We start from the raw sequence: 60948 nt of genomic DNA, 5'->3' as shown, positions 1-60948 counted from the left end.
GTATTTGCAGTGTTTTGCATTTTGTTATGTATTTGGCATTTTCAATGTGTTTTTGTATTTGGTTGTGTTGTTTGTATTTGCAATGTGTTTTTGTATTTGGTTCTGTTGTGTGTATTTGCATTGTTTTTTCTTTTGTTGTGTTGTTGGCATTTTCAATGTGTTTTTGTATTTGGTTGTGTTGTGTGTATTTGCAATGTGTTTTTTGTATTTGGTTCTGTTGTGTGTATTTGCAGTGTTTTTTATTCTGTTGTGTTGCGTGTATTATTTGTAGTGTTTTGTATTTTGTTGGGTTGTTGGTATTTGCAATGTGTTTTTGTATTTGGTTGAGTTGTATGTATATGGATTGGGTTTGTTGTCAAACATGGTGCTGTGTGTTTTGTGTATGTTCATGTTGTGTTGGACTCTCAGGGCCATCGTACCAGAAGGATTATGTGCTTATGACACCTGAAACACTTTGCACTTTTTTATTATTATGTTGTTTTAGGTGTGTGTATCAATGCTGTAGTCTATGCCTTAACATTTGAACATGTATATAACTGTACGCACAAGTTTTACATATAAGTTAAGAGAGCATATACTGAGCAGGGAAACATCTTGAATCATATCCTCATAACTTCAGCCTCTTCGGCAGCGGATGTAAAGAATGACTGCTAAAATCCTTCAAACTGAAAAAGATTAATGATATTTTGCAACTGAAGCTTTTTTTTTATTACAGTGAGTTCGATAAGAAAATCGATACCTTCTGACCACTATGTTAAACTCAGAGCAAGACCCAGGGAGTCGTTAGCTTAGCTTAGCATAGAGACTGGAAACTAGGGGAAGCAGCTAGCCTGCCAGTGTCTTATTAAAAAACATCAGTGGAGATTTCACCGAACTTCACATTATTTCATGTGATCCATTCGCTTACCATTTTTTTTAGAATTTGTTTTGTTCTTCTCATAGAAAGTAAATATTATATGGTGAAAAAGCAATGTATTTTTTAATGAGTAGATGTATTTTTCTGAGCTTTGCACTGTGAATAAAGGTGTCAATCAATCACTCTACACTTCAGTAGTTTATGTTACACATCAGCTGTGATCCTCTGCTTTTCAAACTTCAAACTGTCCCACCAACATCCTCAAACATGTCCAGAGCTGGGGTCTGTATTTTGAGAATGAAGTGGAAATATCGAGAATAAAGTTGAACTAAATCAGAGGAAGATATCTCATTACTGTTCGAAACTAAAGTAGAATTGTTGCCTGACTGACAGTAAATTTACAGTGAATCTGGAAAGTATTCACAGCGCTTCACTTTTTCCACATTTTGTTATGTTACAACCTTATTCCAAAATGGATTGAATTCATTTGGTTCCTCAACATTATATACACAATACCCCATAATGACAAAGTGAAACAAGTTTATTAGACATATTTGCAAATTATGTAAAAATATTAAATGAAGAGATCCCATGTACATAAGTATTCACAGCCTTTGCCATGACACTCAAAATTAGCTCAGGTGCATCTTCTATCCACTGATCATCCTTGAGATGTTTCTTCAACTTGATTGGAGTCCACCTGTGGTAGATTCAGTGGATTGGACCTGATTTGGAAAGGTAACACCTGTCTATATAAGGTCCCACAGTGGAGAGTGCATGTCAGAGCACAAACCAAGCCATGAAATCCAAGGAACTGTTTGTAGACCTCTGAGACGCGATTGTATCGAGGCACAGATCTGGGAAAGGTTACAGAAAACTGTCTTCAGCATTGAAGGTCCCAATGAGCACTGTGGCCTTCATTGTCCGTAAATGGAAGAAGTCTGGAACCACCAGGACTCTTCCTTGAGCTGGCCACCCGGCCAAACTGAGCGATCAGGGAAGAGGGGCGTTAGTCAGGGAGGTGACCAAGAACCCGGTGGTCACTCTGACAGACCTCCAGCGTCGCACTGTGAAGAGGGGAGAACCTTCCAGAAGGCAAACCATCTCTGCAGAACTCCACCAATCAGGCCTGTATGATAGAGTGGCCAGACGGAGACTCCTCACTTAAAGGCACATGACAGCTCGCCTGGAATTTGCCAAAAGGCACCTGAAGGACTCTCAGACCATGAGAAACTAAATTCTCTGGTCTGATGAAACAAAGACTGAACTACAGTGAAGCATGGTGGTGGTAGCATCATGCTGTGGGGATGTTTTTCAGCGGCAGGAACTTTGAGGATTGAGGGAAAGATGAATGCAGCAACGTATAGAGACATCCTTAATGTAAACCTGTTCCAGAGCACTCTGGACCTCAGACTCGGGGGGGAAGGTTCATCTTCCAGCAGGACAACAACCCTTAGCACACAGCCAAGATAACAAAGGAGTGTCTTCGGGACAACTCTGTGAACGTCCTTGAGTGGCCCAGCTAGAGCCCAGACTTGAACCCTATTGATCATCATTGGAGAGATCTGAAAATGGCTGTGCACCGACGCTCCCCATTCAACCTGATGGAGCTTGAGAGGTCCTGCAGAGAAGAATGGGAGAAACTGCCCAAAAATAGGGTTGGTAAGCTTGTAGCATCATACGCAAAAAGACTTGAGGCTGTAATTGCTGTAGTGGAATGCACTCACTTTAGTATTTTGATAATTTCTCAAAAGTTAGACTTCAACCTTGAAATTAACTTAAATTCTACAGTTTTATTTTTATTCACAGGACATTTATTCTTTATCTTTCAAATGCAAACTGAAAGAAAATCTTCCTCCCCATTTAGTTTCTTTCCTTTCCCTCCTGTTTTTTTTTTACAAAAGGGAAATCCTTTCTTTTGTCAACTGAGGAAGAAAATGTCATCATCACTGAATGATACCAAACTCATCAGGCTTTCTGAAAAAAGTCAAACCTAAAGTTTAAATTGAAAAAATGTTGCAAATCTGCATCGCTGCAGGTAGGAATTATTTTGTAAAACTCACATTGCAATGAGCTTGTTGGTCATTGCCTGTAGATTTGTAATACTAGATATAACTTAACTGTCATCACAGAGTATCTCAGTATCAGAGTAATCAGAGCATTTGTTATTATCACTTAAGAACAGCAGGGGGAGGCATATAGACAAAAACTGTTTACGTCCATGATTGTCATTAGGTGCTGGACCCAGGTGCAACACACCAAAATACAGGAGCAGGTTTGACGGGTTTATTTTTCCCAAAAAGGCAACTGGGTAAGATGATGAGGGAAGTGTCAGGTCCAGGGCAGATAGTGGATAAGGAGGGATGAGCAGAGGGAAAAGGCCGTTTGTCATGGCAGTGAACTGGGTGGTGAGGTGGTGGCTGGCAGGAAAAACAGAAGGAAAACCAGACAACGTTTTAGAAATAAAACAAATCACAGAAGTAAACTGAAAAACTTGAATACACCAGCAGAGCCGGATTAAATAAATGGACTACACTAGGCAGACTGTATTTTTTGGGCCCCCCTCCATTGATGTTATTTATGAATTGAAATCTGAAACTTACCCAAGTTACTAATAAGAAGTTAATTCACATTTTACATAGCGTAGTCTTTGGATGTGTCGTACATTAAACAGACTATTTTTTGATTTTTATGATTTATACGTTATTACATGGCTCTATTAAATGCTATTAAATTATCCTTGTCCTATCCATTGCGAGTGTCATTGTTAAGGCAGTAGTACCAGTAAATCACCAATAGGTGTCAGCATTGCTATGTAAACAGAGCAAATCAGATAAATGTTGTAAACTATTGCATTTTGCAGAAAATCTTAATTAAATGTGTTGATTAAATTGAATAGTTAAATAAGTAGTCAAATATACAAAGACCAATAAAATTTGCAGTAAGAGAAAGTGTGCTGTAGTGAGAAAGATGTTTATTTTCATTGACAACCATCACCTCTCTTCCATTTTCTGGTATTCAACACTCAGCAGCTCAGCTCCTGGTCTGGACTGTTCAGCAGTTCTCTCCACTGGTCTGGATGTTTCTCTGGACGGTGTGCTTTACTAGACTGCACTCTAAAAGCAGATTTAATCACAGAAACATCGTAGAAAAATAAGCAATCATTAAATAACTTGATCCATACCTTATGTTTATATTTTTTTGTATATTTTTTCTTTACTAACCTGCTCAGACAGACAAGGAAAACGAGCCTGAATTGGGTAAACAAAAATTCTTGTCCCTTCTCCTGGAGCCCATATTCACACCTGTGATTAAGTACAGGAACAAGAAGACAAACATGAACGCTTCACATTTATCAAGACCATTTAGAAACTGTCCAACAATAAATAATAATAAATAAAACCAGCAGCACTTACTGAGGAAACCATTTAGCATGCTCCACTCAGGGATAATCTTCAGCCTTCCAGCATCGCAGGCCTCCATCGCAGCAGAAACACGTCTTGACAGCATCATCACGATCTTGTGGAGAAATAATAAAATGTATACATAAGATGAAAGACAGCTGTTTGAGATTTGAATATACTTGGTTTGTTCCTCATATTTCATTTCATTATAGTAGAAAGTATAGCCCTATATTATACATTTAATTTATATGCATTTTACATTTGATTTTAAAATGGGAAACTTACCTTTACAGATGCTTTCTCCTAAGTTTTGATGAGGCGAAGTCCTCGATAATGTCTTCAAAATCCAGGGAGGTTGTAAATCCATTCTCAATTGCCAACAGGGCAAAGGCATTCAGTTTTTTCTGTTACTGTTGCTCTCCGGTATGTTTTCACTCGTTTCAACAAAGAAAATGATCTTTCTCCTGAACAGTTTGCAATCGGTAATGTTCCTTAGTTAAGCTTCGGTTAATGTCTCCATATTTTCTCTGTGATGCAGAGAAATCTCCAATATTTTGACAGGGATGGGTTAGTGCAAAGTACTCACGCATACTGTCGTCAATTTGGTCCCACTTTGCAGGATCAGATGGATAGCTTGTCAATACCCTTTCCGGGTCTAGAGGCTCCGTCAAAACTATATTGGGCTCACTTTTTCTCGCCGGCTGCTGTTCTTCCATCATTTTGTCATTCTCCTGTGATGGCGCTGATGATGAAGGCGCCGAAGCGTCTTCCGCTGCGTCTTCGGGCCGCGTCTCCGGGCCTGGCTCGGCCTCTGGCTCTGCTAACACTAGCAGGTTTACAGCTGTCGGGCGGCTGCCCGACAGAAACTTCTGTATAGCCCCCCGCTGTCTCTTCTTTTGTTCCTCTTCATTTTTCTTCTTTTTACGTTTTGCTGCACCTGAAAGCATCTTGAATGTTAGCCTACTCAAAAAACGACCTGGCTGCTAGTCCTGACCAGCTGACCACCGCACTGGACTTAACTGACTGGCGTTAATGTGACGTCACGTAACGTAACGTTAAGAGATAAACAACGTCACTATTTTTAGTTAATTAATAAATATTGATATATTAAAACTGAAATAAATTGTAGATAGGATATTTGTATATTTTTATTTTATTTTATTTTTTTGGTCCCTCTGTCTGGGCCCCTCCCTGCCAATCAGGCCCTAGGCACGTGCCTAGTTTGCCTTTGCGTTAATCCGGCTCTGTACACCAGCACTGTAGGTGAGCAGAGGATCATGGTGAAGAGAGGATGAAAGGCCGGGAGTTAAATACACTGCAGGGTTAATGTAGATGGGAAGCTGGTGTGTGGCGAGGGGGAGGAGGAGGACGAGGGGGAGGAGGAAAGGGGCATGGTTGAAAAACAATTAGCCACACCTCCTCCTCTTATATTTCCATCTGACTAGGAAAATTAAGTGAATTGTTGCTGAATGTTGTTTTTGGTCTTTGCAAATAGAAACAACGAACGTGTTTATTTGCATATAGAGCAGGGGAGGGACCTCCGATAACGAGTGGTCATTGAATAGGGAAAACACAATTTGTGTTTTCATTAAGTGGCATCTGGAAGCTGAGAAAGTAATAATCATACTTTGCACTAATTATGGTCTCTGAATTGTCTCAACCTGTGTTTCTGCATTAACAATAAGTTTATAATTGCAACCTCGAGCCTTCTGCAAGAACATCAGGTAAACGTCCCCTTGACCATCTGTCACTGCTCCTGTTACAGAGAAGAGGAACAAAGTGACAAAGAGTACAGAGACCAGGAAGGATAATCAGGTGAAATACAAAGGGACAGTTAATCGTAAATGAGGAACACAAGATCAAAACAGGAAGAAAAACAATCAGATAAGTAAGGTAGGAAATGTCAAAATAATATATGTTTGTAAACGTAAGTGCGTAAATGAATAGACATGTTCCCGGACTTAGAGGACATTTAGTGAACTGCTCCAGATGCCACATAAGATTACACTTTAGCAGTGTTGGGGAGTAACGGAATACATGTAACGGCGTTACGTATTTAGAATACAAATTATGAGTAACTGTATTCCGTTACAGTTACAAATTAAATAGATGGTATTCAGAATACAGTTACATTGTTGAAATCAGTGGATTACATGACGGTACTTCTCTGTTTCACGAGTTTAATCACTGTCTCGTAAATCCACCGGAGGCAAAGCCCCCAGGAAGCAGCTGGAGACCAGGGCTGCCGTAAGAGCGCCCGGACCCCGGCGGCGTGAAGAAGCCTCACCGCTACCCGCTCGGGACCGTTACAGGCCCCGGGACCTTGGCTCTGAGAGAGTTCCGTCGCTACCAGAAATCTACGGAGCTGCTGATCCGCAAGCTGCCCTTCCAGCGCCTGGTGAGAGAAGACCGACCTGCGCTCCTAGAGCTCCGCTGTCATGGCTCTGCAGGAGACCAGCGAGGCATGCAGGGTTCACACCGGACGCTGAAGCGACGCTAAAATAATATCACCCGTTGACCCAGTAGTATAAAAGCATATGGTCACTTGTTGCTCCAACATTAACTGCAACAGCGTCCCAATTTAATGTCATCCATCTTCAAGAACTTCTCCGCTGTTTGCTCCGTTCAATGTCGGGTGTCGAGGGTAAATTACGTATTCTCCGCCCCCCCCCCCCCCCTCTCTTTATTTAAAACTCCAGGACAACAGAAGGGGAATACAAACTATGGGATGCATGCTTTATCATTTATATCATATAAAATATGTCATCAATATCGTTTAAAATCCTTTTTCAGTGTGTTTCCTGGAGCGATATGCTCGCGTCAAGCGCAAAAAATAGACCCGACGCCGAAACGATCGCTGCACGGCGCGAGGCAGCCTTGGCGCAGGGGGGGGTTCAGCCTCCAGTGGGACCGGCACAGAGGTGGGAGTGGATGGGAGCCGGACATCCAGCGGGCCCGCAGCATCGGTGGAGAGAGAGTTTAAACTGCTGCTGCTCCACTGACTATAACAACGCCGCAATCATAGACTTAAAAAATGCAATACGAACCGGAAGTATTCCAAGTATTCAGAATACGTTACTCAGATTAGTTAATGTAATGGAATACGTTACAGAATACATTTTTGTGCATGTATTCTGTATTCTGTAACGGAATACGTTTTGAAAGTATCCTTCCCAACACTGCACTTTAGCCACTGCTGCCATGTTGTGACTGCTGGCGAAGATGATCTGCTAGACCTATTTCAAAAGTCATTTTGACATTCACTGACACAGTCACTTTCATAAACAGATGGTTGATTGAAAAAGGAAATAAATCAACTAAACAAAACAGGGAGAGAGAAAGATTGAAAGCAGATTGGTGGCATGACAGGCCAAACAACACCAAAGTGTGAGGGTCTTAATGAAGGTCTGAGCTGAGCTGCACCCTGACCCTGACCCCTGGTAGAGGCCACATCCATTGGCTCTGTTATTTCTTTATTTAATAATGTATTTATGAACCCACAACTGTCCTTGATATAGAATCATGACTAAGCCCAGGTGTGCAGTTTGTGTGCCTTCCTTTACCCCACCACATACTGGAATGTTTCACTGGCAAAGATAACTCTAGCAGCAGCAAACTGCAAAAATATTAAAAGTATTGTAAAAACAACATAGGCTCAAATATTAATACAATATATAAATACAAAGGAAAGCCGTTAAAAAGCAAGGAAAGAGACAATGAAAAACACCAACAAATCCTGATAGAGTAAGAAATAAATAATTATTCGATTTGATAAAAGTTTGTGGGAAACAGGAAAGTCTTCATTGACTGAAAATAACGTACAGCAGACCTGCAGTTCTCTGGGAGCTTTTTAATGTATATGCAATCCCAATTTTGAACAATGGTAATAATGACCACTTGGAAAGGATACATGCAGGCTTTTCCTCTTGCATGTATTGTAGCTTTACCCTTTGATTTCCACCAGAAAAGTAGTTTCTATATGTAAACTAAATATGACTTTTTTAGTTTAATGTTGCATAAGTGTTTTAAAGTGTGAAACAAGCACCACTTGAAAATCCCCACTGAGACCTTATCGCAGATTATATATCATTAACTTCAATTGAACCATTGTGAATTTAAGGTCACTGTAGGGTGGAATGTGCCCTTCGAAGATGAATGAGCCAGACAAACCAAACAGGTTTGCGGCACTCCTGCAGCACTTTGAATACAATGCCATTTGAATCTGTTTGAATTAAAGTACACAGAAGTTCTCATTTTCCTTCTCTTTGCCATCATTTTTGAGGACATAACTAGACTTGACTGGTAAACCAGGGGAAATACATTTTGGCCTTTTACAGTAAAAAAGTCATGAAAGGTTAGACGTGCTCTAATTTACAACAGGAAACTAGGAAGTTAACACCTTCACAGGATCAGTAGATGCTTTGTTAGGATTTATTTCTGTGCTGGTGTTTGAGAACAGGTATCAAAGAATGAGGAAGTCTCTAGCAATCACAAAACAACTCACTGTTTCACACAGTCACACGGGTGCACACTCACACGGACTCCATCGCAAAGCAACACACATCATCTTAAGGTTTGTTTGATTTTTAGTTGATTTGCTTTGTTCACTATATCTGCAACACCATATCAACAACCTGTGTCATTCTGCAGGGATAGATCTAAAAACCGCATAGATACATATTTAAAAATACGTCTTCGACCTCAGGTTTTGCTGTCTTGCAATATCAATGGATTTCGGATTTTTCGTGAAGCGGTTTGAAAGTCCATCTGCTGTGGAGCCTCCATCTGAGATGTCGACTCAGAGCTGCTCTGAGAACGACCTGAAGTTTATCTGTGAGTTGAAGCCTGTGCCTGGTCCACCACCAGGCGGTGATGATGGCTACAATGCTGACATGGATTGCGAGCCAGTGTCAGTCATTCTCCCTGCACAGTGTAGCATCTACCAGCTGAGGCTACGCATCTGTATGCAGGTAGGCCCACACATATTAGATGGTCTATAAACTAAATTTTTTTTTTTTTATAGAGGTTGTATTTGTGTTTTTTAATATATGCACATTCATAGATGTTCATTGTAATAAAGTACATTCCAAAATACTTTATAGATAAACTCTTGAATAATGAAGATATCATCGTTTTGTTTAGATGGTGGCATTATAGTCCAGGCAAAGTAACGTTTTACGACCGACTAATTGTAAAGGAATTTTTTTCATCATAGATTATTTCTAAGAGGTGTCCAGAACAACATACTAAAAGTCCTAAGAAATCCTAAATGAGGAAAGATTTTTAATTCTCATCCGAGATGTGTGCCAATAAGGCCAGGCATTAATACACCCTATGGGGCAATTTTTTTCCTTTACTCCTATCAAAAGGAAACTTTACACAATGAAAGTAACCATGAAACGTAACATTTTTTGTATTACAAGTTTGTTTGAAAATGAATTGTAATATGCAAATGAGCTATACACTAATCGAATATGCCCAAAATACACCCAAATAGGCTTAATTTGTTCCTTTACTCCTACCACAATAAAACTTTACATAGTAAAAGTATACATGAAAAGTAACTTTTATGAAAGTTTTTTTTAAATTAATTTGAATATGCACATGAGCTCCACACTTATTGAATATGTCCTAATTTGCATAGGCAGAAACACCATTCATATGTAGGACAAATACATCGGCCCAATCTTCATCTCTTTGTGCTGCAGTCTTTCTTGCAACTACAGCGGACTACATCTAGTATTTCTGGTGGTGCAGCAGGCTGATGGTCATTATTGGAATAAATCTCCCATTCAAAACATGCCACCCCCAGTCTTTTGGATCCATACGTTCACTTCCCCCTTTCCACTCCCTCATTTGGTAAGAGACCCGAAGAGTATGGCACTTTGCAGCTGTTGACGTTGGAGGGAGAGTTTGAGGTTCCACTAGAGATGAGTTCTGAGTTTCTTTATCACAGACTCACCTGTATCTCAGCATATCCAGTGATTCATCTTTTTCGCCCCCATACAGTGATACTCAAGCTTTTTCACCTGCTGCAATAATGATGCCTTTTCCCACATTTCCCTGTGACTGGCTGGACAGTGGACACCTTAGCTTGTTCGAGAAAGCTAGTGTCATTCTTTATTCTTTCGTGGTGGGGAGGCTTGTGTGCCTCCGTGACCCTGAAGACTATACCGGGCGAGGGTTATACCCCTGACAGGTACTACCAAGCCAAGCAGTTTTCAGGTTAGAGACCAGTCTAAAAGCAGCATTGCCATCACCCATTGGCAGTGGGATGATTGGATGAAGATTGGGCCGATGTATTTGTCATACATATGAATGGTGTTTCTGCCTATGTAAATTAGGACATATTCAATAAGTTGAGAGCTCATGTGCATATTCAAATTAATTTCAAAAAAACTTTAAAAAAAAAATGACTTTTCATGTATTCCTTTACTATGTAAAGTATTATTGTGGTAGGAGTAAAGAAAAAAATTAAGCCTATTTGGGTGTATTTTGGGCAGACGATTAGTGTGAAGCTCATTTGCATATTCAAATTCATTTTCAAATAAACTTGTAATTCAAAAAAATTTACGTTTCATGGTTACTTTCATGGTGTAAAGTTTCGTTTTGATAGGAGTAAAGGGGTGTATTGTTGCCTGGCCTTATTGGCACACATCTCAGATTGATGAGAATTAAACATATTTCCTCAACTAGGATTTCTTAGGACTTTGTATGTTGTTCTGGACAACTCATAGAAATGATCTATGCTGAAAAAAATGGTATAGATAATGAATGAGTGGATAGATGGATGGATGGGTCTAAATATTACAGTTTATGATACAACCTCACAGTGCTGCTAACATAACTGTAAACCCACATATTGTCAAGCTGAAACCATCAACATTGTCTCTTTTCCTATAGGTTGAGGAAAAAAACTGTCATCCAGATCCACTTGCTATACTTGACCCAGAGAGATACACTCTGCTATATGCAAGGGAGGATGAATGGTATGAGGCCTACGATGACTGTCAGGTTATCAGGACGTTGGACATTCCATGGTTGCGTGAAGACACTGGGCACCTCTCTGCACATATAGTGGTAAAACCTGTGGTAGCAGTTGATTCAGAGGAGAAGAAGAAACAGCAGCAGAGTCTGGCCTACCTGATTGGACACAACCTGGAGAAAGAAGCGTCTGACCGGCTTGGTGAGCTCACATTCACCCGCAGGAAACTGGCATCTCCGAGGAGACAAGAGCTAAGAAATCGAGATGACAAGTTGTATGCCACCGAGCCTTGGGTCACATGTGCCCCCATTCCGAGTGACCTGCAGGAGCGACTAAACAGGAAGATTCCTATCACCCTGCATTACATGAGCAAGATCAGCTTCAGCATTCAGGTGGATTTTAGTGCAACCCCAGATGTTCTTCTTGAAGTTCTCAGAAGGGTGTTGGCAGACCAGGGGCTTCATGCTGATACTTTTGATAGACTGGTATTGAAAGTCTCAGGCAGGGAGGAGTTTTTATCTGGTCAATACCATCTCAGCGATTTCCTCTGGGTTCGACATTGCTTGAGGACCAATCAAGACCTTCACCTCTCTGTGGTGCCTGACTCCCAGCTTGTCGAGGAGACCGTCCGTATTGTGGACTGGCCACTCGTTGATGGTTTCAGTGGCCAGTTCAGCTCCCATGATGATCTCTGCCTTGAAGGGAAGGATCTGGATGACATCTTCATGATATCTTTGTGGGACTGTAACAGAAAACTCAGGGTCAAGTTGCTTGGCTTTGACATCCCAAATCTTCCAATCAAATCCCCCCAGGCCGTTTATGTCGAAGCTTCTATTCTTTATGGCAACAAGGTCCTCTCTTCAGTCTCGTCTGTTCCCAAGGCCTTCGCAGACGAAGTACTGTGGAATGAATGGCTCAATTTTGATGTTCTCCTTAGGGATCTGCCACGTGGAGCTAAGCTGGCTTTCACCATTAATGCAAGTGGTGGTGACATCTCCCCAATAACCAAAGACTCCGGGGAGGCGAAGCTGCTCTACTTTGTTAATCTTCTCCTTATAGATCACAGGTTAGTCTTTTTTAGTATCAAATATGACTTTGTGACATATCCGCAGTGTCTTGCTAGTGTCAAATGTCAAGAAAGAAAAACAGGGTAACAATTTTCCCATAGGCCTTGGGAGCAATTTGTATATGAAATTGTCCCTATTTATGCTTTAGATTCACCTAAAAATAATAACTTGAAAAGACCCTAACCCACCAAACTTGTTCATCCCTGCAGGTCCCTCCTCAGCCAGGGCTCCTACACCCTGCACATGTGGTCCTACCCTGGCCAGGAAGAAGAGGCCATCACCTACCAGGCAGACAAACTGTCCTCTGCTACTAACCCAGACGTAGCAGACTCCATGGCTATCAGCTTCCTTCTAGACCGCTACAGCTTCCCTGTGGTTCTGCCAAATAGCCTTGGCTCCCCTGAATGTTCTGGCAGTCCCACCTACCCCTCCTCCCCATCTAAATCAACTGCCTCCTCTCTCAATTCTCACTCACCCTTCTCACCCTGTCCCACTGAGGGCCCATCAAGTGACACAATGGCTCTCAGATCCCTACCCACAGTTGTCAGAACCAAAAGGCCTTGCCTAAAAAAGTTCCGGGAGGAGAGCATCCGCTACGCGTCCAACTTACCCCTCTACCTGCGCAATGTTGATTGGATGAACCGCAATGTGGTTGAGGATGTTCACTGGCTACTGGGAAACTGGGATACTGATGAGCTGGACATTACACTGGCCCTGGAGCTGTTAAGCATTGACTTTGCTGACGAGAGAGTCAGGAGACTTGCTGTCCAGAGACTGGAGAGCCTGTCCAATGATGATGTATTGAAGTATCTGCTACAGCTGGTGCAGGTATGTGTCAAAGAAAACTTGTCATAAGTGTCCACTGTCGATCTGAAAATATATATCAAGCCTCAAGTTTGAAAAGAACCGTGAATATAACAAAATATATGAAAGCATTTTCTATTGGAGGCTTATGTAAATATTATGCATTCAAGTGATAAAGCCCACAGCCTTTGCATCAAAACTTTGCATAGTTATATATCTAAATTTAAAAACTCAGCTCGGAAAAGTTTGTCAAGCAGATTCAACACCTGCAATTCAAAGAATTTAATTAATATTTTTCAAAAACAGTGCAGCTTTCATTTCTGACGGAGATAAACAAATGTGGAATTATCGTTCCTAATGCCAACCAGTGATGTTGCCAGCTGAATACTGACAACTGCCACGTTATATCAGCTGTCCCTACACTAGTGTTTGATTGGGATTTAGTAGTCTTTTATGGTAAATTGATTAATGCATACCTTACAAAATAAAAAAATTGATCTTTAATTTCTCAGAGAGATGCGCAAACTGTCCCATTTGCACTATTTGCAAAACTGTAAAACAACTCTGGAAAACTTCTCTTTGTAATTTTGTATCTGAGTAATGAGATTCCTTGTAAATGAAGTGCATGTGCACCAAGGTCTGTGCAGCATCCTCACCAGTCAAAAAGCCAAAATGCATTGTCGTTTAAAACAGTGTAGAGCTAGTTAGACCTGAAGTTGTAAGTACGATCAAAATGTAGGCGGAAACCTATAGTCTCTGTCCGTAATACCTTTTAAAAAAAAGATTCCAATGTGTGTAGATATACAAACTGTAACTGTTTTTTTTGTCCTGTAAATTCATACAGACCCTTAAAGTGGAGCCTTACCACGACAGCTTCCTTGCTCGGTACCTCATCCAAAGAGCTCTGCGGGTGAGTTATGCAGCATTAGTACGTACAGCATCATATAATGATAAGACTAAGAGGCCAGTGATCATTTTGCCATATTTGTTTGTATTAATCAATTTCTTTTAAAAAGAAAAAGCCACAACACGATAGTTTTATTTAATGCATCGTGTCTCTGGAAAACTACTAATATGAATACATTTCATGTTTACTGACAGGTTATTGACACAGTAACCAGACTACTATGCACAGAACATCCTTGAGATAAGGTTGTGGATAAAAGACATGGACCTAACTCACAGTCCAAAGGAGTATAACTAAGAAGTGTTTTTGAGAAGTGTTTCTGCACTCCTTGTCTGGATAACATAACAGCCGTGTCTATTGGATTTATTATTTTGTAGATGTTTGCTTGTGCAACCTTCTAATCTGCTTTCTCAGGACCAAGCAGATCCTTCACTTTCACTTGATCCATACTCACGAACATGTTGTCAGCAGGTCGAGGGGCAGGTCTCTGTGAAATACAGGATCTAATTTTAACAGTGAACAGTGAACATTGAATAAATTTGGTTCCTGACCTCTGCTACTCCTCTTGTGTGAAATTCAAATTCTTATTGTCACTGACTGACTTCACTTATAAGTTGTCTCGGAGGTTAACACAATAGTGAGACACTTAAGTCTAATTGCAGTATAATGTGGACTCATTCACATCTTTCATTGCAGAGCAAGAGAATCGGCCACTTCTTCTTCTGGTACGTCCGCAGCGAGGTGGCAGGGTGTCCTTACTTCCGCCAGCGCATGTCGGTGATTCTGGAGGCCTACCTGCTGGGCTGTGGCCAGGCCATGCTCGACAGCTTCGCCCAGCAGGTCCAAGCTGTGGAGGCTCTAGAGGAGGTCGCTTTAACGATAAAGAGACTCTACCCTGACAAGACTGACCTCCCTCCTACAGGTTGGACACACCCAAGAAATACATCCTTATGTATTTATATAATGCATTCATGTATTCACCACCCTTTTTCCATCTTGTGTTACAAACCTGTGGTCACACCATTTGTCTAGCAACTTTATTTTCTGGGGCAAGTACTCTTGTCTGAAAAGAACTGGATAGATCAGGTTAAATCTTTTAGTTAGTTTCATAAAAAAAAAAAATGTGTGTCTTTTGTTTCTTTTTGCTGTTGTTTTAGCTCCCATCAGGCTCCAAGAGCTTCTCAGAAACTGTAATCTGCCAAATGAATTCCTGTTGCCCTTTGACCCTCGCATCAAAGTTGGAATGATCCTGGTAAGCTTTGTCAATACTGTTTTTGTATGTGTGCAAATAAGGTGCATTTGAGTTGAATTATGGTATTCTTATTTTTTTATTTTACTTTAAGCAAGTTGAGGTTTTGAGTAAGTCTCACACTTACCATAAAATATAAATAATACTTCCTCTTCAGCTAAATGACAACGGAAAGTAGCAACTGAAAAGTTTACAAAGTGAAAAGAACTGTTTATTGCAAATGTCTTAATGTCCAAATGGCACATTACTTTTTCGAGTATTTATCATATTGTGTTTTGGGGGCGTAACTTTGATGAGAGGGCCGATTGGAGGGGGTGGGATTTATCTGTTGCATTTTTTCAAAGTTTTTTCCGCGATTACCAAATGTAGCTAAGTATTGGTCTGGGTCAAATAAACAAACAAGCAAACAAAGAGATTATCTGGTGTTTGTAGTGATTGTTGCTTATTCGGTCAAGTTTTCAGGGGCTAAGTTAAGAGAAAGACAATGGCATAGTTATCTTTTGACAGAATCAGTGGGCAGAGAGTTATCAGTAGTGGAAATAAGTTGATTTCAAGACATTTCAAAGTTATTTGAATTAGCCAAAAAGATCAGTGCTCTTTCTATCCCACCTGTTCAGCTGGATAAATGCAAAGTGATGGCCTCAAAGAAGAAGCCTCTGTGGCTGGAGTTCTCTCCAATGCCGTCGCCCACCTCTGCTACACCTGTCGGAATAATCTTCAAACAGGGCGACGACCTCCGACAGGACATGCTGGTCATTCAGGTGAGGGAGATTGTTTTTTTTTGCCACAATTACTCAACAGACTTTTGAGTAATCTTACTCTTGTTGCTGTGTGGTGTTGATGAATATATTTTTACTTTGGGTGAAGTGACACTTGTGCATCTTCCTGTTTAGACATTGATGGTGATGGACTCTATCTGGCAGGAGAAATCTCTGGACCTTAACCTTGTTCCATATGGCTGCATCTCCACAGGACACAACATAGGTATCAGTATCAGTGTGGTTTAGAAATACCCCTCTCTCTAACATTTTGTAAATATTTTAATTTATTTGGATTTTTTTTATACATGTTGTTTAGTTCTATTTTCTGCAGTTGTCCTCTGAACCCTACCGAATAGGGGGGGGGAGTGTTTAAGTCTACTACTCACTTTTGGAGTTTCAGGGCTAATCAGTGTTGTAGCAAAATCCAATCCAATTGAAGTAACTGGTGATCAATACTTTTAACGTAAATTAAACTAAAGAAAAAAAAATAACATGCCTCAGTAATTTACACCATGTTTTTAGCCTATAAGTCATCTGATATCCTCCTCTGAAGCTGCGTTTATGTTCGTAAGCATGAACTGGAAACAAGCTCTAGCCCAAGGGTGCGCGTTAGCATCACTACATCCCCTACCATTGTTACTTTCGGTAGCGTACTTTTAGGCTTAAAAGTAAATTTCGAGTCGAATTTGAATGTCGGGTTTTGCAGACAATTGGTTGATAACGCACAAGCAGTATGGAGGCGTGTTTTTTATGTTTGAAGAAGGAGTCTGACGCCACAGCTCCCACTATCCCATTTTTGAATCAAGTTTTTGCTTTACAGGTATGATTGAGATAGTGAGGAATGCAGCGACCATTGCTGCAGTGCAGAGGAGCCACAGAGGAACGGCTGGAGCTTTCAGAAATGATGCTCTGTTTGAGTGGCTCAAGTCCAAGTGTCCACTCCAGGAAATTGTAAGTCATATGAAAATATGGACACGATTCAGGACCAGGTTTTATACAAGACTTTGACCCAGATTTTCTGGTAATCTAAGTTTGCACATAAACGCCTCTAAATTGAGAGGTGTTGGCCGGATAACATGCTGGGTCATATTGGTGTGGGCAGCTGCCAAAAGGTCAACAGAGAAGCCCAGATCATATTTATTACATTACATGAAACAAATTTATTGTATAATATAGTGTGAGAATGCTCTTGATCTGTAATGTTCCAAAATCATTGTATCTGAAAGTCATTGGACTTCTTTAATCTCATTTCATAACAGCACTACGAGACTGTGGAGACGTTTGTGAAGTCTTGCGCTGGTTACTGTGTGGCCACTTATGTAATGGGTATCGGAGATCGACACAATGACAACATCATGATCACAGACCAAGGTACGCCTCACACATCCCTGTTCACATCACACTGGCTGTTGATTGAACTCATTAGCTGCTTAAAATGTGCATTTTTTGCAAATGCAAACATTATATCTTCCAGTCCTTTCCTTATTAAAATGACACCACGAGTGAATGAAAAACAAAAATGAACAAATGAGACTGAATTAAGAAGATAGATGTAATTGAAGAGTATGAACCTTCATGTTGTTTTTCATCAGGGAACTTGTTTCACATCGACTTCGGTCACATCCTGGGTAACAGGAAGCACTTCCTTGGTATGAACAGGGAGCGTGCACCATTTGTCCTCACACCTGACTTCCTATATGTCATGGGCAGGGTCAAAGGTCGCAACAGCCTCTATTTCCAACGGTTCAGGGTAAGAGGACCGTTTTTGTGTGTGTAGTTGTGTGTTTTTGTGTGTAGTTTTTTATCCAGTCATAAAGCCCCAAGCTCTCTAGATCCCGTTGATGATGGAAACAGGCCACATGATATCGTTTCATATCATTTATTCATCAATTTTAACAAGTAATTTCCTAAAAACAGCAGGGAACTGTAGTTTTATTTGAGCAAACATTATAGTGGGACTATTTTCAGAAGTGGATTAATACTTATTTGGTGTTTCCAGCAACATATGTAACTGTATAGTATATTGTGTTCATGGATTAAACATCTCAGCCAGTGCAATGGAGGGCCTTATTATTTTCAACAGGCTTTGGATACACAGGTAATACTTGTTCGTTGGATAAATGGCTAGTTGGCTTAAGTCTTTCCATGGGGGTTTGTTCACAAGTATAAAAATAAGCATCAATAAATAAAAGAAGTAGGCTCTGAAATGTGTTTCAACTTCCTTTTATGGAACATCAGCAAATTGTGAAATGTGATGCTTAGATGGTGAATTCTTTGACTTGAACTGTGATTATCAGATAGAGATGATTTTTCAGAAATCCCAAACCCATCTTTTTAACTCCATTTATTTGAGTACTATGACTATCATTACAATATTGTTTATTTTTGCCTTTATTGAACAAATTAGAAAACAATTGCCTTGCCCCCAAACATACACTATATGGATGAGCTTTTAAGTGGATCCACTGTGCATGTGTACTGGCATTTTATGTGTCAAATATTCAAAATTAAAACCGTAAAATTATGATTTCTTGCATCCTATTATATTTTCTCTTTATTTCCTCAATCTTTGACTTTGTTTTCTCTTTTTCTTCCCCACTCCATTCACCACCATTAGGACACTTGCACACAAGCCTACCTCTCCCTGCGCTCCCACTCTCGTCTGCTGGTCACTCTTTTCTCCCTCATGCTGCTGACCGGTATCCCAGAGCTGAGTGCTGCAGAGGACATGCGCTACTTGCGGGAGGCTCTCCAGGATGAGCAGGGTGAGGCGGAGGCCAAGGAGCATTACCTCCAGCAGATCTCAGAGTGTGAGAAGCTGGGCTGGACTGTGCAGGCCAACTGGTGGATCCACATGGTGGCAGGCATCAAATGATTGATTTGTTCTGCTGTGGTTCAGCTCTGGAGGAGGTGAAATGCATGTTTGAATGTCTACATGTAACAATGACTTTTTCAATTTAAATTTTTTGTATCATTGTCGTATTCATGTATTTGTGTAGCAAGTTTAGGCTGCTTCTTTATGCATTTATCTGGAGGAGGCTGTGTGGCAGCCAATGATATAATAACCACAGATAACATTATGTCTGCCAATAAAGTGATAATTTTTCAGTTTTCAATGTAATAAAAGCCGTTAATGAAGTACCTTGCTAATAACGTAATAACACTTCTGTGGCAATAACATAACTTTTTGCCCATAATTTAATAATTGATTACATTTGTATTATGATATTTTAAAGAGGAAATGGTGACGGTTAGTGTCATGGGAGTGTCACAAGAATAGCAAAAAAAAACTGGGCAGTGCAAAGGGGGGTGCAAGGTGTGATCAGATGCCTGATCAGATGATCATATGAATTTCTAACATGTATGAAATGTCTTCAGGCGCTCGCACAGTTGAACAATCAAGAGTCAATTCCCCTAAATCCGCACCTTCTCCCTCACTACGTCTGTTTGAAATGAAAAACATAACAGAAGTTGGAAATGTAGTTTTGGGCAGGAACTACGTACAGTGCGAGTAGTCAGGTCGTGTCAGACAATCTGTCCAAACAGCGTGAGCACATGAGAGGATTTACTACCACAAGGAAGAATGATCATGGTCAATGTTGCAGGTTGAGTTGCTTTGTCTACCCTGGCAACCCAATACGATTTCTTTAGACTGTCAAATAAAGCAATTATGATAAAAAGGTATTATTTTTGCGTGTGAGTAATTTTCCCTCTCTCAATCAAATTGTCGCCAGTCTCCATGTTGCCATTTTCACATTACCCAGGCTACAAACTGGCACACAAGTAAACACAACATGTATATGTCTTATTAACACTTAGAGCTGATGATTACCATTTACACTTGTGAAGATAATCGAAAAAATTTAAGCATTTATTTGGATTCATGTTTCCAGTCAATTGTCCAGTGTGATTCTGGTATTCTGTCTCTTTTTTTAACTTCTGGATCTCTTACGGTGCTAAACTCTCTGCTCTTTGGTGTGGTGTTGACGTTTATCAGAGGAGAGTGAAACTAAAAAGTACAAAGTTATAGTCCATAAAAATAAACAGATATGTGTCTTTGGGTTACCCGAGTATAGTAAGAAGTAAGTATTGCCTAGCAAAAACTGAATTAACTGAATAAATCTGAGGGAAAACCAACATTCAACAGGTCTAGGTGCTGTGCCAAAATCTTGGTCTGCAGTTTGAAGTGAGTGTTGCAAAAGACGACTCAGATCCCATCTACAGACAGCCTGACCACTTCATGCCTGTAGACGGCATTCATGAGGAGGTCCTCCATTGGAGTGAATGGAGCTAAACAGCTAAAAATATTGATTTAAAACTAAAACATCCACATTTTAATTTAATTTTGGTCAACATAGTAGTGATCATATGTTAGATTAGAAATAGAAACATACTAATGTCCCTTCGTTTTTTCTTGTAGGGAGGGATAGTTTTCCCATACCACACTAGTATCTGTCAGGCCTGGACTGGAATGAGGACTCAGAAGCAGAGAATATCACGTACCAGCACACTTTATTGAATTCAGAACCTCAATGCAGAGTGACAAACAAGAAGGCTATGAAAATCTCACTAACTATATCTATAATATTATAATACCTGTCAAGAAATAACTGGGGGAAAAGAAAACTTCCTAATAAATACAAAACACACACTAGAAAAAGAAAAAGGTTTTAAACATAAATCACTCCCGAAGGAGGACAAACAAATGGCTAGAGCAAGAAATCAAAAGCGCTCCCGAAGGAGGAAAACCAAACTACTAATGAACGGGGCAAAAGAAAAGGCTCACCTAAACAGGAGGCTCAACAAACTAACTAAATCTCTCTAAACATAAATCGCTCCAAAAGGGAGGAAGAAAAACAGATTACAAACAACACCAAACAAAGCTAAACTGGAAAACTTTAACAAACGAAAAATCACTCTCAAGGAGGAAACAGAAAACAACTTACGTGGCGTAGCAAAAAAACTCTTTGGCAAAAACGACAATGACTGTGGGTAAGGCTTAGGTGCACGAACAAGAACGAAACACTTCGGCACAAGACAAAGGGGAGACGCAGACTATAAGCACATGAGGGTGAAGGGAACAGGTGGAATCAATCTGAGACAATCAGACCGGTGACACATGAGGAAGGGCAAGTGACCGCGGTGTGACAGTATCCTGTTAAGGGTATAGAACTGATGGGACTAGACATTGACTGCACTCTGAGTCTGAGGAAAGTTCATAAAGTTGAGTGATCATCTACAGCAGTGATTCTCAACCTTGGGGTGGGGTTTAGTGTGCAACAGTTGGGTTGAATACCAATCCTCTCAAAGACGACCATGAGGATCATGATATTTGACAGACAAATGTAAAACTGGTTAATGTAGCAGCTGCTAACTTGTTCATGCTGGCGTTAATAATGATATTCTACAGTCACACAAAAACAGGCTGTAGGGACACCAGAATGGCGATTGTTGTAAAGTGTCTTGTGGTTTGTGATATCACGTTTTTAAAACATTTTTGGGATAAAGCTGAGAAGTGTAAGCCACATCCTTTATCACCAATATTGGTTAAAAATGTCTAAAAATTATCTTTAACATGAAACTAGCAGCGACCAGGGAGGTTAACGTAGGCATGTGCCTCCTGACAGTTTCCTGTCTTCAGTTACCTATTAAACCCACTTGAGTTCTATCAATGGTTACATACAGTGTTTGTAATTTACAATGGGTTCTTTCCAGACCCATTCCACATTTTTCCACAGAGTTCATTGTTGATCTGTCCAGCAGACTTTGCGTAATCCTGCTTACTAATAAATAGACCAAAAAAACTCTAAGGAACTAGAAGGGATCCCAGAGAGCATACTGTAGCTCTCTAAATAAAAGGCTGACAAACAAATTAAAACTGGTAGAGGGAATAATCTCTTGTTCAAAAGATTCCCCAATTTTTTAAAACAAAAATCAAATGTTCTCAATAATTCCCAATGTTACATATTATGCTATTATCATGGTACTATTTGGACTTTTCATCATGTACAATTTAGGTACAAATGATAAAATAACTTATTTGAGGTACTGCCCCAGAGGCAAATCTCTACATTCTTATTTCACAAATTAACTAACAAAGTTTTGAAGGAACTTCATTGTGACTCTCTCCCTTGTTAGTTGTTAGCTGTGAAGTAGCTTTACTTTCCTTCATCATTAATGATGCCATTGCATTAAACCAGGGGTCTCAAACTCGCGGCCCGCGGGCCAATTGCGGTCCGTGGGACGATATTTTGTGGCCCCCACCTTAATATGAAAGTTTAATGTTAGTGCGGCCCGCACAAACATTGTAGCAGCTCCGCTGTTAGCTGCTGTGTGGGACAATGTTATGATGTTCTGGTTTCCTACTGTTTGCCTGACCAGTGAACGCAGCATGCAAGTGAGTGACATGGGGGGCGGGGTCGTGTGTGTGTGTGTGTACGTGTGAGAGTGAGTGACAGAGAGAGCCGGGAGAGAAAAGAGTGGCTTTGGATGTGCGGTGCAGGAGGGTGAAATTCATAGTTTTCCGCCCTCTTTCGCGCAGGTCATGATGTATCCAGTGCTTCATTGGTAAATCACAAGGTGCCGGAACACTAAGTACATATCACAGCGCAGGTACGACGAGCACAGGTCCCGGAACGCACATAAAACGCCGCTTAAAACAGCACACACATGCCACTTACAATGCAGTGGGACTTATTTAGGCTATACTGCAGTGACGGTATCAGTCTTTATGTCAGTGATTAATAAAGTGGCGTCTTGAGCAAAGGCGACTTCTGTGTCCAGCGGAACGGAACACACACACATACACACACACACACACACACACACAATTTGTTAAATTGAAGGCAAATTCAAGGGACACCACGGCTCCTTTACGCACACGCTGCGCTGTGAGGTTTTGGAGCTTCTTTACGCAGACAGATTATTCTAAACCGCAGCAGTTTATAACACGTCATTGAGCTAATATCTACATTTTACAGTCTGGGCTGTTTTACATTATTATTTACACCTGATATGTGTGGATGAATTTTAATGATTTAAATTCCCTCATCCTCTGGTGGTGACATTTACGCACCGAGCCACGGACTGTACATGACGATGTGCTAGTTATTTTGGTTCATCTTAGAAGTCTGCATTTGTTATTATTTTATGAAATTGTGATGCTGTTGTTAAGAAAGCTTTATATATAATTTATTAGATTATCTTGTTATTGCGTGGCCACAAATTAGTAATTCATCCACCGATGTCAACAGGGGCTCCCTAATTTTCTAGTGATTACATTATATTGTTATATTTTATTTTAATCATTTCTTAAAAAACTTTTTTTAATATTCATATTTTTTTCGATATGACACTGCATGAAAAGAAGCGTTTGTGTCAATCTGTGTCGCAGAGAAGTGTTGGCACATCCTTCGGTTAACGACTTTCACACGTATCTGCAGGCAGCAAAGGAAACGCTCAGGGTTCCTGCAGTTGTCAAGCCTGTGAGCTGTTGAGATTTGACCCCCCCTGCTCCAACTCCTAGAGGACGCTTTCACATGCAAATGACAATGCTCTGAGCTTCACAAATGCAAATCAGTTTCCCTGAGAGCAGATAACACCAATATGTAAGAGGCACCAACAAACTATCTGGCTGAGTAAACCAGGCTTAAAATAAATATTAAACCTGAAATTTTAAATTGTTCTTAAGTAAGTAAGTGTGCTATAATGAATTATATTGTATACCACGAACAAAGGTCAATGCAGTCAAAAGAAATGAAACAATGCACTTTATTTCAAATTTTTATTGTCATCCAATCCTAAATCTCAACAACTGTACAGAGTGGCATGATTACAGTCACTTTTTCAATTGTGCTGGTTAAATGCACAGAGGAAGTGTAAACCACACCTCTTCCAGCAAATAAATGATGCTGGGTATGATCATCTGTGTCCTGTAAGCTCCAAACTTCTACTGGCTTTCCATAAAAATATCTGTCCTCCCAAAATACTGGCATCAAATTCACATGTCAATGGCAAACTAAGCTGTTCCATGAATTATAAATGGTACCTTTTCACCACTACTTTCAAAATTGCTATGAAACATTCATTGATTTAATGATTTATTTTTTCAGTGTAATATTTAATCCCCCATGGACTGCACAGTGACAAAACACAGCAGCCGGCTGTTTGGATACAACATACATCTCCACTCAGTTTGATTATTATTTTAAATATAAAGGAGACACAATATAGAGCTTAAATTCCTTCATAATTTGAACTTCAATTGTCTAATTGTTGTTATTAAACTTTCTCAGTATTCCATTAAAACAGTCAACACTTTTATCCAAAGCGACTTACGATAAGTGCATTCAACTATAAGGTTACGAACACAGAACAGCGTGAATCATGTGTGTAAATGTACTAAACACCGCTGCTCACGTCACCCGCTCGCGTCATCAGCTGATGGACTCGTCCAATCAGAGCCTCGTAAACGCCGTGCAGCAGCGTCGAGTGTCCCGCAGACAGGAAGCGGGTCGTGTTTAGCTTGTCCCGTACGAGTGACTCTGTCTTCGGGGTAAATAACTTGCTGAAGTCGACACGACACTGTTCCCTGGAGGAGAAGATGAGTGCGTGTGGAGGCAGAGCCGCGGGCCCGGTGTGGACGAGTCGAGGCGGAGAAGACGGAAGCACAGTCCCTGAGTTACGGTGAGCTAGAGACGCCATGCTAACCACTAAGCTAACCCTACATCTGAAAGCATGTCCGCCACTCTTTGGGATAGCGAGAAAGTTGCTAAAATACGAATACAGCATCGAGTGCTGGAGCAGATCTAGTGCATGTGTAAATATGTATGAATTACTTAGATGTAACAGTTTGTTCTCGTTAAGTTTTTTCATCAACGTGACTTTTTTCTGTATGTTTTCACAGCCTCAGCCCCCCCCCCCCCCCTCCACACACACACACACACAAACAAAGAGGCGTTAGGCTGAGACGCTGAAAGTCCGGATTTAAAGTGCAGAAAATTAAGCCATTGAATGTAAGTAACTGTTTTTGAATTGTTTTGGTGTTTTTTTGCTGTGGATCTTCCAACGGTGATGCAGCGCGGCTATTTCCGTTTATTAATAATAAAGTCATGTTACATGTGTTGTTTTCCAGCTGCCTGTCCATGACGTACAAAGACACACTATGAGCCAGTATGATCCGACCAGACCTTACATCAGCATTGAGGAGTTGTCGGAGAAGAAAGAGGGTAAGGTTATATTCATTAAATAATTTTCCAGTTACATGTAAAGGTGTATGTTGTAATTGAACTGTGCTAATTTTACTGAATGTGTTTACAGCTGATTGAAGCGGGACAGATGACATGGATCCATCCTTCCACAGCCAGGAGCGCACCGACCTGTGTCCCACACTTCATATAAGACTGGAAGCTACACTGATCTCACAGCTACACACCACAGACGTCTACACACTGGAGAAGAGTCCCACAAAGAAGTCATGACCCAGAGGCTGCAGAGAAACATTTCAAGCCTCATCTGAGTTTTTGTACAACATTTTTGCTGTATGTAAATAAAGCTTTCACTCCACATATACCTTGTTCACATTTGTTCCCTGTACAATATGTTCACCTATAACATCAAGCATCACATGAATGTTTAGTTTTAATTAACTGCAGTGCTTTTGGTAAAGGCTTACTTATAAATAATAATAAATATTAATATATACATTTTTATTATAAATATTGTGTGGGAGGGGCTTACCCCACGTGCGGAATGCTGTGACCCCACGTGTGCACTGCAATGACCCATAAGGTGACCAATAGCAACACTTCTACCAACCAATCACGAGTGACATTAGTTTCAAGGGTCTGTGGTTTCCTCCAATGGTGAGTAGAGAGAGGTTCTAGCCAGCGGCTGGACTCCGATTCATATGCTAATTAGATCACACGTCGCGATCGGTCCGCGAGGCTCAGCGAGCCCCCCCGCGGCTCTCTCCTTTGTTCTCCAAATCCCCCTTAAGGTCCGCAAACGCCGATAGACCCACCTTGTCTTCACTGGCGAACGCCGAGGTAACATCATGGAAACAGTTGGTTACAGCAGGGGATTAGGCCTGTCCGTAGAGGTTCACTGTGACAATAATACTGCTTTTCGTCTAGTGAGAGGTACCGGATCTGCTCAAATAAGTCCCAGAACGCAGGTAAGCCAACACGCCGGCACAAAGTAAGCACAAAAATGGATAGAAAAATGTGAGGCTACAGGAGGAATTTGATCATAGATTTGCAGACTTCAAGAAGCACAGAGCGACTTTTACAAAAATTTTGCGGATCCCTTCTCCTTTGATGTGCAAGATGCCCCTCCTGTGCTTCAAATGGAGCTCATTGGCCTGCAGTGCAACTCTGACCTCAAAGCCAAGTTCAGGGAGGTGAGTGGAAAGGAAGACAAGCTTGGGCAATTTTTGTGAGAATTGAACCCCAGCTTCCTTGAGCTTTCCCGAATGTTCAAGCGGACCATGTGCCTTTTTTGGAGCACATATTTGTGTGAAAAGCTCTTCTCCACCTTGAACTTCAATACGTCCAGGTACAGGTCCAGGCTTACTGATGATCATCTTCAAGCCATACTGAGGGTCTCAACTGCTTCATCCCTCAAGCCAAATGTGGCTCAGCTATGTGAGAGCAAAAAAAACATCTTGGCGCATTCCTTTTACGCATGCACTCTATATAATGAGACACACACACACACACACTTTAAATCACATGAAAGCATGTGAAGAATGAAAAGAAGAGGGTTTCCCTGGTTTTCAACTGTTCATTTTCGCTTTCGGAGTGTGTAGCAATCATGTAAAACACCTCCTCCAGATGTTTCCCTACTCAAAGAGCATAGCTGTGGACTGATTGCAACCTTCATCCAGCATTTGCACCTCTCTCATGTGTTTATCATTCCGTCTTTTCCCCCAGATTTTCTCTCACGGTTTCTTTATCTCCTCAAAATTATTTCTCCCCAACAATTTTCTTTTCTTTATTGCCGTGCACCTTTTGCTGAACCCCTGCTTATCTCTTCCTGCATCTGTTGATCACGTCCTTAGTGCTTCTAAGTTCTGTAAAATTGCCTCTGATTACAACCTACAGTATAAAGTATCTGTTGTTTTTGTGCTTGCTTACTTTCATCTTTATGTTACACTGCACAGTATAATTATGGATTCCAGCCTTGGGTTTTACCTTGCACAACCTGCACTGATTCCTGACAGTGGGTCTTTACAGCTTCTCCTCTTTCTACCTGTCTTTCTTTCCCCACATCTTACTCCCTGTCACTTCATTGAAGTTCTACCGGGAGTCAGTGTTTACACATATACAACATGTCTCTACTTCCATCCCTTTTTAACATTTCAAGACAGCACGTGCCCACTAGCTGCTCGATCCGGCCCATACCAGCTCAAAACATGAACGCACACTGACCTCCAGTAGACTGCCGTCGTATTAGGCGGCTGCTGGTTAGGGATATGTGATGTGTATCAGTTGACTCGACTGGCACCATATAATGAGCTCGTCGATGGAGACTGTCATCTCTTGATAATTCCCGTGGTTCAAATCCTGTCGGTGATGAGCTATCTCCACTATCCTCGTGCCATTGAAGCAAAACAGGGGAACACACTATGCAGCGAGAGGAAATTATTTTTACCTCTCATTGCACGTTTTTATTTGGTATGTCGCTTTCCCATGGGAAGAAATGACATTGGTTGAAATATGTAATCCTTACACACACAAATAACAAACACATCTTATTATGAATAGAAAAATACAAATGCGTTATTCAGCTGTTGATTTTCGCTGCTGGTTCATTCATTGCCAGTTTAACTCAATGTTCTCTGAGAGATAATTGCAAATATTCCACATCACCAGTAAGTCGAAAACAAACTGTTTTAAAACTGGTCATGCGTGTTGGTATTTCAGTCCAATTTATTATAGACTACTCTGTTGTTCTTCTGTTTTTCCTCAGCAGTTGGTAACCCCTAACCCTTACCAAAGTTTTAATGATATATTATAGGCATATTATACAAGCCAGTGCCTTTTCACAGCAGGAGAGATTATAAATAATCACATGAATGATGGTTGCTTCAGGATCCTGGTATTGTTCATGTTGTCAGAGCTTAATGGAACCAGGGAACTTGAACATAACCAAATGTGTTAAAAATCAGACTGCCCATTGTGAAAAGGTCCTATTCAGGTGTGTTCAGGCACCTTTAATTTTAATCCTAAGGCTTTTTTGTGGAAAGTCTATAAGGGAATCATTCCTTGATCACCCTGGGGCGGGGCCCCTAAAGCGCCCCTGGTCTGGTCACTTACTTACAATACAGATTATTCTTTTTGAGGGTGGCTTTAGCCAATAAAAGACATGATCTCCAGAGGATGGCCGCAGACCATCTGGATTTAGCCTTTACAAATGAACAATGCGGCAGGAGATCCTCCGCTCAGTCGCATTCACAACAACACAGATAACAATACACAGATTTTTTACGAGTGGACCGGCCGGAGAAGGACTGCAGGAAGTCCAGAGGCTCTCAGGCAGACATGCACACTCCACACAGAAACCGAACCGGGATTCAAACCAGGAACCTTCTTGCTGTGAGGCAACAGAGCTAACACTACCCATAAATACCACAGTTTGTTTGTTTTGCTTTTTTGAAGTACACGATGACCTTGAACAAGGTATCATTTTCCATGATATCATCATTATAAATGGAGTATATACAATGAAGTGTGGCTTTGCTCAAGGCTATAGAGCTCAGCTAACAGTAAACAAGGAATGACTTCAAGGTTCAAGGTTCTTCATTGTCCCTGAGGGGCAACTTGTTGCACAGCCAGCCGGGCATTCGCCCAATCAGTGGACATACAGTATGTACAACACAAAAACATTGACAATACTACACACATAACAAGAGTCTTTATAAGGCCAGTGACAGCAGGGACAAATTAGATTGTACATGTTTGTAAGACATCTAGTAAAAATATAGGCCACCGGAGGCATGTGCAGTGAACATGTGGCTTTGTGTTTCTCCTGTGAGAAAAGCTGTCCATATTAATTTACCTTGCCGTATCTGCTTCCCTGACATTCAAGTTCACTGGTGAGTAGTGAAGCACCGAGGGATTAGTTGACGGTAATGTTTAACTGGGGCAGTGGGAGGACTGGGTGGGGGCAGTGGGAGGACTGGGTGGGGGCAGTGGGAGGACTGGGTGGGGGCAGTGGGAGGACTGGGTGGGGACCTGCTCACCTGCCGCTGCTCCGCGGTGCGAGGCCGCCGGTGACACTTCAGCTCCGCCTCCTCCACTGCTCGCTGGCTTCACCGCCGGGATTAACGGAAATAAACACACACACACACATACATACACACATACACACACACACACGCACACACACAGAGGCGGTGCTGCCTGACGGTGCGTGAGAGAGAGAAAAAGACAGAGAGAGAGAGACAGAGGGAGAGGGAGAAAGTTAGTTTGAGTGTGTGTGAAGAGAGGAGCCGCTGGAAACTACCGAGCAGGTGAGTGCTCCATCCAATCTTCCGTCTTTGCGAACACTTGTGTCCGGACCACTTCTCAGAGAAACGCTTTATCAGCACAGCGGATTCACCACTGAGTTTATATGGAGGCTGTGCTATTACTGCGTTATACCTGCCAATCATCCTCCTGGAGCTACACCTTTGAATTATGCTAGGCTAATTGCATCATTTTAAAGCCTTAAGCTCGTTGTCATGTTGATGTAGACATGTGGAGCAGGCTTGAACTGAACTCAAAGAAAGTATGAATGAGTAAACCTTACTTAACTTAAAGAAAGTATTGGTGAGTAAACCTAACTGAACTTAAAGAAAGTATCGGTGAGTAAACACTGCAGTTTTACCTTAACTTAAAGAAAGTATAGGTGAGTAAACACTACAGTTTTACCTTAACTTAAAGAAAGTGTTAGTGAGTAAACACTACAGTTTTACCTTAACTTAAAGAAAGTATCGGTGAGTAAACGCTACAGTTTTACCTTAACTTAAAGAAAGTATTAGTGAGTAAACGCTACAGTTTTACCTTAACTTAAAGAAAGTATTAGTGAGTAAACGCTACAGTTTTACCTTAACTTAAAGAAAGTATTAGTGAGTAAACGCTACAGTTTTACCTTAACTTAAAGAAAGTATTGGTGAGTAAACGCTGCAGTTTTACCTCAAACTCTTAGATGACTGAACATTAGGTTTGGTTTGCATCACAGCATGGGTTTATTGTTTTGTCCTTATTCAACTTTCCTGGATGAGTCACTATTACACTGTAGATAGCCTGGAGCAACAGAGGCTTCATGACAAGTGCAGCCTCGTGTTCCCCTCTGCTCCTACATGTGTGTTAAATGAGGATGTGTGGTCACTAGAAAGCAGTTGTGCATTTGTTTTCTGTAGGAGAAACTCCCTGTGTTTATTCCTCAGAGTTTAAGATGTGATGTGCTGGATAGCAGAAGTGTGGTGCACATGCACTGAGCAGGAACTTGCACTTGGAGGTGGTGGTTCATCAGAAAAACATTTGAAATGTATTTGAATGTGGATAGGTTCTGGATTTGACTCAAATTTTCATTATATTTGTACAAACCATATCCACAAATCAAAATTTGTCTCTTGACATCAGTACAAGGTGCGACATCCTCTTTCCTAACTGCAGGAATTGTTTGAAAGGAATTTGGAACCTTATCAGATTTGTTATGACGGGAAAGGCAAAAATGAAATGTATGCAAAAGCTGGGAAGTAAAAAAGAGAGCTGCCAAAAGTTGTGTCAGAGTTCTGCTGAAGGAACTAGAAACTGGCACTTGCACTGTGTGTGTGTGTGTGTATGTGTGTGTGTGCAGGCTGCTAATGGCTGGGAGGCTGATTTGTGACACTGTTGCACACATTCCTACAAGATTAACCAGCAGCACAGATTAATGGAGAGCGGAGCTCCCATTCACCGTCCAGAAAAGTTTGAGTAATATTCAAAAGTTTGCTGCAGGTGAAGAACCAACAGCTTCACTGACAACATGTTGTGTTGTTTCTATAACAGGCTGGACCCCTGAGCTCACACAAGTTAACAACGAATATCAGTGTAACCTCAAAAGCGTGTTCTTCTTATTGGTGCCTTTTGTGGGATTAACAGTTTATCTTTTCACTGAGGAAAAGTTTGCTCTCCTCCTGGTAGTTCAGGAATTCCATATCAGCAGTTATTTCTTTTCAGCAGCTTGTCAGGGTACTGAGACGTTGTGTGTGTGTGTGTGTGTGTGTGTGTGTGTGTGTGTGTGTGTGTGTGTGTGTGTGTGTGTGTGTGTGTGTGTGTGTGTGTGTGTGTGTGTGTGTGTGTGTGTGTGTGTGTGTGTGTGTGTATTTGGAGGTACATGTTCTCTTGGCCCTTGCAGGCTTAGTCTAGCTTTAATCAGCTCAAGGACATGGCCTCTCGCCCCACTGCTGAGATCAACTCTAACCTGAAGGGTTAAGAGGATCCACGAGTCTCACAGACCCCGAATGGTAGAGCTGGCCATGTGGGAGAGAGGAACACAGTGTGGGGCCTGCCTTGCCTCTCTGTTAATTGATTATTGACAGAATATATATAAATTGTGACCATTGTTAAAAAAATACAGAAAAAGGGGGCTGGCTGCAGTATTAGTCAGAAACCCTGCCTCCGCCTGGTTAGTGGATGGGACACGGACCAAACTAAAAGGTCAAAGGACACATCAAATAATATATTTTCTCAAAGAGTGTTTTAGGTTGTACTTATCACACAGAGGCATGTTCAAGTGTTGTTGGATTTGTTTGCCATTGTAACTATGTGACATCAATATTTGTATTTGTCTGAACTTGAGTAAATCTTTAAACTCAAGTCTTGGGTCAGTCTATTCCAGGGTCAGGGGCAACTGAACATTATAAAACACTGCTATAACATAAGCTGTCTTCAGCAATATTTATGATATTCTAAAATTACTTATTTAGCAAGCTAAAGCCTCCCTTTTTCAATGTTAATATTGTCTGATATGGTGTTACATGGTTTTATGCTATTTTCACTTGTAATAAATGTATCAACTTACATTTTAATAATATTACCGCTATGATACGAATAACCATGATAATGTTGGTCACTATAATAAGACCCAACCCGACTGATACCCTGGCAAGTAATGAAATAAGTCTTTGATATTGGAGCCTCTGTCAGGGCCTCTTCAGGCCGAGACACTCATAATTACGTCCCCCGATATAAATCAACCCCTTCTCTGCTGCATGCTGACAAGAGGTACTGATGACTGCCAAGCCTATTTTTCAGTCTCTTGCTCTTGTCATCCTGTCTGAAAGTTATATCAATCTAATTTATTTCAGCGTATCTACAACAAATGGTACTTTCAGTCAGGAGATGATGAAAAGATGTACTCTTGGTAGGGGGCTAAAGATAATGGATGGATGAATAAATGGAGGGATGGATTGATGGATGGATATTGACCGTGGTCAGTTATTACGCACATGTACACACTCACACTCACACATCGGAGAACAGGGTGTTGGAAACCCATTTAGCAAACAAACATTTAATAAAGCTCATAGCTGTGACATTGTGTATAATAAGTACAGTTATAAAGGTCATGTGATAATGCATGTTTCTAAAAATATTTACATGCTTTGAGAAGGTCTCAGGCTGTAATGCAGATCGTTGCCTCTATGATTGAGTTTCCTATGCCGTCTCCTGCACACACACAAGATGTTCTCTTCAATAACAGGAAATGCAATTTCCCTAAATCTTACTGAAAAAAGAAAAGCCAAATATCCAGCTTGTCATTCATGTGGACAGGAAACACTGATTGTCCCTTTGCTCGTTAGATCACAGGAGACGTAATCTGTGCTTGTTTCAAGTGCAGATTGTTTGTCATTTGCAAACCAAGTCTATTTAGTTAAGTCATCCAGCATGAGACCTCAGATTCAGCCCACTGTAATAAAATACGCCCCGCTGAGTTTACTGGAGGTGATGAATGTAGAGAGCGCAGTGTCGTTATATAAGTGATGTCACCGTGAAATGTGCATGCAGGTGGGTTAGAAAACTAGATCACCCAGAGATCATGAGGATATCAACAGGGGAGTTGTTTTTGTGCCTGAAATTGCAGGAATTGAAGGAATGAATGACAGAAACATTTCCAATGACCCAAGAAGGAAAACCGCCTTGTTAGCTCAGAGTAAAACAGTTGATATTAGCATCTAGTGATATGGTATCTAGCTACCGTACCTCAATGGTAATCCACACATAATGTTTGCTGACAGATGCCTGTCATCATGTGGTGTGAATAAACACTACCGAACGTCGAACAAGTTCCTTCCTATCTAAATCCTATCATGCCCATGTACAAGCTTTGATGTTCTTTATCATTGTACCTCTGCCGGGCTTATCTATACATTTCTGACCTTCTCCACAGGCATTTGTCCTGAGCCAAACTCTGATTCGCTCTCCTATGCATGTTGTATTATTTGCACCAATACCCAGAGCAAATTCCTTGTATATGTGAACGTACTTGGCAATAAAATACTTCTGATTCTGATTCTGATTCTGATTCTGATTCTGATTCACCTCCACCACTCACCTAAGGATTCTCTGGCTTTCTAGTCCAAACATGAAAAGTGGTGATTGTGTTGGTTGGTGTGTGTCTGCACTGAATTTAATCACCTTTAAACTTCCTTATTTGCCCCTGCCCAGTCATGCCCCTGCATGCGCTGTTGTGGGCCTTGCAGGTGTGTCTCCCTGAGTTAAAGATTCATTTTTATGATTAAAACAAAAGATCCTGAAGGACATAGGTGATTTCAGAATTGATCAGGGAATTGTTTAGAGAATAACAAAGGCAAAGAACCAATGCACTGGTTGTACATGAAGAGGAACCCACATACACACTGTGTATGTGTCTGTTTCTGTGGAAGTACAAAGGTTGCATGGAACAAGAGCCAAGTAAGATCAACAGTATTTATGGTATTAGGTATGAGGTGTGCTTCATGAGGTATTTGGGGTGTCAGTAGCAGTGAAAACCTGCAGTGAATGGAAGATTGAACTTCCTTTTGTTATCCCCAAATGCAGAATTAACATTGAAGATAATCTTTCTTTCGCTGTGAGAGGCCAGCAGAGATAAATCACGGAGCCAGATAGTATTATAAGATATCCTATGGCTGCGCAAGTGATGATCTGACATGTATGTGGGGGTTTGAGAAGTTGTTTGAACGGAAGACGTTTCCTTTTTTGTTGCCATGGTAAAGCTAAATCCCTTCAGTTGAAGAGGTTGTGTTTGGGTGGTCTGTTGACTTGTAGTCATTGACTTACTGTAAGCTCTTATGATTTTTGGCTCTTTGAGTGTTTTCACTGATAGTTCTCATGGTTCCCTTAGCGTTGCTTAAAGGTAGGATTGGTAAATCTCTAAAATACTTTTTATCATATTTATTGAAACCATTTTTTTGAGTATTGGCTGGTTTACCAGTCTGTCACTTACAGATGCACCTTGCTCTCACTGCACATAACTTTAGCCAGGGAGATGTGCACCGCTGAAGCAGAGACGATAATCTGATGTTAGTGAGACAGCCATAGAAAAGTCAGCTTATAACAGTTGTCAGGCAGTGCAAGTTCATATGTTTTGGGGGCGTAGCTTTGACAAGAGGGTCGGTGGGAGGGCGGTGTATCAGTTGCAAATTGTAGCCTGCTCTTTCTAGCTTTTATATGCTGACCAACCACAGCTTTAAATCTAACGGAGCAGAAACTGGGCCACCCCCAACAAAGTTTTCAGGTTTTTTCTATGTAATTGAAAACCACTGCTATAAATTTGATGCTAGGCTATAAATCTAAGTTGAAAAGGTGAGCGCTGCCTAAAAGACGTCATAAAGACTGCAATTTACTCTCTGCCTAATCTGGGTAGAACCACTTATTGTGGTTTTAAGGTGTGTTACAGTAATTTTATGACAGTTTTGACTGTTTTTTATAATTTGCAACATAAGTGCAATCAAGTAATCAAGTTTTATTCAATGAAATTATACATAATGTGGCACTGAAGTATGAATTTTCCACCTCTACATACATAATCCTGTTTCCTTGGCAATCAATATTTTTTGCTCAGAAGTAATGCAATACATAATCCGCCCATGTTATCACAATTTTTATTTTTGTTCCTGTGCTAAAGCTCAGCTAAGCTAACCATTTGCTATGTGAAGCGTGTATTTGTCAAACATACATGATGAGAGTGGTATCAATTATCTCATCGAGCAAGAAATGTCCAAAGTTTCAAACTATTACTGTCAGCAGACACATTTGATATAGTCTTTTAAACACTGCTGATAAAAAGTGCTTGTTTTCTGAATATGGGTCAGACTCTGCAGTTTTTATTCTGCACTTTGTATCAAAACTCAACATTTAACAGGAAGATATGAGCAATAAAGTTCCACTTCATTTACAATCTCTACCTCACACTCTACAGATGAATGGTGCAAGTTCTCATATCGTCCCCCAGGGAAGCTGAAAGTATTTTTCACAATATTGGACTGATGTCAAACTCAGGAAACAGCAGTCAATTATTATGTGTTCATCAAAGCTTAGATCAAAGCTAAGCTTTTAAGATATCCTATCTTGAGCGCATGTTATCTGCTGCTTATGGCAGATGCATATTTTGGAATACATTTCATTGTTAAAGATTAAACCAGTGCGTCCAATCGTCTAATGCACATGTGTCAAACACAAGGGCCACATGTGGCCCGCGGATGAATTATATGTGGCCCGCATGATAAAATCTATTTACTATTAGAGCTGGCCCGCCGGCAGTGTTTTGCAAGTTCTCAATACAAAATAAGTACTGAGAATTCCTGAGGGTCAGTGAACTCATCGGGATGGGGCACGTGACAGTTCTAGACCAATGGCAGGCTCTCATTGGCTGACGAGTGGGCGGGTCAATGGTGAATGACAGATCCCACAATGCACTGCCCGTGTGTCGGCATGTCAATCACGGTCCCGCGAACGCGCGCCTCACAGTCTGTATCACATATCACTTGTGACAACTTTCAACTATCCCGCTCCCAAACATGGCTAAACGAAAGGTGGCATTTGAATACAGGAGCTTTCAAGACAGGTAGGAGGCAGAGTATAGGTTCCCGGATGTAAAAAGTGGATCCGAGAAAAGACGAAGGAGGAAAAAAGTGAGGAAAAAGTGAGTTGACAGCTTATCACTGCATCATACACCAGGAGTTGTTGTGTGGCAAAGCCTTGAAAATGAACATGTGATGAGCATCATAACATTAGCGGTTAACTTTATCAGAGCCAAAGGTTTAAATCACCGCCATTTCAAGTATTTTCTGAAAGCAAAGGGAAAGGCACAACAGAACTGCGAAGTAAAACGTTTCTGTGTGACATCAGGAGCCACCCGAATGCGCTCAACCTGCAGCTTCGGTGGGGGGGGCGTGTCATCACTACAGTGAGGGCTCTTAAAACCAAGCTGCGCCTTTGGGAGACGCAGATGCTGCAGGAAAACTGTTTTTTCTCTTGCTACTAGAGGACATTTGATTTTTCTTTGAAGTCAATTATTTTTGTCTGTAGAAAATGTTTTCACTGGAAATTACTCTGGAAATACTGCAGATAAAGCCAGAAAGCAATTAATGAAACTGATTTTATTACTTTTATATTTATTTATGTATTATTTAATATTTGTATTTCATTTATTTCATAATTAATGTTGTTTTATCGGCAATATTCTATAGGCCTTGTTAGTTCCAGGTTCAATATGTGCACTAAGGTTCTTTCAATAAGTTTTCAATAAACGTTGAACCCATGTGGCCCTCGACTTGAAGCAATTTTTTGATTTCGGCCCTCTGTGTATTTGAGTTTGACACCCCTGGTCTAATGCCTTAAAAAGAGCAGTGAGTAGTCAGGGTCACATTTCAGATCTTCATTACTTGTTAAGAACTCCACAAAATAATTATGTTTCTCCCTATATATCTCAAATGATTTTGCTTAAATAAATGTTCATTATCTAAAAAAAAAGTCAAAAAGTCAAAATGCTGAAAACATTTTTTAATTTCTTTCCTGTCCCATTAATTATCTCATCAACCATCTGAATTATGATCTGCATATAAAGGTGTAGCACAAACTAGCTGCTTCTCCAGCAGATACATAAGTAGGTCACATCCTGATGCCTCAGTATTAATCATCTAAAGATACGTTAGTCAGTGAGACCAAACTAGTATTATGTTATTATTACTTTTGCTGGTAATGCTTAAGTGCATTTATTTGCATTTTCTTAGACCTTTTTTTAAATTATTATAAGATAACCTATAATGTAAAATACTCAAAACAGTTCAAAGTCATTGACAGTTAAAGAGATATCTAAAAGTAATGGATTAATAGATTCAAAATTTCTGAATAAAGTGAAAACACTACATTTTAGCTCCTTGAACACTTACTGAACTGAGCTTAACATTGGTGCACCAAGATGTACCGGTATGTGCATTTTTATTAATCTGGCTGGACTGAAACCTCTGGTGTAGTTGACAGTGGTGCAGGTTTCAATATTGAGTCACCTGCCTGAATGGAAAACAGACTTCCTGCATGAACTCATCCGTATGATCTGATCCCATTTCCAGCCCTGCCTTGTTTTACAATACCTTAACAACAGTGTCTCAGCCTGCAGCGCGTCGGCAGGGTTTTCAGTGGCTCAGTCTGAAGCCCTTCATTTGATGTGTACACAAACTCACGTAGACACACACACGGAGAGTCAAGCTTATCATGTTATGGTGTGCAAGGATCTGGGAGTCTGGGATTGTTTGGACTAGTGTCTCCAGGTTTCTTGTCTTTGTCTGACTGCGCACAGAAGTTATACGAGGTTCCTCTTATCTTTTTGTAGTGATTGTGAGAGTTTGTGACAAAGTCTTTGTTCAAGGACATTGATTTGCTGCATTAAAGTAGCCTTCTCACTATGACAATCATTGTTTCATATGTCTTAATGCCTTTACCTATACATTTACATTATCTATAAATTTAGAGCCATATTAATGTATGCATGTATACAGTGTATCTATTTTAACAAGCAGACCCATATAAGGCATCCAAAACCACACAGGCCACTTACAATCATCAAGTCTGTGATATTTCAAAAGTCTAAAAAGACAGAACAACTCGGTCACATGTAAAACGTTATTATCAAGACAATAACAAATCATACAATCAATACTAAAAGAACGCTACTTTTATTTGGATCTGCACCAAATTGCATAAGCTATAATATCAGTCCACTAAACATGCCAAGATCCATGAATTACTATCTGAGAAATCACCTCAAATGTCGAAAAACGTTTAAAATTATCTAACAGTTTTTCTTTGATAGTGAAGTAAATCAAGGATATACAAATAAGATTCTAACTCTGAAGGGGAACACGGCCCACTCATCGCGACTCTGATTGAGTTGCAATGTAACTGGTTTGACTATATAGGTCCTCCATAATGGATTATTTGCTCATTTGCACAAATGTGCAAATTGTGATGAAGAGAGCATTTCAAATTTTGACTGTATCAACACCAAACAGTGCAAATATATATGGATGCAAGATTTGTGAAAAAACATGTCTGCCATCCACTTTGCAAAGGGTAATGTTGGACAATGAGACCGGAGAAAACGGTCTGTGCACGCTCTGTGGCAAAGTATTAAACAGAATCTGAAGTGCCATTTTGAATGGTGCAAGTGGGAGTAGCCTATCACATTGCTCATAAAGAACGTGCCTTCTTCAACCAATCCCGATTAGACTGTGCAGAAATCCTGAGATACCTCCTGAAAATACACCTCCTTGTTTGTGATGAAAAGGGGACAAATGGATTAGCTGTGAGTGTGCAATTATTTTTTTGCTGCAGAGTTTGTGATGATGAACAGTGTGATTGGTCTAATTCCTTCAAATAGAATTTCACTTTGCTTGGCTTTGTCAAGTCTCAAATGCACTTGGTGATGCTCAGCTATAATTTCAGCGGATGAGCTGATTCTCTTGAGCACAAATGGGTTAGTGGCAGCAATACTTTTGGCTGAAGAGTTGTATTGATACACAAAGAAAGCAATAAAATAGATTTCTTTGGAGTCAAAATGAAATAACCAAGTACACAACATGTGTGTGTAAGAACGAGTGATTGACATGACTTCCAAATTATCACAGGAGATGAACATTGGAGAAAACCTCAAAATAACTCAGCCCTTAGCCGACAATTTGAACCAGAAACTCCACTTCTCTACTCTGTGCCTCCTGTGTGACATGTAAATTTGGTCGGTCCTTCTCACTCTACAGCAGAGCTAGGTAAGCTGTAGGCCAAGTTCAAAAACAGCTTTCAAAGTCAGATCGCTGAGCATTTCACACTACACTGATTGGGAGTCTTGCAGTTGATGTGACTGACTGGTGAAAAATCCGGGTGCGCCCTAACAACATGTACCTTCCTCACCTTTACCCGTTTGTGAACTAGGCTTTAGCTTCGCACTGTGACTTGAAACAAGGGTAATAAATTAGTTTGCTTTTTCGAACAGTAGCAAAGTTGTGATTGCTACCAGCACAATAAAAAGTTAGTGTAAAGTGTAAAATAATGGCATTACATCTTCCTTATCTCTGCTGTTCTAAAAGCTGCCCTCCCTTAATACTTGGGTGCATCTTGCATCCACCTTTAGTGTTGCATCAATCTTGTCATCTAACTGTCCACCATCAAACTAAAAAGAGTATCTGCCAAAAATATGTCTTACAAGTCTACTCCAGCCTCCAGAGAGTTTCTTCTACTTCTAGATCTTGACTAGTTTTTGGAGGTGTATGTTTCATGGTTTGGATTATAGCCATACTACTACGTTTTTGTTTGAAAATGCATCAACTCTGCTACAGTTGAACCTGGTTTCCACACTACTCCTACAACTTTTAGAGTCACTAAAATAGAGACGTATAGAAATGCTGCTAACCTCCTTTTGGTTTGCAAACTCTTTTTGGGCTTAGTTTTACTCTGGACGGGCAGAAGCTGAGATGTTTTGAAACGATGACACTTGATGATTGGGTCTTTTTGGTGAAGCTCTTTGGCCTAGTTTACCCCAAACTATCTGTTACTGTCCCTCCTCTCTCTTTTCTTCTTTTCCTTTTCCCTCCTCATCTTCTGTCTCTTCCTCTTTCCTCTTTCTACTTGCTCTCTCTGGCTTCCTCTGGCTTCCTCTGCCTCTCTTGCCCTTCACTCTCCCTTCGTGTCCAGAAGAAAGGGGTGGTGCATTCCAAAAGCCTGGAGACCATTCCCCTCTTTCAGCCAGTGGCCCACAGAGTGACAGAGGAATTAGAATAAGAATAGCTGCCCATTCACCCCAGTGCCCCAGTGAAGAGCTGGAGGGAGAAACAGAGGGAGCCGGAGGGAGGAGAGGAATGAAGGGGTGGGGGTCCCGCAACAAACCGTGTTCCCATTGGCCGGTAGGGTTCCCTCTGTTTTTACATCGCTGCCGTCAGTTGTGCTTTCAAGTTTGTTTTACACATTCTGGCGCACATACACACTGCACATGTGCATGCATGCGTAAATATACACATTGGGGTCCCCGGTTTGCACATGTGCACACTGGAATACGGGAATCTACACACACACACGTACACGCTGTCAAGCAGCATTGGCCTGCAGAGACAGAGAGAGTGAGCAAATCTGACCACGCAGTGCAGAGGAGAGTGAGGTGCCCTGTGGCTGTGTGAGTATGAAGCTGGAATCACTTATTGCCAAGAATGGATTTATAATGACCATTATACACAGTGACTAATACATTGTCATCTGTGTGTTATTTATTTCTGTATCAGCAGGTGAAGTCTCTTGTGTTTTCTTGACTCATCCACTGTAGCGTCAAATTCTTGATCATAACGCGACCTTGTGCTGTCACCACCGCTGTAGGTTGCCTCTGGCTAATCTGTAAACTTTTAACTATGTAGCTGTTAAAATGTAACATCGAGGCAGCAAGTTAAACAGTGCAGCAAGTGTTTTTTCCACTTCCCTAGCGTAAATGTTTCAAAATATAAATTAGTTTCTGAGTTTTTAGAAGTGTGGCACAGGAAGGTAATAGTGTTGTTATATTCATGTTTTAAATCTTAATCCAGTCACATCATATTTGGAGCTCTTCGTTGGCAATGAGGCTTCAGAGCTCTTAGCAGATTTCTGCTCTCAAATGGGCTATGTACTTTGAGGGCTCCTTTTGCACCAGGACTGTTGTGGTAAAAAGTAGAATGTATCCTTCTCTCTCGATCCCTCTATTGTAAGATGAGGAGATAGACCTACAGTCTTGACCCAAACAATATTAGTATTTTAGACAAACAAAAGTACAATGTATAGCCTGAACAAGTTAACATTTTTATTAAAAAAATTAAATCATTGTGGAGTTTTGGATTGAAAATATTTCTCGTAACTTGAACATGAACTGTATTTTCATCAGCCAAATCCAGGGAAATCTTCCAATGACTCTCCGATGGTCTTCCTCCTTTATCCCTTCTAACTCTTGAATCAGTCTAACCCTCTTTTCTTAGAAACTATTTTGCTCTAGTTAAATTTGCCACTGCTAATTGATTTTGCATCCACTCTACTGCATCAGTGTTTGGTTTTCAGTGAAATACAAAACTACAGGTGCGTTCTACTGAGATGAGCCTTTACTTATATCTGATATTATCATTGTCGGGATGGGTGAACCACAACGACATAATTAATTATTATTACTCTATTTTTCTTGTCCTGCATTCAGATCCTTAAGTCAGCTGAAAATATCAGCGAGGTAAGTTTGGAAGTCATTTTTAAACAATTTTTTGTAGCTACCTTCTTTTTTCCAAAAGTAAGAGCCACATCTCGTTTTGCAGATAAAGAATTAAGAACTTTTTCCCGGGACAACCCCTGAGTTCCATCCAGGTCAAGGTCCAACGTCTGAGTGAAGCTGATTAGATGTTGTTGTGTCCAACTAGACCAATAAATTAACATATTATGGAGAGTTTCTGGACTGTGCAGATTTTTTTTAAATAAGAAGCAATATATTTTAGTGCTTTTATTTCCTATTAACTTATTTTAAGTCCATTCCCATGACCTCCTTGTGATTCTTTTGTGACCCTCCAAAGGGGTGGGGGAGGTCCAACCCCCAGGTTGAGGTTTATGGCAGTATCACTCTGGTCAGAGGCATAAAACGGAATGCAGAGACTGGATCAGGCTCAAAATCAAGGTCATTTATACGAAGGTTCAATACAGAAAAATCAGGGCAAGACGTAGCAAAGCTATCAGAATAATCTGGCAAAAGTCAAAAATCCAGAGAAGGATTAGAGGTCAAACAAGTAGGAACTGAACTCAAAGGTGTCAAGACAATCTCACAAAAGAACTCAGAGGCTTTGTCAGAGCTTTCTCTCTCTGGTGATTCTACTCCTTATTCTTATCAAACAATATCTGAATCGTCATGAGGTTATAGGTTTAGATTTGCCGACATTTTCACAAACCAATTATAAAATAGTCCGTTTTTACTATATTGCTATTTAAACATGGTCATTCAACAGGCTTTTTACATAGAAGTATTATTAAAATTCAAAAATTATGGTGGATAATCAAGAGAGCAGAAATCTACAGTATATAATATTTTATTAAATATAAAACAATATTTGAATGTCCTGCTCATGCACAGTACCATGTAATATGAGCATAGTTGAATAGTGATGGTAGAGGGTAATATGAGCACAGTTTGAGTAAAGGCTGCACAAACACTACCTGACACTAAATGACGATTGACCTCATTGTCTCACTCTAAAATTGCTATTGTCTGCTTGTTACAGCCAGAGCCAGCTTGTTGCCCATGCATCCAGACATCCTGATGCCCATCATGACTATGCAGCTGAGCCTCCTAATGCTGGGTGAGTTTACAAACCGATACAATCAATGTATTAGTTGGCAATCTTTTTAACTTCATGTCAGCTGCGCTTGATGTGTTTGTGAAAGGGTTTGTGAGCATGCAACTCACTAGAACTGAAAGACAACAATGTATTTTTGTAACACAACTCACAACATTTTGTCCTTAGTGCTTCCTGGCTGATGATATATATGACAGTTCCACAAATGTGAAGCCAAACTGTAGTATAGGTCATAAACCCTGTCTCCTCCATGTTAGATGATGGGACATGACATGGCATTTCATAGGACTAAATAGTTAAAATACATATCAATTCGTTTTTTTTGGGGGGGGGGGGGTAATTAGTCATGTAATGCTATATAAATAGGATGAAAAGTCCTGGTTGAAAGCTGAGACTGACTCATGATTTTTCAAGCATTTGTATCGGCGGGATCTTGCTAGTGTGCAGAAAGCTTTTTTCTGTGCTTTCTGGATAGTGTAAGGAAGTGGGGTCGTTTCGTCCATCTTCATTTACAGTGTATGGTGCAGCAAACTGAGGTGAACTACAGGGATAAAAGTGATCTATAGAAAAACTTAAGAAAAAACTAAGGCTACATTTTACTAGAGATCAGTAGTTCTAAGAAACAGGTCACCAGAGCCGCAGTGCATCAATATTGACAGTGGTCACATGTTCTTTTGGGACAAAAAGAAGAATCCAAAAGATACGTGTGAGTTGTTTCGGCTTCTCTGCTGCTGCCCTTTTGTCTTCCTGTTAAAAAAAAGGATGAAACAAAAGACAAGCCAACTGTTACCACACTTCAAGGACACATTCTTTTTTTTGTTTTTAACCAAATTTTCCCTCAGTGGCACAGCATCAGCAGTATGTAAAGTTTGGTATTTCTTTCTGAATCTGGTTTTGAAGTTGTTTTGTGATCACAGTATCGTCTGCTTCTGAACCTTCAGCTCTGTCGTTGGGGTTGCTGCAGGTTTTTGCTTTAGCAGACTCCCATCTAAAGGATATCCACAGTGACTCTACTCTCCCTGTGTATTATCATTAGGTGTAATCCATTATTGTTTCATGTATGCTTATCACAGGATTGAGCTGGAACCACAAATGTTTGCACTGGATTGCGTTTCCTGCACGGAACAGGAAATGAATGTCTTAAGTGAGATTTTAACTCTTCTCTATTGAGCTGATGCTTCCAACACAAACCCTAACCCCGTCAAAATAACAGGGTGGCTTGTCCCTGAATGATGATGATAATAATAGTTATGTCATAATTGATCAACCAACATAAGACTCCATGGCTCATGGCTACCCCACAGTGGTCGTCCTGCAACCTGAAGGTCTGCAGTTCGATCCCCAGTCTGACCCATCTGCATGCCGAAGTGTCCTTGGGCAAGATGCTGAACCCCATCTTGCCCAAGGACCCCCCATAGAATAACAAATTGCTGCGAATAGATGCACTGTATGAATGTGTGTGTGAATGGGTGAATGTAAAACTGTACTGTAAAGTGCTTTGAGTGGCTGTCAAGACTAGAAAAGCGCTATATAAAAACAAAACCATTTAATGTCATTTTTCAAGAATATGGATTGATTTCTCTGAGTAAAGTGTGTAATTCAAAGAAATTCAAAATGGCCTTAATGACACATTAACAATAATAATAATAAAAATAAAGGCAATCATTGGTCCATAGTCTTTAATGAAGACATTCTATATTTAAATGCAATCAGATTCATGTGAATAAGGAACCTCCTATCAAACAGAGTGAAATATTTTCAATTTATTATCTTTACATGTTCAATGAGAGATTGTTTGTACTAAGTTGCACATTTTTGAGGATGAACAAATAAGGAATTAGGCTGCCACTGTCTATTTTCAGTGAGACTTCACTGTGTCATTAAAGCCAATACACCATCAGTCCAAGAATATATTTCACCTAGTTTCAAATACATGGCAAGGGCGTGTGTGTGTGTGTGCCCGCGTGCGTGTGTGTGACTGAGAGAGAGAGAGAGAGAGAGAGAGAGATTGAGCAAAAGAGTCTGAGAGAGAGTCCACCCATGAAGAAAAAGTAATTTTTCTTTTACAGTTAAACCTTTCAATGAGTTGACAGTACTCAGAAAAAAGTGCGATTGAAAAACTGAAAGATGCTGTAGTGTCTCTGTTGATATATAAATTCAGCAGAGCTGAATTAGGTCAGGTCGTTGGGAAGCTCATTGAGAATCTGGGGTATTTGTGGAATGTGTATTAGATGATGGGCTGCTGGATTCGAGGCAGCATTGGCCCTCACAGGGTTAATTCGTGACTGAGGGGCATCTTTCAATAGGGCCACACACACACACACACATAGTGTATGTACACATACAGTGTATAACTGGTAGGATTTTAGGCCACCTCGCCCTATAACCCATGTGTTGGAGTTTCTCAGGAGACTTAACTGTGATTTTATCCAAGCTATAGAAAAATAACTCTTCTGGCCACCCACACACAAAGAAATGGAGACTGATTATACTTGCTTGTCCCAACTGGCCTATACACAGGCATCTGGGTCAATAAAGTATATTAATTATTGACTAAAAGAGCCTTTATTCATGTGTGTGTGTGGAAACAGTTAACCTCAGTAATGACGAGCTTGTGTTCAATTCCGGCTTGCAATACGACTCATCACGTAATTAGACGATGAAGCCACCCTTCAACTTTAGAGACCAGAAATGACCGACCAATCAGCAACTGTTGTGAGGCAGGTCCCTGTCCCTGTCTGATTCGTTACAAATTGAATATAGGTAATTCTGGACTTGAATGAAAGACAGATACTGCAAAATACTTGTAATAGTCACTGCTAGCTGCCATAGGGACTTTGCAGTATAACAATCTGGCGCCTGTCACGCAGGGGTGGACTGGGACAAAAATTCAGCCCTGGCATTGTCTGTCCAGACCAGCCCACTACATTATCAGCGGACACCACATAGAAGTCCATAAATCTCGCGGCCTCTTCTCTCATGCATACTACTGTTACCACCTAGCTCAAAGATGGCAACAAGAAGGGAGGCCACACACAAACCTCTCAAGCCAAAAGTGAATTTATTTAACTCAAAATCAAGATAGCTCTAACTACGTAGTGGGATGTGTAAAATATGTTACGCGTCAGTGGTGTTAACAGTGTTTGGATGTGTGAAAATAAGGTGTGATGTATGTTGTAAGGTGCAGAAGCAAAGAAAAACAAAGGCTGATGGCCCCATGCCCCTGGAAGCAGCCTTTAGATCTGCAGCTGAAGCCCAGCCCAAAAGGGCAGGCCCAGGGTGACGCCCCTGCCAGCTCTACCTGTGTCTGGAAAACAACTCCTCAGGCTCTCACATGTCAAGTGGTCAACCTGAGAAGGACATGGATACATTATAATGTCTCTAATCATCAAAAATTAAGTATGATTTCATAAAACATAAAAAATGATAAACTCACCAGACTAGAGGAGACTCAACAGACAAACTTTGGTACAGTGAAGGCAGAGAGTGGAGCAGTGGTGTACAAAGTACTTGAAGGCCATACTTGAGTAAAAGTACAGATATCTTACCTGAAAGTGACTCCGGTAAAAGTAAAAGTCACCCGTCAGAAAATGACTTAAAAAGAAAGAAAGTCTTAAAGTAGCTCATATTAAAAGTACTTAAGTATCAAAAGTATCTGGTGTTGAAATGTACTTAAGTATCAAAAGTAAAAGTACAAGTACCAAGTACTTTTTATAGTAGGCCTATACAGACACGACACAACCTAAAATGTTTCTCCTCAAGATTTATCTCAATTGACTGAAAAATTATAACAACAATATGCATATAATGTATAATTTTACCAATTTTGAACCCTAGATGCTGAGGTTCAAATAGTAATGGACCAGTGCATCTGAACTTCTAGAGACAACAAATAATCAACTATAAACAAGTGCCTCTTGTGCCCAAGAACATTAATAAACCACAGTATAACCACTAAAACATTCTGTAAATATCACTAGACATGGACCTCTCATCAGTAGCAGGAGTGATACACAATGCCCCTTATGATAACTCAGCAAAGGGAAACAAGGCACACAAAATAAGATAGTTTCTCTTTTGTAAACAGCCTGCACATGCAGGGCTAGTACAGAGAAGAAAAAATCACTGGACACAGTCTCGTTTTGCTGCCAAATTTCACACAGAATTCTAAAGACTGAACTAAACCGAGCTCCTGCATGAGCACCTGGATCATTCTAAAGGGAATAGATGGATGGGGAGTGTGCATGCGTTGATTAAGTCCCTGCCCACACACATCGCTACTCCCCATTGGATGGTTTAGTGAGGTCCTCCGACCGGCCCCTCCAGAGTCGGTCACGGCCCTGGCGGAGCCGAGAAGACGATCAAACTGGACTATTCTAGAGGAAGTAAAAGTTAACAAGGTTTCTGAAGGTGAACCTGCTGAGGGATAGACCAACCTCTCGCCCTGCCCCCCGCCCCCCCGACGGCAAACACGCCCCCGGACCTGCACATCTCCCGAGGGAGGGGGCAGCGAGTGAGAGAGAGAGAGACAGAGAGAGAGAGAGAGTTGCGCCGTGTGTGGAGGCGTGCGGTGTATACCTCCACAACCTCTTTTAGTTCAATGGTTTTTATGCCATGATTTTCTAACTACATTATACATTACAGTCCTGTTATTGAAGCCCCCCCCCCCCCTGATTTTTTCACACCTCCATCACCCCTGAATGTTAGGTGGGGGAAGAGGAGTTGCTGTCATTTGGAATACAAATTTAAAATCTAATAGTTATACATAATTCAAACATCTTGGTTTTACAGTTAACTCCAAAAACCCAGCACTAATTTTAATAATCTATAGACTGCCCAACCCTAACAGTTTTTTATTGAATAGTTTGCTGGTCTATTTATCACTTTCTGTTCTTTACTATAATACATCCACATAATTCTGACACACAGATATACTTCCCTCTGAGACCTGCTGACCCTGTTATGTTAGACTGTCTAAATGATGTAAACTGTTGGATGGCACAAAACTACTTGCAATTCAACAACTCAAAGTCAAAAATAATATTATTCAATCTACGAAACCCCATCAATCACATTGAACATAACCTTGGTCCCTGGACTATCAATGTAAAGCCTGTTTCCAGAAACCTAGGAGTTCTGTTTGACCAAACACTCTCTTTCAAACCACAAACTAAAAAAGTTGTCCAGTCATGCTCCCTACAAATCAGAACCATCTCAAAAATAGTACCTGTCCACCCAGAATTGAAAAAAAAGTAATGGACACACTAGTCATCTCTAGACTGGACTACTTAAACTCCCTCCTCTCTGGGATAAGCCAAAGTCACTCTCCTGCCACCAACTAGTTCAGAGCACAGCAGGCTCCTCACTGGTTTTAAAAGGCAACATCACATCATCCTGATCCTTGTTTGTCTCCAGTAGCTCCCTGTCTGTTTTATAATAGATGTTAAGATGTGACTGTTCACTTTGAAAGTATGCAGGGTCTGGCCCCAAGCTACATCACAGACTTATTGACCCCTAATGTACCTGCACACAGCCTTAGATCCTCAGGTGGAGCCCAGCTGGCTGTTCCAAAGTCAAGGTTAAACTAAAGGTGAGGTTTGGAATGGCCTACCTGAGGAGATAAGGCTACAGCAGAGCAAGTTCAATCCCTTTTCAAAACCCATTTGTATGGAATTGCTTTCATTTGATGTCGTGTTTTTATCGTTTTCTTTTCACCTTTTATGTACTTCATTCTTTATTGTCATATTACTGCTTTATTGTGTTCAAGTTTTCACTTGACAACGCTCTAAATCTATTGATTTGAAGGGAAAGTTCACCCAAAAATTTAAATTCACTCATTATTTGCACACCACCATGACGATGGAGGGGTGGGTGAAGTGTTTGATTCCACAAAACAGTTTTGGAGTTTCAGGGTAAAAAACAGTGTTTCAGCCAAATCCAATACAACTGAAGTAAATGGTGACAATTCTTCTAAAACAGAAAAAAACATAAAATGCCTCCATACTGCTCCCGTGTTGTCATCTAAGTGTCCTTAAGCCCCGACATTCAAATTCGACTCTTAACGGTGTTGTTTACTCCATATGTTTTGCCTAAATGTCTGCTGGTATCCATATGGAAACACAACTCCAGAGGAGGATATCAGAGGTATCCCCTGAAATTCCAGTTTAACTTCTTTGTAATGGGGTAGAACAGGAGATTGGCAAATCTGCAGAAATTAGGTGATGCAGTCATGTTAACATGGAGCAGAATCTCAGAGGAAAGTTTTCAACATCTTTGAGCTTCAAAGAACTTAAGCTGTTTTGATTATAGGTTAGGGAAAGGTGATATAGCGAATATACTCTATGTATTGCGGCTTGTTCCACGTGAGATATGTTAAATGACTATATCGTGACCATCGAGTACAAATTGCCTCTTGAATATTTTAAGCAGCAGGAAATTATTTTTGAGTTAACAGCAGACAGCTCAAAGCCCGAGCCCATCCAGAAAACTCTCCTGCTCGCATACATGTCTCTGATCAGGAGTGGAGGGAAAAGAGAACATGGAGAGAGCAAAAGAAAATGAAGAGACCCAGCGGGTTGACAAGAGTTCAGAGACGGTTATTGATAGTGCTGTTCATATTCTTTGTGAACTCTGAACTGAACAAATCAGTTTACAAATGATAAATGTGAACACTTTTGTGTGTGTCTGTGCCCGGAGCGAGTTGAAATTTACACACAAACACACACACAGGCCCCGGGGCTCCACTACCACTCACTCACAGTGAAGTAGTGAGCTGAGAGGTGCGTTCACGTGAAGCAGCCGGTCTTTGACTTTGTTGAAGAACAGTAGAAACAAAAAGTGAAAACACAGTTTCCTCTATGATCCACAGCTGCTCAATGACCAGAAGGCCCCAACATTTACATTTGACTCGAAACAAGGTCATTTACACCGTGGACTTATCGCCATATCGCCCAGCCCTACTATAAGTATCCTAACAAAATACACAGAGAGATTGGCAAGTGTATGCGCAGAACTAGAGGGGGTGTTTGCATTGTTTGTGTCCACAGCGCTGACACCTGGAATGTTTTTTCAAATAAATAACATCTTCCTCTCTGTCCCTGCATTCCTGTCATAGTGCTTCATTCAGGGGGGAGACGCCTTAGCGTGTGTTTACCTGCGACTCTTCCTTGGTGTGTAGGTTTCATAGCCACGTGCTACACTATAATCACACACTGGTAAACCAGCTGGTGTCAAAACACATCTGTACAACAACTGGCTTCACTTCAGGACACAACTCATGCGTAGCCTCACACTAAGAACACAGGAACCCTTTTTGTGTGCTCTCACAACAGGTTCCCATGCTCTTACTTTTTATGATAATAATAATGTTGAACTTTATTTATAACTTTATTTACATAACACAGTTACAAAGCGCTTCAGAATAAGCAAGGACAGAAAAAAAATGAAAAGCCCAGATGAAATCAGGAAAAGCTTAAAAGATGGCACTGACTGTGGCAGCCTAATTTCCTCAGGGTCATTCCTGAGCCTCTGAGCCCCGACTGCAAGGACCTGTCTCCTTTAGTTATGAGTGTGGTCTCTGGAGCAGAGAAGGCTTCTGCTGGAGGATCTTCAGCCAGAGGGGGATATGAGATTGAAAGGTCTATAATATAATCAGTAGACATGCCATGAATTGCCTTGAAGGGAGTTGATATTAACTTCGAAACTCAATCCTAAGGCAAACAGGGACAAGTGTGACATGGTTAATACATGTGTTATATGACTGAACATCTTAGTTACAATTAAAAGTGGAGCAGCTGAGTTTTAGACAATTTCCAATCCTTTAGGCTAAAGTAAGTCTCATACATCCTTTTGTTGTCCTGTGAAATATCTTGAAAATAACTCTAAAAATTACAAGTTATAACAAGGATCCCACCCACCCTCCCCTGGTGTTACATGCCAATTATTGTTGTGCTGTATTGTTATTCCTCCAATAAAAACCCAAATATCCGAGGAGCGCACTCTCACAGTATGTGCAGGACACAGTGTACTGAATGCAGATACAAGTATGTTACCGATACAGATTGAGAAAGAAACCAAAACCTGCAAATGTTGACATCAGTGCACATTCTGACGTTGTCCTTGCTAGTCGGGGCAGGTCAACAATATATCTCCTACAGCCCACACAGGGAGCAGGATGAATGCCACTGTTGTGTCTCAGATGTCACAAGGATATTTTGAAAAGTGGGACTGTTTTGCACGTGAGTGTGAGCGTCGATGACAGCTTTGCCTTGTATTTATCAGCACAAACACCATGTTTTTCTGTACAGTGGAACAGATTGGAGGATGCCATTAGACCGAGAGCCTCTGTGGACGGCCTACAGTGTAGCAGCAACATTCCATGTATGTGTGTTCTACTTCAAACTCACCTCAGTCACTAATTAAAACTGAGTGTAAATTATGACTGCTGACGGGTACATGTCTAGACAACATGTCAGGAGATGATGTAATAACACCTCTGGAAGTTGTTCATTCTTCCTTTCAAACTCTTTATGAATTGATAACTCTAGTCATAGAACAACAAAAGTGCTGCTCATAGATGCACTGTATGAATGTGTGTGTGAATGGGTGAATGTAAAGCTGTACTGTAAAGCGCTTTAAGTGGTCATCAAGACTAGAAAAGCGCTATATAGATACAAAACCATTTACCATTTAGTGAATTCAAGTGCCAGTGTTGCTCAAAAGATAAGAGCTTCAATTAATTGCAACCTTAAAACAGAAACTTATTTGTGGTCAAAACCATATACCCAGACGTACCATGACAATATATTTTTTTATTTTCTAAAGTTTTTGTACTTTAGTTTCTAAGAAATTAGAAACATTTGTTGCTTTAATTCTTATAATGGTGTGCACATTGTTCTAGTTACTTTTCATTAGCTTTTCCTAGTGAAGTGGCTAAATTAAAAGCAAAAATAAGTGCAGAAGCTATGGCAGAGGGACACTTAAGAAATAATAATGTTGGCCAATGAAACATTTGTGTGTCAAATACTCAAAAAATGTAGATAAAAAGACAGAACAGGAATGGCCTTCGATGTTTTTACTTGTAATCCTGTTTATTCTGCACAGTATCCTTAATCTAAGATTCTTCTCGTGAAATGTTGAATGGTGAATTGTAAATCAAACTCACCCACTGATACATTTCAATTCATCTCTCCAGGAGAGTTGCGATTCTGTCTAGACAGAGTTTTCATTGTGTCACAACCTAACGACAAAGTACACACACTGGTTTTTTGATAAGTGTGGTAATATTTCTGTGCATGCAATGGTGCCTTATGTAGGGCAGGTTATTTGACCAGTGAGTGAACCCGTTGAGCAATGTCGTACCTGTATAGTGAGGTTATCTGAAACTCACTCAGAGTCAGTCAGTCTGTCTGTAAAAGGGCTGTTTGAGGAGACGGGTGACTACACAGCAGCTTTATACTTCTGCTTATCCTAAAATGTGTTTGCTCTGGAAATGCATTCTTGCGTTTACCATAATAAGATAGAGGACATTCCTTCGTGCCATTCTTCTCCATGCACAGTCTTGTATCTGTATTACATCCTTGAGTTTCAGTTAGTGTTTGATGTTTGGTCAGGGTGTGATTGATCTTTATCTACAGTCCATAGGTTTGCCTTCCAACCCATTTATGTAGAGTTGTGCAAGTTTGCACTGTACATGTGCACACCTGCATGTACAATACTTGTGGCTTTTTCCTCTCATTTTATTGTTATTCCTGTTTACTGTGTATTCATACAGGCATACAATAAGTAATTAATATCAATACCTTTATTTGTACTTAACTAAACAACGTTACAAATTTGTTCACACAAAAAATTCCATGGCAAAATAAGGAGTGAATTATAATAAAAGGTATTTAGTTCAGTTCAATTTTAAGAGCCAGATCATAAAATTCAATTTATAGAGAAACCTTAACCATGCTTTAAACCATGTCATTCTTAGCCGGGCTAAAGTGTTCATTGCCACAGATAGTTGAAAAACAGGACAACACTGGGAAATCTCCAAGATATGTGTGCACTTCATGCCAGACAGCAATGGTGTTTTTCCAAAGAGGGATTATCTGTGTTTTTTTTAAGTTTCTTAAGGGGAGCAGAGTATAAAAAGCTATACAGCGTCAAACCCTTTGAAAACAACATTTCAATTTGTAACCAGGGCTGAGCATCAGAGTCCTTGTTTTAAATATAATTTGAGCAAATTCTATAGACTTTGTCACTTTCCTGAGGATCTCATGGCAAGACCAAAGATTTATGAAAGATATCATATGACCATCATCCAGAAAAAACTACCAATGTCAACTCTGTCTCCCAGTGTAGAGCGCAGCATGGATAATCAATTACAAGCGTGGCTGATCCTGTTGTCTTTGCTTACAGCTTTTGTGCAGTTAAGTTCTGCATTTTACGATGATAAAACTGATAACATGCCAAGGACACAAACTATTATTCAAGCAATTACTGTGTATACAGACAACATGTGCATTAAATTAAGGTGTATCAAATAAAATCTTGATTTTATCAGGAAATAAGAAGTTGTAAAAAATATAAATGGGACCTGAAGCTGCCGTTATACAATTAGGAGGGGGGTTGAAAAACATAAGATGACAGTTAAATAAGCTCTCACACCAACAACTGGATCATTTCCTCGATGAAGAGTCAATTACAAACAATTATGTCTTGTTTTTATAGACATACCAGTGTTTAAGAACCGGTTTAATCCAAAGAAGCCCCTTTTTCCTTTAGAGGATGTTTTTGGTTCCCTCTCAAACAATCCATTTCTCTCCCATCATGCCTCAACATGTCAATGCTCTGTCTCCTGTACAAGAGCGGGATGAAAGGGCTACATAAATCTCTCTCCCCGTCTCTCATCCCCCCATCACTCTGTGTGCTGCTGATTATGGAGCCTCAGGTTCTTAATGTCTGTCACATTCTCCCCGAATAATTTACCTCAATTCCTAATTGTTTATTAAAACATTACACACTCTGATGGTTGGTTTGTAATGTGAGGAAAGGACCATGTTAAAGAATGATTTGTTTTTCTGTCTTACTGAAGGAAATCTTTTCATTGAGTTTTTTTCCATCTTTCAGTTTTGCTTCAACATATTTTAGTTCATTGATTTTCGCTCCTCCCCTCACTCTGTCTTTCTCTCTCTTTCGCTCTCACATGTCTGTAATGAGGCCTGTTATTCAGAAGCAGTGATGCAGAGAGAGTGTTTACATGGGTGAGGGGGACAGTTCCAGGGAAGAGAACCAGAAAATAGTTATGGTTAAAGGGATAGTTCACAGAAAAAGACAAATTCCCTCATTATCTACTCACCACTATGCTGATGGAGGAGTGGGTGAAGGGTTTGAGTCCACTAAACACTTTAGGAGTCTCAGGGGTAAACAGTGTTGCAGCCAATCCAATACAATTGAAGTAACTGGGCTTCCGGACACTTGGATGACACCACACGAGCAGTATGGAGGCATGTTATGTTTTTTTTCTGTTGTTTTATTACGTTTGAAGAAGAGGTTGCCCTGGCTGCAACACTTTTTTCCCCTTAGACTCCTAAACAGTTTTGTGGACTCAAATACTTCACTGAACCCCTCCATCGTCATAGTGATGAGTAGATAATGAGGGAATTTTCATTTTTCTGTGAACTATCCCTTTAATGTGTTTCTTGTACACTGATGTTATGTTATTAAGAGTATTACTTTCTGGGATGTCAGGAAGTTTTTTTTTGTTCTTCTGTTAACGTTTAAATCAATTCATATTTGTATCCTCCGATTGAGAAACACAGGCTATAAAATCTTTTTTATGAAACAGTATATTTCTTTTGGAAACACCGATTTGAGAGAGAGTCATGCATCATTTTGGATACTTTGGACCTGAATGTAATTTACCTGTTTAGTCGATGGTGATAATAAATACTAAAATTAGAGTAAACAGAACCATATAATGATCTAATTATTTTGTTGACGCCAAACTTCAAAATCTAAAATTAAAATGAATCATTATTGAAGTTCATTTTGATAATTACTTCTTAAGTGTGTCATGTTTGATGATCATATGCACTAAGCAGAACACTTGACAGATGAAAAATACATTGGTAAACTAACAGTGTGACCCTCGAAACATATCTTAGACATTTCTCTATAGCAAATTCTTGTTACTTATCAGCTGACAGGAAGTACACACTATGATAAGAAATATACTGCAGCTGATATTGATGCATTGGTCTTAAGTGGAGTGTAGGCGGCATTTAAGGCATTATGATCAAGTTATCGGCTGATGATCGATTCCTTTAACAACAGTAAAAACAAAAGCATAAAGACCTGTACTGAAGCTTATTTTACGTTCAAATCAGACCTTTGCTCACCTGAACCATGAACTGCCCAGGAGGGGGAGACACTTAATGACTCTAATGCCAAATATTACAAATAAAGCCAAACAAAAAAGCTCAAGTGTAGGCCTGTTTCTAGTTGCATATGAAAGAAGAAGGGTGCTGATAAGACGAAAGATGCTGCTGAACAAAGGTGCTCTCCATTAGCTGATCTTTTGAGTTTCATTGATCTGATACAAATCAATGCATGCTAATTAGGTATTAATACATGAAAGCCGACCATGAGCCATGCTAAACAGCTGTATACGTTCAGTACATTTAGAGCAACTGCAGTCAGGTCATTAGATTTTAATGAGACTATACTGAACATTTCTTTGATCATTTATCGTAGCATTAGAAATGGATATTGTAAAGGCTGACATGTGCTCACACACTATTAATAACTTCACTAATGTTCTCTCTTCCAGCTCTCAGTGTGTTTGGACAAGAGCTGCCATCAGGCCCTCATGGCTGCACGGACGGAAGCTGCTACCCTGCGACAGGAAACCTTTTGATTGGACGTGCTGTCAACTTAACTGCCACATCCACATGCGGCCTGGGGGGGCCTGAGCACTACTGCATTGTTAGCCATCTGCAGGTCAGGACCCACATAAATGCACATAATTTCTTTCCTTTATACAGTTCATTTATATACATTTCCTGTGATTAACTTTAAGTGCTGCTATATTACAACTCTGACTGTTTAAAAGTCTCTCCTATATCCTCACCTTCCCTCTCTAACCTCCCTGTTTCATCTCTCAGCCCCCCCCCCCACCCCCACACACTCACTGCATGGCCCCCTGCTGTCAAAATGGCAGTTTGTTTGTTCACTCTTTCATGCAGTCGTCCATTTTCATGCCTCAATCTGCCCTCGTCCATCTTCATTTGTTCATCTGTCCATTTGTTTTTAGCCCAGTTTCCATGAGCGAGGCCCTCAGATACTCCACAGCCAGTCAATATAAGGGCCCAGGTGTATAAACACAAGTCTGCCACACCTTTGTCACACTCTCACCCTCCTCAATCTATCTATTTCCTCCCACTGCAACCCTTTGTCTGCAAACAGACAGACCAACAGCAAAGAGATCATAACTTACTTAGTGGAGGTAATAAACCAGGACCCTAACACTCCCAGCATTAATTTCTGACATGATGACACTGAGCTCTCTTGTACCCACACAGCACATACAGTATGTACTGTTACACATGCCTGTGAGATATATGTATGTGAGATACATCTCACAGGCATGTATCTGCCTGCACTTCCATATCCTCAGGGCAGGAATATCCTACAGTGTCAACTTTCAGGTGAACATGATTGACATTGTCTGATTGGTGAGAGGCCCTCAACCACTGTGAGCGGTGGGGTATGTTGACAAACGGTCGGACCATAAATCTAGGAGCGGAAGATTGCAGGTATGTCGGAACCTACACAAGAGGCCCACACCAAACATTTGTGTCTCAGCCTCTAAACGTCAAGAAGTTCATCAATCATTCTTTAAAGACACAGGCTCTTCCAGGTAGTGGTGTTGTCACTTGTGAGATCGGATTGCAATGCTTTCCTGCTCAGTTTTTACTCCTCTTTTCTGACTTGTCAGTCATTTTCCTCAGGCTCTCACTCAGTTGAAACTGAGTCACAAGTTGATCCCGCCAAAATCAGTACATTGTCCATCACCGTGTCCACACCAAATGGCAAAACACTATAGAAGGTTTATAAAGGTTTTTGGAAAGTATAATAATCAGAGTGTAGCTAGTGATCATATTACAATATTGTAGTAGTAGTAGTAGTCGTTGTAGAAGTAGTAGTAGTTGTTGCCTCAAACATATTTTGCTTTCCTTCTGCAAAAATATAAAAAATGCCCACGTCTTCCAAAACCTTTGTCCATATGCCATTGCCTCTTTTTTGGACATTTCCTCACACAGATTGAAACATATTATCAAGTCAGCATATTTCTCCCTTGTTTGCATTGTTATCAAACAAACATCTTCTTCTTTGCAAAAAAAGGCAGCTGGTCAGGAGAAGCAGATGTAACGCAAAGTATGAGCAGTCAGGTCGTGGTAGAAAATCGGTACAAACCTCGTGATCACATAAATCGTAAGCTTTAGCTTTCTATCTCAGATGATTTGCTTGTTCAGTGTGACGTGGAATTGAACAACATTTCATAAGTAGCACAGTATATGCCTAGCTTATATAGTCGGAAGGTTTGTGCTTCAGTCCTCGACTCCTCCTGTCCACATATCGAGTGTGAAGGGGATGTGTGAGGCAGTGGTGTGACGGGGTGAAGCAAGGGGTTTTATTGTAATAGGTGAATCATTGTAAAGAGGAGCAGGCAGGTGACTGGGGCTGGCTCAGCAGGATAAAAAGAGAGATGATGTGGCCTTCACGGTTTGCCAGTTGGCTAGAGTGTGTGTGGCTGGCTGGTGTGAAGACAATTCGGCACAAGGTGAGCTGGAGGAAGGCTCACGTAATGAGTCTCGCAACCGGATCCTGAGAATAGAGAAAAACAGGCAAGTACTGGCACAAGGTAACTCAGACTAAAAAACAAGCTAGAGAGCTGGCTGAGAGTCAACAATCTGGTGATTGTTGAGGAATTTTTGACCATCCTCACACATTACTTTATATGTCACTATATATTATCTATATGGTTTATATTACACATTAATATATACTGTCCAGGAGAATAGTGCCTGTTTAGTTCCACAGAAACGTATTCCTCTCTCCAAGCAGTATCCAAGGTCAGGTTATTGATAAAGGACCAACCAACAGTACATTGTAGTGTCTACGTTTTGTGACTTTCATATCTGCCCCAGACAGAGAGGCACCAATGATAACTCTTTTGCCTATTTCACCAGTGGCAAGACATAAGGACACAATGTGATTCAGGAATGCATACTTTAGACTTAACTATCCAATAGGATTCGAACACCTATATTTAACATAGAGTGACATTATCAAGTTGACATTAAAACCTTCTGCATAAGACAGCTGCTGCCTGAGTTCTCCTTTCATCAGCCTCCAGAAAACTTCCGTAACAGTGATGAGTGATTGTGCAAAACCGTGCTTCTGCTCCAAGGTGCCAAGAAAGAGAGCACACCTACTCACACATTCACACACGCTCTCATACATTGTATTTGCCAAGCTTGTAAAAATAGGCACAGTATTTTGTTTAAAACTGAGTTGTAAAATAATAGTCATTGTCATGTGAAATACATTGCAATGTTTAAACAGTGCAGTTGTGCCCCTTGGTGTCTGGTAAACCCATGGGGATTGTGCAATCTGTAGTCATGACACAAAAATACAATACACTGTATATGAGCGAGAATGGCACTCAGTACAGTTTACAGTGTGATGCACCTGAAGGTGTCTTTTCTGGTTTGTAGTTTGGTTCCCAGTGATTTTCGTGGCTGCCCTTTTTTTCTCCCAACAAAACCACAAACTCACCTTTTCTCTCTGTGGCATTATATTTAAAGAGGCTCTTTACCCTTCACTCCGTGTGTTCCAATTTTCTACAGCCACAGTAATTAATAGTAGCATATTATATGTGGTCACAGTAAAGCTGCTGTGATGACTCGGTGCTTAGATGTGTGTTTGGATGGATGGTGCACTGTGCAGAGAGCAATGCCCTGTTCGTCTCTGAGATGAGGCCGGACAGTTTCATGCTGGGTTTGGGGAGGGCAGGTAGAGAAGACAAGCATGCATGTAAAAATACATGACACCCAATTAATACATATGAAAGTGGGCGTGTGCGCACATGTGGTCACGCACAACCACATACGTCCGGCACTTCCAGCACGCTTAAGTGCATTTCTTTTCAGGGTCTCTTAACAACCATGTTGTTGTTAGCTGCTTAATCACCCCTGACAACAGCCTAATTAAGAAGCGCTGCCCCGGAATCCACAGTTTCTCTGTGCCAACCAACCCTCATTTCCCGGGCAGCCCTCCTTCTCCCTCCCTGCTCCCCTCTCTGTGGCCCCCTCTCAAAAGCCCCCCCCCCTTTAACATTTTCAGCATCACTCTCGCTCTCTGTCCATCTCATTCTTCGTCCTTCACCTCTGCTGAAAGCCCTCTTCACTGCATACTCACGTATCTCACCTATTTCTTTCCTTTCACCAAAATCATCCTCTTGAACTACTTTCATTCAGCCCGTCATCCAAGCTCCTGCTCTTGGCCTTGGTCCCCACATTGTTGTGTTGTTCCCATGCTCTTTGCCTTCACACTCTGAATTCACCATTCCACTCTTGCATATGCATTTCCTGGGTTACAAATCACTGTGGTGGACTTTGATCGTGTTTGAGATTGCTGCTCGTTATCTGTGTGTCATCACCACCATCTCACCAACTATCTCTGAAAATACTGAATGTTTTGCTAGTCATCATTATTGCCACAGAAAGCAGTGTCCCGGTCTCAAGCTGGGGTATTATAGGCTCTCCGCACTTGGCGATGATCTGCCCTGCACCACTGTGCTCACAAGAATAGAGACCGGCCTGTTGTTTGTCATATATCTTCACTCCTGCCTCTATCTCTCCCACTGTCTTTCTTATTCTCATAAGATTCTCCTCTCTTCCTCCCCCTATTCATTGATTTATTTTCTCTCCATCTGACTGCTCTTCCCTTTTAATCTTTTGACCCAGTGGAGACACAATCCAGTTCTTTCTGGCTTTTTTTCCAAAGTGCTACTGGCACACGGTGGCAATACAGCTTGACAGCTGAAAGGCCTAATCTTAACAGCTCTATTACACTGTAAGATACACGATCCAGGCTGACAGAATGGAATCAAGGAGGATCTTATTGATTGAGCACTTTCAATCGAGGCTTATTGATTCATTAAGTATAATACCAAGATGTTGTAATTGAAAGTAGCTCACTTCCGATGGATATTGAATATTTCTGAGAATCTCTCAATTTAACTTTTTTCTTTTACTCTTTAAAAGGAGTCAGACAAGTGTTTTGAGTGTAGCTCCCAACACCGCTACGACCCATACCGCCACAGGAACAGCCACCGCATTGAAAACGTGATCAACCTCATGGACAACAGTGGAAGCAACACCTGGTGGCAGTCTGTCAACGGTGTGTGTTTGTGTGTGTGTGTGTGTGTGTGTGTGTGTGTGTGTGTGTGTGTGTGTGTGTCTCTCTCTGTATGTGTGTGTGTGTTTGATGACCTTGTTGTCCTTGTGATTCTAAGAGTAACCTCTTGATGGTAAAGATCCTATAAATTTAAGTCTTTATCAGTTTACTCAAGGAAAGCAGCTGAGATGCAGTGATATCATGAAAAATACTTTTATTATTATATATACTGTAGCTCAATCTTTATCTAAATCTAAAGATTTATATTACTTTAGGAGAGAGAGAGAATGAATGTAAAGAAAGTTTGAAGAGTTATCACTATAATCAGTGAGTAAATCAGACAGTGACTTTAGGAGATGATACCTCTACATGAATTGTACATTGTAAATTGTATTGAAAAAGTTATTTCCTCCACAGGAGAGGAGAGCGTGGGAATCAGACTGAACCTTGAGGCCGAATTCCACTTCACACACCTTATCATGAAGTTTAAGGTAAGCGGCCATTTTTTTGCATGTGTACGTGAGTGCCTATATGCATGTGTGTGTTTTCGCAAATGTTGTCTAAAATCCTCCAGAATTTTTACTCCAAAAAAATTACCAAT

At 40.6% G+C, this 60948-nt stretch overlaps 2 protein-coding genes and 2 long non-coding RNA genes across 4 annotated transcripts in view; 3 read left to right on the top strand and 1 right to left on the bottom strand.

Moving 5' to 3' along the window:
• Nucleotides 1-3046: 3046 nt before the first annotated feature.
• Nucleotides 3047-4816, bottom strand: LOC133005682 (uncharacterized). The gene is made up of 5 exons (XR_009678383.1): nucleotides 4546-4816; nucleotides 4273-4375; nucleotides 4081-4161; nucleotides 3854-3972; nucleotides 3047-3276 (listed from the first exon to the last, which is right to left on the bottom strand). It is a non-coding gene; the product is annotated as an uncharacterized LOC133005682 (long non-coding RNA).
• A 3961-nt stretch (nucleotides 4817-8777) lies between these two features.
• si:rp71-17i16.5 (phosphatidylinositol 4,5-bisphosphate 3-kinase catalytic subunit gamma isoform) lies at nucleotides 8778-19717 on the top strand. Its single transcript, XM_061074745.1, has 13 exons — nucleotides 8778-8833; nucleotides 8966-9230; nucleotides 11164-12311; nucleotides 12522-13140; nucleotides 13961-14026; nucleotides 14720-14945; nucleotides 15181-15275; nucleotides 15890-16033; nucleotides 16166-16256; nucleotides 16854-16984; nucleotides 17293-17404; nucleotides 17626-17783; nucleotides 18651-19717. The coding sequence occupies exons 2-13, from the start codon at nucleotides 8988-8990 to the stop codon at nucleotides 18906-18908; spliced, it is 3291 nt and encodes a 1096-aa protein (XP_060930728.1). The 5' UTR covers nucleotides 8778-8833; nucleotides 8966-8987; the 3' UTR covers nucleotides 18909-19717.
• Nucleotides 19718-24298: 4581 nt separating this feature from the next.
• LOC133005320 (uncharacterized) lies at nucleotides 24299-25554 on the top strand. Its single transcript, XR_009678363.1, has 3 exons — nucleotides 24299-25047; nucleotides 25167-25260; nucleotides 25352-25554. It is a non-coding gene; the product is annotated as an uncharacterized LOC133005320 (long non-coding RNA).
• Nucleotides 25555-55527: 29973 nt separating this feature from the next.
• lamb2l (laminin, beta 2-like) overlaps nucleotides 55528-60948 on the top strand; it is a 32997-nt gene continuing 27576 nt past the window's right edge. Inside the window, exons 1-4 of the mRNA XM_061074675.1 lie at nucleotides 55528-55547; nucleotides 55661-55883; nucleotides 60215-60350; nucleotides 60765-60838. Of these exons, the coding sequence (XP_060930658.1) occupies nucleotides 55528-55547; nucleotides 55661-55883; nucleotides 60215-60350; nucleotides 60765-60838 (453 nt within the window). The remainder of the gene's footprint in view (nucleotides 55548-55660; nucleotides 55884-60214; nucleotides 60351-60764; nucleotides 60839-60948) is intronic.

This window comes from Limanda limanda, chromosome 7 (assembly GCF_963576545.1).
Source record: "Limanda limanda chromosome 7, fLimLim1.1, whole genome shotgun sequence".
Lineage (NCBI taxonomy): Eukaryota > Metazoa > Chordata > Actinopteri > Pleuronectiformes > Pleuronectidae > Limanda > Limanda limanda.
The sequence above is the reverse complement of the archived record's forward strand: the minus strand, read 5'-3'. Positions and strand labels throughout refer to the sequence as shown.

What these genes read in the sequence shown, in the direction of transcription:
- si:rp71-17i16.5 (XM_061074745.1), top strand. Translation starts at nt 8,988, where the DNA reads ATGGATTTCGGATTTTTCGTGAAGCGGTTTGAAAGTCCATCTGCTGTG. An exon ending in AGGACATGCTGGTCATTCAG is followed by an intron (nt 16,034 to 16,165) that starts GTGAGGGAGATT and finishes CTTCCTGTTTAG; the next exon opens with ACATTGATGGTGATGGACTC. An exon ending in TCTATTTCCAACGGTTCAGG is followed by an intron (nt 17,784 to 18,650) that starts GTAAGAGGACCG and finishes CACCACCATTAG; the next exon opens with GACACTTGCACACAAGCCTA.